This window comes from Schistocerca americana, chromosome 2 (assembly GCF_021461395.2).
Source record: "Schistocerca americana isolate TAMUIC-IGC-003095 chromosome 2, iqSchAmer2.1, whole genome shotgun sequence".
Lineage (NCBI taxonomy): Eukaryota > Metazoa > Arthropoda > Insecta > Orthoptera > Acrididae > Schistocerca > Schistocerca americana.
Genome location: NC_060120.1, coordinates 1,081,398,733 through 1,081,470,821, shown reverse-complemented (window position 1 = coordinate 1,081,470,821; position 72,089 = coordinate 1,081,398,733). Strand labels below are relative to the sequence as shown.

The window sequence follows — 72,089 nt, the reverse complement described above, 5'->3', positions numbered from 1 at the left end:
ATACAAGAGGCAGGACAAACTCAAATGTCTCCATCCATTAACAAATTAAAAGTTACTTCTATCCCTTCTTTCGTTGCTCCCCGAGATTGTACTGGATAGGCATTGCAAAATGTGTATGAAATTCTGTTCAGCAGGAATGAATCAAATTTGGAAGTCCATCTAGATGGGCACAAATTCCTCAGAGCCTAACACGTCTGTTAGTTCATCAGTTTCTTTTATTTGTCATCTCTGAAACACGTAAGCACTGAAGAACACATACATTCATGGCCCTTTGTCGTAAAACTGTTGCAGTTCCTACATATTCATGACGGAATCATTTTGTAGCAAATCTAGGTAAAATGCCTTACTTCCTGAATGCAGACCTGTGTGTTTTCCATTCATAGATACAGCATAATTGTATTATTGACCACTGCATTTATCCAGCTGTATTTTCACCTTCTCTAAATCATTTTATTATTTACTTTTCAAAATTCTCAGTATCATAGCCACTTACACAACTGCTTTCCTCATTTCAATCTCATTTCCATTTGAGTTAGCAAAATTTAAGTGCAAATATCTTATAACACAAAGTTGGTCCATTCTAGAAGTAGTAGGGCAAGGAGAGAAAGAGACAACCTTGAGCCCAACCTAGAGGTCATTCTGGGAAATATCACGCAGTTGAGCTTCTCATATTTTACTGATGTCAACATCGGTATTTCTCCAGTCATTCGAGGAATCGTGTCATGCTGCTCGTCCCAAGGTCAAGGAGGAGAGGGCCTGTGTACACCTACTGCCACTGTGGAAATTTTGCATTAAGCACCCCCCGCCCCCGCACACACACACACACACACACACACACACACACACACACACGTTGAGCACCCCCTGCATTCGTGGGAGCGAGATTCGACTGCTGTTCATATGCATTACTAACTTCCAAAAATTCGTTTAAGGACTGCCTATGCCTGTCCACACGTTGGTAGCTAAGTATCATTCGCTGTGGAATACTGGAACGAGTAAATTGCATACTTCTTAACTCACAAATAAAAACCGACATTTGTTCTAAAATATAAGTAAGAAATTAGGAATTCTTATTCACTGAAAATGAGATTTTTACATTAAATACTATCCCACAACGTCTGAAAACATAAATAAGAGCAAGTCCATTTTCACATCTTACTTGCTCCTGTTACTTACCAGATGGCTGCATGAAAAATCAATATTTCTCTGTAAATATTTAAAAATCAGCGTTTTCTTCGAAAATGTAAATAAAAAATTTAAAATTCGTATTTGTTGAAAGTGATCTGTAGCTTAAATGCGACTCCACAAACCCAGAAAACGCGAAATAATTGCAAATCCCAATTCCTCCAATCACCAGCAGAATTCTGCACTGTAAAGTCGAGTCCATAGTTAGATCTTTGTACCACGACAGTAGATGGCTCCAGTGTCAATTAAAAAACAGCAGCAGCACGAAAAATGCATAATTTACATTTCTATTAGAGGTTAAAACGCTGTCTGATGTTGCAACATTGCAACATCAGACAGAAAGAAAGTGTGAGTTAATTTCCACATATATACAGTCGTTAAAATAGTGACCAAAGTGTGAAGTATGCACCCCAAGGCAAAGATCAACAGTCGTCATTTTAGAAATTAGGCCTGAAAATTCGATGTCGTAAGACTACCCTATCCAGGCCTATAGCTGCAGAAAAATATGTGCTACGTTGGCATTCAAATAGAGACATTGGATCTAATTATTCACAACACACCCTCAAAGTATGTATTTCAAAGTGTTTAAATAGTCTGAAGCACCAATTTAGAAGGGACATCGATGATGCGTCGTGTTGTTCACTATAAAAAATATAAACGAAGCTTTCCGGTGGCAATTATTACTATTATTACAAGTAGCACAGCACGTAAATAACTGCAGCTTGCAGTCAGAAGGCCCTGTAAAAGCTTTATAGACTGTATTTGACCGATATTAACCCTCTCAATACCAAAGGGTTGGGAGGATACGTTACTTTATGCCTTCCCTTTGGAAATATTGAAATCTAGTCAGGTGTTTTATTTCTTAAAATTTTGTAAAAATTATTTATTGTCTTTAATGAGGTCTTCCCCCAGATTCTATGATTCTTCCACATTTCTCGTTTAAGTTTAATCGGAAAATTTAAGTTTAAGTGAGATGTTCATAAAGTCTTCTGCTCTTGATAGTAATGCGACTTCCCACGACAGTCGTCTTACTCCACAAATAATAGCATGGTGTGACCTCAGAACGCGGGGAAACTATATGTCTCTGGAATGACATTAACAATGGTCTCAACAATGATTCATTTCCGTTTGGGTCTTTATTGTTTCCTGTTCAAGGGCACTTAGTTCAATGTTAGATACAACTGTGATTGAAAATGTAGCGACAGTCACTTAGTGACTGAGGAATACAATAAATCCTGGAAGAATCCACAGATTCTCAAGTTGAATTTGATGAAACTGACGACTAGTTAGTGAACCTGAAGAAGTATGTGTTGGACAGTGAGAGAGAACCTAAGACTGGGCACCTGAAACTGATGACGAGGCAGCTTGCGAGTTAGTGACAAGTACATTACAAGCACTGGAAAAATTTATATCACCAAACCTCCTCACATTAGAAGACTAGTGGCACAAAACATAGTCAGAATGAGAAGGCATAAAGGCGAAGGTAAAGTAGGAACAACAAGAGAATCATTCGAAAAGTTTTTATCTCTAGAAATTGTCAACATCATAATAAAGCGTACCAATGATGAGGCACAGAGGCAGAAAATACCCAAGACAGACAGTATTGAACTCATGGCGTATAAAGGACTTCTTTTTATTATGGGGAAGGAGAATGACAGTAAGTCATCTGTTACGGATTTATGGTCCTACACTTCAGGAAGGTTTGTTTATGCTGTTACCATGAGCCGAATCACTTTCGAGCAGCTTACTAAAATAGTAAGATCTGATAGTAGAGAGTCGAGAAGCGATCGCAGGAAACCTGATAACTTTGCTGCAATACGAGTAAGTTTTCATAAAATAAATTAATGACTGCGAAAATATTATGTTGTTGGGATGCACATTGTTATTGATGAAATTTTTTCATTGTTCCACGGCAAGCGTCCCTTCAAGATCTTCATGAAGGGAAAACCTGGTAAATACGGTATACTTATACGCATGCTCACAGACGCTAAAACCAGATATGTTCTCAGCATGGGGCCTTATGCTGGGAAAAGAAATGATGGTGCAAAACGACAAAATTCCGCTGCAGCTGTGGTCAAACGCCTGATGGTTCCTCTACATAAATCAGGGTGACATGTCACCACAGACAGATATTACAATTCAATTGATTTGGCCAAAGATCTATGGAGGAATCACAAGCAAACTCTCTTGGGAACATTACAAGCTAATAAGAAGCATATACATCAAGAACTGAAAGATATCTCATGACGAGAATTACATTCTAGTGAATTTTCTTTCAGTGACACTAGTACTGGAAATATTCCAATTGTTTCTTATAGTCCCCGTGAAAAATCGTAAAGAAATTTACTGTTTCTATCACCTCAACGGTTTGACGCCGCAGTTGGTTCACCAACTGACACTAAGAAGAAAACAATTACAAATTTACATTACGGATTCCTCCAAATTGCTTAACATCTAAGGATTATTATGGAGGAGTACGAGACCAGCTGACGAACCCTTTGGGTAATGGTAATTAATAGCGAACCCTCAGTATTACGTGATAGATAGAAGATCAGCACCGTCATGCCTTTCACTGTTGCATGGACAGCGAATCCTGTATTTAAAAAAAAAAGGAAAAAAAGTTTAATTAGCAAATATCAGTCTGACAAGTAATATGAACAGGCAAACTGCTGCGCAGTGATTTATTTCAGCCCATCATTTTTGCAGTGCAGTCAGAGCAAAGCCGAGTTACCCGTTACTGTAGGGCCTAAACGAACATTTTGAGAGAAATTAAGATAAGTTTTGATTTACAGAGTTTCACATAAATTCAGAAGCTGCACTTTTCTGATAGGGGCACATTTACATTACGTAACGGTTAACCATTGTGTAAGACAGATTGTTCATGATAAAGCCACCATTATTCACATGCATTCTAATTCACATACGGTCAGGTGTGTTGTAGATTAATCGGAATCTCATACATAAGAAAAGTAATTTGCAAAGATCTATTTGCGTTCAGAAGTAGGGAAGCAATAGACGATTCTATATCAGAGATGGTAACCAGAATTTTAGAACCTTTCTTTCAGATAGTTAGCGAGAGATTCACTCACACACACATACAGAGCAGTTTGCCTATTACGAAACAAAAGCATTTAAAACACCAACTGTAGAGAATACACGGGAGCAGAGAGGGAAAATGGCGTTGGAACACACCGAAGTGGGATGTAAAATACGCGAATCTATGCTGTTTACAATTAGACACAACGTGATGTGGAATAGAAAGAACGCAACATAACAAGCTTCATTTACTAAAAGTGTTCAATGATTATCATCCGACGAAGCATACAGCTTTGAAGATAAGTTGATAAAATATTGAGAACAATGTGGTTCCTTTTATTCCATGTAAGATATTACGGATGTGATTACAGAGAAGTACATTTGAATAGCGACGAAGTGACGACCTCTTGTGTGTACTAAAAAGTATGCAACGCTCTGAGCAATAGGGTTCCCGTGAAGCCACACTTCATTATTAGGACTTTCCCGGCAGCCTCTGAAAATTGGTGACTGTGTTTCACTTCACTCTGAAATGAGAGTCCCGTTAAGAGGCTGAGACAGCTAATTGACGACACCGAGTTTCCAAGTACCTGATATACCTGAGCGGGAACCTCAAAGGCCTTCCCAGTAGAAACTAACGGACCTTCTGTTGAGCTGGTGCCATCTTGGCGACTCTGCAATGCACATAACAGAAACCAGAACCCATTCACGAAAAGCTGGCGTGTGAGTATGTAGGGAGCTTGATGCAGACAGTGACTGGCGCATCGAATTGTGTGAGACTGCCGTGGGAACATCTTATTTCAATACTGGTCGCCGTGGAGTGATTCTCTGGAGTGGGATCGAAGTGGTTGGCAGCCTGTAACGTCGAATGATAGGGTGGAGCTACCTAATTTCTGTCATTTATTGTGCTACAGTGGAAGCTGAGCCCACCATTAACATGGTGACACTATGGGAAATTCAGCGCCATCAAAAACAGGATTAGGGGGGAAGAAGAAGAAATCGCTTGAGCACGGTCCTTCGAGGGGATGGAATTGGTTGATTTGAGCGCACTCTGTGTGAAGAGGTGACAGTGTTTCGGAGTGGGCACTCTGACTTGGCATTCATGCGACATTTCAACCCGTCTCTTAATCAGTTTCCAGACTGATTGAGCCTTGCATTCATCCAAAGATCTACTGTCATTTTGTGACATCCACAGCTTCCGTTCATTGTCGGACGGTTCTTCTTTCAGTCCACTTTTCCGATTGTGTTCTTGTTACCTGACCTACAACTGCAAAAATATAGCTTGGATGTCACCCTTTCAGGTAAATTACTGCAGATAAAATTCATCACATGTACTGTGGGAGACAGCAAACAATCGATTTGAATGGGACAGCAGCTCTGTGTCAAATGTTGACTGACCGTTTCTCCTGCAGAACGATTACTGAGAAAACATCGCACATGACGCGTATTGAACTGTTCTCAGTGTCGCTTGTAAAGCAGCGGCCGGCTACAGAGAAATGCGAAGATAAAAGCCACTGGCTGTCTGTCAACAGCCACGCGGCACCACGCAACCTCAACTGCAAACTGACAAATTATGTGGGCCCACCTTCGCCTTCTTCCACCACTGATTTCAGCATGGCAGATAAAATGGTCAACTCCTTGCTGCAAGTGTAATTTCTGAGCAGTGTCTTCTTCGTACTAGGCCTGAGAATTCCGATTATTTGTGTAATCCATGCACGGAATAAACAATTACTGTTACATGACTATAATATTTGATAGCCGTATTTACTAGATGAATGCGACAACAGGGGGTTACTTCATTGCATTTCTTCCCTTATTCATTCTTTCAGGAAGGCCAGTGGACCAGGGTGCCCATGGAGAGCTTCTGTGAAGGTTGGAAAGCAGGAGGGAGTGGAGGGAGGCAGTGGGACTGCGGAAGTAAGGAGACGGGTTCTGTGTGGGTAAGTCAACCAGTCGGAGTCTTGCTACCGAAGTCAAGGTTTCTGGTTGGAGTCAAAAACTCGGAGCATTGGATCAGACAGACAGCAAGTTTCAGATTGGCACACAGTCTGCTCCATAGTGGCAGATTCGTCTGTGAGATTGTGTTAGCAATGGTTTATTTAATTAACATCCTATGTCTATAACGAAGCCTGGATGCTTATAATGAGCATTTTAAGTTTCTCTTTACCACATTTCCTTTCCTGCAATTTATGTACACTTGTTTCAACTGTCTATTTACCAGGTTAGGAAATTCTGTACGACTGAAAAGTATATTTACGTAACCACAAAATTGAGAAACACCAGTCCTGCTCGGAGACTTTGAAACGTAACAATATAATGCATTTGAAACACCCCACACCGTATGTTGCTCTTCCTGGCAACCAGATCCTTGGTTCAAATGGCACTGAGCACTATGGGAGTCAACTGCTGAGGTCATTAGTCCCCTAGAACTTAGAACTAGTTAAACCTAATTAACCTAAGGACATCACAAACATCCATGCCCGAGGCATGGCCACTTCGGCCGGCTACCAGATCCTTCCTCAGTCCTTCAAGCAGAGCCTTGACAGCATGCTTGCTGGCGTAGTACGTCGAGTACAATGGATCGAATGGCATGATGTGACCAGCTATACTGAAAACAAGAAAAAGAAACAAACATGTATTGCCTGTACTATGTGGATAAAGATTATATACTGTGTAACTTGGCAGGATTTAACCACCAAACATGAATAATTTTGACAATTCGTATTTCATTTACTTAGTAGGGGATCGCATTCTTTTAGGGGGGCGGGAGCTATCGAATTATTAATCGTTCCTTAGTTGGTGCTGGGTAGCCTTATACTAACATTTCTGTGGAGATGCAAACCGAGAGTGTAATTTTCTGACAGAAAGGCGAAAGTGGGACTTCACGGTACCTGTGATCGACATGGAAGCTGCTGGGAAGCCCGTTTCATGGATCTAAAAGGAGAATGCTGGTAGTTTACAGCCCAAGACAGTCGCCTCATCGTGAGGCCGGTGGAAAGGACTTCTCTTGATTGACCTGTGGTCGCTACGGAGGCTTAGGCGAGATGACGCTGAAAGCATGAGATTGTCTACATAGAATCTTACAAGTGCCACGAACAGCGTTTTTCAGCACAAGGAGTGTACGTGGGATGCCTGCCGCAAATGCGTGCTAACGGCCGAAAGAAGTTCTTATGCGAAGTGCCATCCCGCATTTCTGCCAAAAGACACAGAAACGTATTCGGTTAGTTCAATTGCAGATGGAGGAGAGGTCATAATTTGTTCTAGAAGCTTCTATTGACTTGATCATGAGCTGAAAGAGGTTGACTGATAGCCTCATGACCTGTAGAGAGGAAGGCACTCCAATTGTAACGGGGGCTGTGATTGGCTGTATGGAGAATTCACACTAGGCTTGTTCTCAACTGGACGCTTCACGGCGGGGGGGGGGGGGGGGGGGCTCTCTTGGTTGTGTCGGTAGGAAATAATTGGCTAGATAGCGGTTTTGAGAGCTCTCTGGTGAGTGTCAGTGAGTGATAAACTTAGGTGGATAGCGTTTTGAGACATGGCTGGCGAGGTGTCAGAGAACTGTCTCAGCATCAGATTCGTATGTGCTGATGTTGCCACTAGGAACTGCATCATTCGTCTCTCTATGAACAGAGATACGAACCTGTGCTTCTCCGTGGAGATGGAGGCATTATGAAGTGCTTCTTTACGAGCTCACACTTAAAAAAGTCTCCGACCCTGTTTTATAAGTAAGTAGAATTCTTAATTCGTCATTACACGGAAGTGGCCTCGACCCCAGGAGGTTGCAGACGCCATTTGACGTCCTCTGTGTAGTCAGAATTTTCAGCTACGCAAAGCACTTTGTCTCTACGACTACTGGCAGCAGTTTACAGATTATCGCTCCAGAATTGTTCTTCATAGAATTCAATTCGGCGATATACGCACCACGGCTCGGCAGATAGGCATTCTTTCAGAATACGTTCGTTCCATTTCTTTGATCTCAGTGCCTTTTGCTGCCAATGCCAGTAAGGGTAGAGGCTTTCTTAACTTAGATGTTAAACAGTGTCAACCACTTAAATGTTTTTGTCGAATAAAATCTCAAATTAAGATTAATGAGTAGCAGTTAACGTCCTATGCCAATGAATGATCATTTTGCATTGTTTCTTCGAGAGTTGTTTTTATAATAAAGGTATTATCGGTACGCGGATGATCTACTCTTGCTAGAATTGGGCTCCAGACACCGATCTTGATCAAGTCAGAGTGGATATTTGTCACAACTTGGGGACTAACCCAGACGGTACTCCCAGTTGGAGACTGTCAGTGGTAAAGCTAATTTAATTCACTTATTAAGGGTGATCATGCCATTGCCATCATGTCATTTACTGCCATACACATAATCACACGCAATTAGAAGGGGTAGTATTGGCACTGAAGTGACAGCACCCTTATGAACACGTCTGTATTTCTCATTGTTTTCTATCCTTAAAATACATAAACTTCAGTGTGATACTGAAGAAGTTGCAGATTCCTCCCTACCAACCATGGGAGCGAAACAGAGGGTTAGGTGTGAGGAGTGTGTTTGATAGATTCGACAGGTGCAGGAACTGATACACCAGAGGTGCTGTACATTGAGTTCCTCTGTGGAGGTTTTGGTTGATGAGTGTTACGAATGTTAGTTTCAACACTTCACCATGTTGTTGGTCGTAACAGTGAGCAAGTCATAGTATTTAGCACTACTCGGCAATGGTTTTGGCACATGACGGATTAGCACACAGATATATGAAAATGCGTGGTGCTCTACAAAGAGTAGGTTATGAAAGACCTGTAGGTTACAATAATTGTATGCCTTCGTTTCTAGAGTTCAAGTGAACACAAAAAAAGCACACCGCACTTCGTCAGGTCTAAGCGAAGAAGTTTTGATGTCCCGTCGACATCGGGGTTACTAGGGACAAACACTAGTCCTGTTTAAAATGATCACGTTAAGAAATCAATGGTGGCCTTGAAAGAATTATTCTGGCTTAGGTCTTAAAATGAACAAAGACACCACAGGAAATTTTCATGGGGATCGCTGGACGGGGGTCTAAAATCCACACCTCCACCTTTTTTATCTACCATACCGTCTCGTGCAATTCTAATTTTCCTGTTTCCTTAGATGCATGAGAATTCTACATGGTAGCAGAATGCTACATTACTTTCACAGACGCTGTCTTTTAAGGGGAAGTGAAAGTAGATCCGTTGTAGCGACTCCTTCATTCGAGAAAACCGTGTATAATGCAAATATTTTTTTCTGACAATCAAACGTCTTATCTACTCTGGTGTTCAAAATCCAAGCAACAATCAGAAAACATGCAAGTTTGCGTTAATTTTGCAACAATACGATATAAACAGATGGCAGTAAAATAGAAACAATATAAAAAATTCAGAACGTAAACAACTGCACCATTTTCTCTTCGTTTTTTTTCAGCTTAACGCATTTTCACACACATTCCTACAACTGGTTAATGTGACTGTCCCGCTTCCATTCTCTTCACTGCAGAGAATCTGATAGGCGACTCCTCTGTGCCACACGGCACCGTCTGTGACAGTGTACACAACGACCGCGGTTGTCGCACTGCTCGACAAATACTGCCTCGTTTTATGGGTGCTCTGACGTCATCGTTGGCGTTACCGGAATGTCATCGTTCATGCAGATCACGATTGTATGGACATCTGTTGACATTTTCTATGATTATATCGTGAATTATACAGACAGCGGGGGAATAGTGGTTTAATTTTGGACACCAGTGCAGACTGTGGAGATAAGAGTCAGCTTTCATGTTCGTTAATAAACACGCAAAAATACAAGAACTTCTAGACATTCTCGAAACATGAGACGTTGATTGGAAATTGAGCAATGAAAACGCCTAACAGCAAAAAAACATAATCATAATGGATGTTTTGCAAATTGCGCAGTTGTTAAATTTCGCCAGCCGAAGTGGCCGTGCGGTTAAAGGCGCTGCAGTCTGGAACCGCCAGACCGCTACGGTCGCAGGTTCGAATCCTGCCTCGGGCATGAATGTTTGTGATGTCCTTAGGTTAGTTAGGTTTAACTAGTTCTAAGTTCTAGGGGACTAATGACCTCAGCAGTTGAGTCCCATTGTGCTCAGTGCCATTAGAACCATTTCTTTTTTTGTTAAATTTCGCATCAAGTGCAGATAAAACTAAAGTTCAGACGAGGTCGGCTGTCATAGGACATTACCGACTGTCAATCATTCAGACACACACGCACACATACGTACACGTACACGTACACACACACACACACACACACACACACACACACATATATATATATATATATATATATATATATATATATATACTCCTGGAAATTGAAATAAGAACACCGTGAATTCATTGTCCCAGGAAGGGGAAACTTTATTGACACATTCCTGGGGTCAGATACATCACATGATCACACTGACAGAACCACAGGCACATAGACACAGGCAACAGAGCATGCACAATGTCGGCACTAGTACAGTGTATATCCACCTATCGCAGCAATGCAGGCTGCTATTCTCCCATGGAGACGATCGTAGAGATGCTGGATGTAGTCCTGTGGAACGGCTTGCCATGCCATTTCAACCTGGCGCCTCAGTTGGACCAGCGTTCGTGCTGGACGTGCAGACCGCGTGAGACGACGCTTCATCCAGTACCAAACATGCTCAATGGGGGACAGATCCGGAGATCTTGCTGGCCAGGGTAGTTGACTTACACCTTCTAGAGCACGTTGGGTGGCACGGGATACATGCGGACGTGCATTGTCCTGTTGGAACAGCAAGTTCCCTTGCCGGTCTAGGAATGGTAGAACGATGGGTTCGATGACGGTTTGGATGTACCGTGCACTATTCAGTGTCCCCTCGACGATCACCAGTGGTGTACGGCCAGTGTAGGAGATCGCTCCCCACGCCATGATGCCGGGTGTTGGCCCTGTGTGCCTCGGTCGTATGCAGTCCTGATTGTGGCGCTCACCTGCACGGCGCCAAACACGCATACGACCATCATTGGCACCAAGGCAGAAGCGACTCTCATCGCTGAAGACGACACGTCTCCATTCGTCCCTCCATTCACGCCTGTCGCGACACCACTGGAGGCGGGCTGCACGATGTTGGGGCGTGAGCGGAAGACGGCCTAACGGTGTGCGGGACCGTAGCCCAGCTTCATGGAGACGGTTGCGAATGGTCCTCGCCGATACCCCAGGAGCAACAGTGTCCGTAATTTGCTGGGAAGTGGCGGTGCAGTCCCCTACGGCACTGCGTAGGATCCTACGGTCTTGGCGTGCATCCGTGCGTCGCTGCGGTCCGGTCCCAGGTCGACGGGCACGTGGACCTTCCGCCGACCACTGGCGACAACATCGATGTACTGTGGAGACCTCACGCCCCACGTGTTGAGCAATTCGGCGGTACGTCCACCCGGCGTCCCGCATGCCCACTATACGCCCTCGCTCAAAGTCCGTCAACTGCACATACGGTTCACGTCCACGCTGTCGCGGCATGCTACCAGTGTTAAAGACTGCGATGGAGCTCCGTATGCCACGGCAAACTGGCTGACACTGACGGCGGCGGTGCACAAATTTTGCGCAGCTAGCGCCATTCGACGGCCAACACCGCGGTTCCTGGTGTGTCCGCTGTGCCGTGCGTGTGATCATTGCTTGTACAGCCCTCTCGCAGTGTCCGGAGCAAGTATGGTGGGTCTGACACACCGGTGTCAATGTGTTCTTTTTTCCATTTCCAGGAGTATATATATATATATATATATATATATATATATATATATATATATATATAGGGCCGCCGCTCGAGCCACCACCACGACCACCACCATCACCATAGTCACATGAGCACTACCACCAACAGTAACAGCACCAGATTAACAGTAATGATTAACAGTGGTGTCAATAGTTAAGTGAAAACGAACGCTATAAACTCTGAAAGTAAAACACCAACTGCAAATCTTCAAGTGTTATCTTAACATAGGTTAACACTACATAGTTTGTAAAAAGGAGAGGTAATGTTTGTTCTTTTGCCAGCTATAAATACGTACCAATACTTCGAGAACCAGGTATTCGGAAAACGGAAATCGTTCTATTATTCTTAAACGACAATACACAGTGATATCATCACCTGTAATTCTACTGTCCGAATTGTAAACAAAGTAGCTAGTCTTGTAATAATGAAAGCTAAACGCTGTGTATAGCTAAGCCTAACAGGAAAAATATCAGACACGTGTACATAACCCTGTATGAAAATTTGCAAGAGTTTATTTACGAGATGACATTGCTTGTGGTTTTTCAAATCAAGATTGAATTTGTATATCACGAAAAATCATTTCTAGTTTTGTAGCTGGGTAGATTATCCACATATCCTGAATAAAGTGTATTTAAAGATGTTCATTTTTTTGCTCTGAGAATTTGGTGAACGTGCCAACCGAAATAGTTACGATAGCTCACCACAAAACAAGAGTGAAAAAACAGAGTCCAAGATTACCAAATAACTGCAACCCAACAACTAGCGTCAAACCAGGGGCAATGCAACAATATATTTTAAGCTGTGTGGCAATACGAGATGGTATACTAAGTGCAGTAAGAAATCAAGGAAAAAAAGTTTAATCGGTAAACAACTCACCTTACTTCTCGACGTTCTCGCCCATGAGGGGTACACACTTGGTCCAGTTTTTTCGTCCCATCAAAAGAAAGAGGTTTTGTCAGACTCTGCGAAAATACTCGTTGACTGCGGCTGTCACTTTTTCATTTGTTGAAAATTCCTTCAAAGCAAGCAAAAATTTCAATTTAGGGAACAGGAGAAAGTGACTTGGAGCTGAGATTGGTGAACAACGCGAATGAGGAAGCATTTCAAAGCCCAGTTCACACCATTATCGCTGATGCGTGGCATGGAACATTATTCTGGTGAAAGAGCACTTCTTTGTGTGCTAGTCTATGCTTTTCTTCAGCCAACTCAAGTCTCAAACGATCCAGGAATGAAGCATAATAGGGTTCAGGTTCGGTTGTACGTTTTCCAAAGTAATGTATGAGGATTATTCCTTGAGAATCGCAATAGACAGTTGGGCACTGGAGAATTCTGAACCGATCTCACTTTACATTGCAACATGTATTTGCTGCATGATGAAGAGGAGTACTGTAATCCAAGAACTGTCAAGAAACTTATTAGTTCCTCCCTGAGGTATCTCATGAAACGTTCTTCATGTCAGAGCTATCGCAGGTGTCAGTGCAGAATTCAAGCTTAGGGCGGTTTTGAGGTACCAGAGACAATGATTCTCACTCGGTACCTGATGTCGACGTTTATTGGAAGCTAAATGCTGAATGGCTCTATGTTTAAGAATACCTCTATACAGTCTCACAAGACGAAAATACATCGCTATAAACGCTTTGAGGTCTACCTGCATATGTGGATGACGAAGCCGTCGTCGACTCCCCTGTCCAGCATGCTCTGGACGGCCTCCCTCGTGCAGACGGACAGCCCCAGGACGTTGACGTCCAGTGTGTGCTGCCACTCGGCTATCTGTTCAGCTGGGAACACGGCATGCCGCCATCATCAGTCAGCAATAAAGCGAAGGGCGAGGACTGCAGTGAAACAGTGTGTACCGACACATCATTCGAAATGCTTATGCTGTTAAAGTTAGTGATCCTCTATACAATGAAGCTACTCATAACAGCTACTTTTTTTAATGTAGTGACAGAGCATCGTCGTTTAAGCCGATTCTGTCATCCTCGTCACAAGAATTCGAGTGCAAACTGTTGTATCTTCGTCGTCACAGCCACTTTATGTCACCAGTATTATCAATTTGAGACGCTGAATACTGTCTTCCACAGGGTCCAACCTGTAAAAGTCGGAGGGTCACTTCTGAACTGTGCAGTGGGTAAGGGATGTTGGTCCAGTCTAAGAAGGTGCCAGATTAGCTGCCAAAGATTCGTGCGGATTGGGATTACTATTGTGAATTTAGATCGCTTCCGTGTACTTGTGTAATCTCTTCGTGGTAGTGACGACATTATGCTTGTAAATGGTGAACGTGTCTCTCGGTATTTATGAACAGCGGCATTACAGAAAATCAAGAACTGCGTCCTTATTATTCCAAAAATAGAAATAATGATTTTTTTTTTTTTTTTTTTTTTTGCTGCTGGCTGCCTCTTACATTTGTTTAGTATTCGGAAGGAGATACGTCGCTTGTACCTGGACCTTTTTCATTCTGGATTATATACAGTATGGTCGGAAACAATCTGTAAAGCTTTTGAGAGTGTTGGAGAGTAGGCTGAGTTGAGAAATAGTTGTTAACAAAAGACCTCGATACGTTGCTCCGTTTCCGAAATAGTAAGCACTGAATGTCCTTGAGTGCGCAAATTCAGGCGGCCCGCCAGATTCAATTAGTATCAGTTGTTATAACATGGATGCCAACTTTCGAGACTGTTCAGCCTTCGGCTCTGGTTCGATCCTTACTACCGTCCCATGATTATTTGGTCTGTCGCTCTCTTGCTCGGTATTCGGGAAACAAACGAACATGTTTGGCGTCACTGTGTCTGGCAAGCCTCTTGAATTTGCGCGCTCAAGACGCAACGGCCTGATTGGCTAACTTACATTGTTTTTTATTCGGACACGGGGCAAAGTACTGAATTATTTCTCAGCGCAACTTACCCTGCAACAGCATTAAGTGCTATTCCGACTGTTTCTGGCAACTCTGTACATTCACGTTTCATCACCGGCCAGTAGATGGGATGCAACGATATCTTTGTTGGCTTCCAATACTTGCAAACTTCTCTTTACCAGTCGCAATCCAATAGATTCACACATTTTGATAGTACAAATTTTCTTCCATTCTGCTTAATGCTTTCCGAACGCAAACCATGTTCTTTGAAAGCACTCAGTTTCTTAAACCACTGTCTGCGTAAATAGACTGGTCGCCTCGCTGAGGATTTGTGTCCATGATTTTAGTTTAAAGTGTCCCACTTTTGACAATTTGAAACAGTACGTAACACTGTAATTCATTTAATAACAAAAAATTTTATTTCATTGTATTTCATGAATCTGATATTTTATTTTTCAATTTCAGTATTGCTTAAATGTTTTGAAGGAATCATCATAAATCATTTGTAACTGATGTTTTATCAGAAAGGTGCCTCAAAACGAACATGCAATAAATTTATGAATTTAAACTACAAAGTACACAGGTAAAACAAAACAAGTCGCCTGTAGTGTGAAGTTCGTAAAATAAATCAATCGTACTGTGCAGACGGAATCTGTTGCCTAATTGAAAAACGACTCAACTTAAACAAAAATTATTGAAACGAGTTCTGTAGGTTAGAAATATCTATAATACCAAAGATATGCGTAACTTTGTGTTACAAAATCAAGGTGGTTGTGCCAAACTTACACTAATGATGCGGCAAGGAATGAATCCATCGTGTAACACTGGTTAAAAATGGATAAAGGTAAGAGGGTAGATGGACAAGCGTTAGCTCGCCCTCTCGGATCAATCCAACGAGTAAAACGATGTTAACTTGATATGTAGTGTCTCTTTCTCTCTCTCTCTCTCTCTCTCTCTCTCTCACTCACTCTCTCTATTTGTTTGTTAAGTCGATTCCCACTATCCATGACCCCATGAACTAAGGCACGCTAATTTCTTCTGTGCTGCATTGTCTCCTGCAGACGTTCCAGGTTCGAATCCACTACTGCTATGACCCCGTCGATCCATCTCATCCTTGGCCGCCTATTTCTTCTGCCTCCGATCTTGCCCAGTATTACCGTCTTTTCCATCGGATGGTGTCTTCTAGTAATTTCCCCAAAGTAGGACTGTTTTTGTTTGTTTGTTTGAGTATTATACCGTCGAAGCAACAGTCTGGTTTTATCTGCTGTATTCGTACTCTTTGCAGTCCATGGAACTCTTAAGAATTTTCTTCCAATACCACAATTCAGAGGTATATATTCCACGCCGTCCTGCCTTCTTGCGACTCAGGTCTTACATCCGTATATCACAATTTACTATAAGGTTTTTTGTTTTAAAGTTACGTCTCTACTCCTTAAAACACTGTCGAAGTTGTACCTCCCCTATCCTCAAAGCTACAACGGTTTCTTGATTTAGTGGCTGCATTCACCAACACAGAAAATACCTCCATTTCTTCTCCTCCTGCATGCCATGCAGTGATACATGCAGTTGCACAATTTTCGTTTCCTTGACGTTCTCCCTCACACCAGCAGGATGTTTAATTCTCTTTCACCTTCTGCAACCAGTATGGTGTCATCTACATATGTAAGATTACGTATATCAATCTCAGCTAATTGAATTCCCGTTTATTCTTCATCATGTCCAGCATTCCTCATAGTGTCCACTGTTGAGCCAACTGACTTTCATCCTTTCCTGTCGCAAGGTTGAACTGCCCTTGGTAGCGTTGCTGGCATGTGTCATTGTAGAGGGGGGGGGGGGGGGGGAGGAAGAGGGTGTAGGGGCGGAGCAAGAGAATCATTCTATGGGGGGGCGGGGGCGGGGGCGGGGGGTTACCAACGAAGATGGGACCAAGATTTATACTGACCCACTCCTGACGAAGGTGCGTCTTAACATGATAACATTAAAGGCCGGCTGTATGAATAAGCACCATCCACCCTTACACAAGCAATTGACCAAAATAACTAAAATCTTACATGACATTTTAATTACTCTTCAAAAAAAGTGAAATCTTATGGGACTTAACTGCTAATGTCACCAGTCCCTAAGCTTACACACTACATGTTGTTGTTGTTGTTGTTGTTGTTGTGGTCTTTAGTCCTGAGACTGGTTTGATGCAGCTCTCGACACTACTCTATCTTGTGCAAGCTTCTTCATCTCCCAGTACTTACTGCAACCTAAAACCTTCTGAATCTACTTAGTGTATTCATCTCTTGGTCTCCCTCTACAATTTTTACCCTCCACGCTGACCGGCAATGCTAAATTTGTGATCCCTTGATGCCCCAGTACATGTCCTACCAACCAGTCCCTTCTTATAGTCAAGTTGCGCCACGAACTCCTCCCCAATTCTATTCAGTACCTCCTCATTAGTAATGTGATCTACCCATCTAATCTACAGCATTCTTCTGTAGCACCACATTTCGAAAGCTTCCATTCTCTTCTTGTCCAAACTATTTATCGTCCATGTTTTACTTCCATGCAAGGCTACACTCCACACAAATACTTTCAGAAACGACTTCCTGACACTTAAATCTATACTCGATGTTAACAAATTTCTCTCCTTCAGAAACGCTTTCCTTGCTATTGCCAATCTACATTTTATATCCTCTCTACTTCGACCATCATCAGTTATTTTGCTCCCCAAATAGCAAAAATCCTTTAATACTTTAAGTGGCTCATTTCCTAATCTAATTCCCTCAGCATCATCCGACTTAATTCGACTACATTCCATTATCCCTGTTTTGGTTTTGTTGATGTTCATCTTATATCCTCCGTTCAAGACACTGTCCATTCCATTCATCTGCTCTTCCGAGTCCTTTGCTGTCTCTGACAGAATTACAATGTCATCGGCGAACCTCAAAGTTTTTATTTCTTCTCCATGGATTTTAATACCTACTCCGAATTTTTCTTTTGTTTCCTTTACTGCTTGCTCAATATACAGATTGAATAACGTCAGGGAGAGGCTACACCCCTGTCCCATTCCCTTCCCAACAGCTTCTTCGCTTTCATGTCCCTCGACTCTTATAAATGCCATCTGGTTTCTGTACAAATTGTAAACATCCTTTCGCTCTCTGTATTTTACCCCTGCCACCTTCAGAATTTGAAAGAGAGTACTCCAATCAACATTTTCAAAAGCCCTCTCTAAGTCTGCAATTGCTAGAACGGTAGGTTTACCTCTCGTTAATTTATTTTCTAAGATAAGTCGTAGGGTCAGTATTCCCTCACGTGTTCCAACATTTCTACGGAATCCGAACTGATCTTCCCCGAGGTCGGCTTCTACCAGTTTTTCCATTCGTCTGTAAAGAATTCGCATCAGTATTTTGCAGCTGTGACTTATTAAACTGATAGTTAGGTAATTTTCACATCTGTCAACACCTGCTTTCTTTGGGATTGGAATTATTATATTCTTCTTGACGTCTGAGGGTATTTCGCCTGTCTCATACATCTTGTTCACCAGATGGTAGAGTTTTGTTAGGACTGGCTCTCGCAAGGCCGCCAGTAGTTCTAATGGAATGTTGTCTACTCCCGGGCCTTGTTTCTACTCAGGTCTTTCAGTGCTCTGTCAAATTCTTCATGCAGTATCGTATCTCCCATTTCATCTTCATCTACATCTTCTTCCACTTCCATAATATTGTCCTCAATTACATCACCTTTGCATAGACCTTCTAAATACTCCTACCACCTTTCTGCTTTCCCGTCTTTGCTTGGAACTGGGTTTCCATCTGAGCTCTTGACATTCATACAAGTAGTTCTCTTTTCTCCAAAGGTCTCTTTAATTTTCCTGTAGGCAGTATATATCTTACCCCCAGTGAGATAAGCCTCTACAACCTTACATTTGTCCTCTAGCCATCCGTGCTTAGCCATTTTGCACTTCGTGTCGATCTCATTTTTGAAACATTTGTATACCTTTTTGAGTGCTTCATTTACTGCATTTTTGTATTTTCTCCTTTCATCAATTAAATTCGATATTTCTTCTGTTACCCAAGGGTTTCTACTAGCCCTCGTGTTTTTACCTACTTGATCCTCTGCTGCCTTCACTATTTCATCCCTCAGAGCTACCCATTCTTCGTCTACTGTATTTCTTTCCCCCATTCGTGACAATCGTTCCCTTATGCTCTCCCTGAAACTCTGTACAACCGCTGGATTAGTCAGTTTATCCAGGTCCCATCTCCTTAAATTCCCACCTTTTTGCAGTTTCTTCAGTTTTAATATACAGTTCATAACCAATAGATTGTGGTCAGAGTCCACATCTGCCCCTGGAAATGTTTTACAATTTAAAACCTGGTTCCTAAATCTCTATCTTACCGTTATATAATCTATATAATACCTTCTAGTATCTCCAGGATTCTTCCATGTGTACAACCTTCTTTTATGATTCTTGAACTAATTGTTAGTATGATTAAGTTATGCTCTGTGCAACATTCTACCAGACGGCTTCCTCTTTCATTTCTTACCCCCAATCCATATTCACCTACTATGTTTCCTTCTCTCCCTTTTCCTACTCTCGAATTCCAGTCACTCATGACTATTAAATTTTTCGTCTCCCTTCACTACCTGAATAATTTCTTTTATCTCATCATACATTTGATCAATTTCTTCATCATATGCAGAGCTAGTTGGCATATAAACTTGTACTACTGTACTAGGCGTGGGCTTCGTGTCTATCTTGGCCACAATAATGCGTTCACTATGCTGTTTGTAGTAGCTTACCCGCAATCGTATTTTTTATTCATTATTGAACCTACTCCTGCATTACCCCTATTTGATTTTGTGTTTATAACCCTGTAGTCACCTGACCAGAAGTCTTGTTCCTCCTGCCACCGAACTTCACTAATTTCCACTACATCTAACTTTAACCTATCCATTTCCCTTTTTAAATTTTCTAAGCTACCTGTCCGATTAAGGGATCTGACATTCCACGCTCCGATCCGTAGAACGCCAGTTTTCTTTCTCCTGATAACGACGTCCTCTTGAGTAGTCCCCGCCCGGAGATCCGAATGGGGGACTATTCTACCTCCTGAATATTTTACCCAAGAGGACGCCATCATCATTTAACCATAGAGTAAAGCTGCATGCCCTACACGCTATATAACCTAAATTATCCTAAGTACAAACACACATACCCATGCCCGAGGGAGGTCTCCAACCTCCGCCGGGTCCAGCCGCACAGTCTATGACTGCAGCGCCTGACGCCACGCGGGGTTAGCCGAAGCCACTTCAGCTGAATGTATAATACATTTGATGCGCCCAAGAAGTTCATAAACGCTAATGCAAACGTTTGTGGAGGATGCAGTGTCTGTCGAACGTCCGCCAAAAGAAGTCCATTCGTAAACGGTCAGCGGAATTGGGAGTTCCAAACTCTACATTACAAAATCATATCAGGAACGATTACAAGCTAAAGGCATTTAAACCTTCGTTTGCAAACGAACTGCGTGGTAACGACATCCGAAAAGTCATTAGGCTTGTGTGGGTGAATGCTTGATGTCTTAGCAACTCTTCCTTCAAGTGACAAATTGTTTTTCTTTGACAAGTGTGCAATATATCGCAGTGCAAGAAACAGAAAGGTTTCTAGAGTAAAGAAAACCAATATTTTTATGACGAACTAGAACACAACCCAACACATGTCCTGACATTGGCTGCAATGTCTGCAACCCACTTGGTAGCTCTATATTTCTTCAACTCTTCTGTGAATCACACTGCTTGTCACCATGCAACGCGATTGGTTTATTCCGCATCTGCAAGATCGGGAACGGCTCGGGCGTATGTGGTTTCAGCAGGATAGGGCACCAGTCCATTCTGTTATCGCCGTTAGAGAATGCTTCAATGAGATATTTTATCATAAACGGACTGGATGTTGTTCTGTCCATTCGCTTGTACCTTTGGAGTGGCCGCTTCGAAGTTGTGATGTGTCATCCTGTGTGCAATGCGTTTTAAGGGGTTCATAAAATGTAAGGTTTCTGTCACACGTTGCGAGACAGATGTACTTAAGAATATTGTTCGGCGTACGTTTACTGCCATCATGCCAGAAATTTGGAGGAGAATTTCGCATCTTACATGTAAGAGAATCATACTGTGTTGTGAAAACGGTGGCGTACCCACACACTCCGGAATAAATAATTAAGAACAGTCACACAACCTCAAAGATGTCCTGTGTCATGTTGCCATATGAACACAGTGTCAACATCTAAGTATATACGGACACATTATAGGGGGTAATGCGACTTTGTGATCACTCGTTGATCTTCCGGGTAATCCACGTTCCAAAATTCGAATCTCAATGACGGCTCGGAAGTTCTTAATTGCCGAGAACATAAAACAAATTTTTTCCACAAATTATTAGTAAAAAGGATTTTTCTTCACTTGTGAAGATTTCCAATCACACATTAACCATTTGGAATTAACATCGTTCCTCACGTACGCTTAAAAATAATATTTGACCGGGGAAAACACCTGAAAACCTATCACGAGCTTGTAGAATCCACTGCACGCAGAGTCGCCGCTGTATTGCTTTCCAAATGTGGACGAACAGGCTTTTAAGTAATTGATCATTATGTTTTTTCTCATCAGTGGGTATAAAATACGTGATATATTTTTAATAAGATTTTACCAATTGTTGAATGGCAGTTTATTCTGGCTACAGTAACGCATTATTAATCCGTGTCGCCTACCAGAATAACTGTCTAGGCCTGTACAGCACACGTCTTGGAGACTCATTCAAACCCCAGACAGGTCAGCCCAATGTTGAGCCGCTACTGCCGCTGTTAATCAACGGACGACAGCCTTCAGTGACATGAAAAGTATTCGCAGTTGCGATTATGGACAACCATCAGCTGTATAATGGAAAGATTGTAACTGTCGTACAGAAATTACTACAGACCAGAACGAAACAGCCCAGCAGATGGGCGTTATCTGAAGCTAATTCCACAGACTGGAAAACTGTAATACTCTGGTATCCCCCTCATACTGCACTGCTACAGTTACTGTAACTGTCAGCCTGTGTCCCAGCTCGAGGTAGTTCCTGCTTATACGTATATAGGACGAAATTAAACCTCCATCGTGTGTATGTGTGTGTGTGTGTGTGTGTGTGTGTTTGTTTGTGTGTGTGTGTGTGTGTGTGTGTGTGAGTCTGCTAAGAGATTCCTTCTGCTTATTTTTCATTCAAATTCCATGAGCTGTGAGCAACAGCTAAGTGTCCTATCGCTAGTCCCAACAACTGGTTTATCTCGCAGTGTGTTTGCCGTTTCAACATGGCATTGCCTTATCTGCCCGCCTCTGAACGCCTAATACTATTAGTTTTCTTTGGCTACGTGGTCTATAGCTGGGCTCATGATAAGGCTTACCACCACACACTGCCTTTGCTATTTCATCATGGAACTGCTTCATCTGCCATCTTGGAACGTCGTAGCCGGCTGGTTTGCTTTCGGCATTTTCCCAGAGTAACTTATGATTCTTTTCTTTGTTGTACCTGCTGCCTCTTTTCCTCTTTCATTGTCTAAGCGTATCAAACTTAGTGAACTGAACGATGCTTTATCGAAAATTGTATCAATAATATGTGACAACTTGGCTTGTTATGCAACACGCAGTTTGTACAACAAAAATGAACAGTGGTTGCTTCTGTGAGGGCGCGCTCGCACGCGATCGTACTGGCGCCACTTCTGCGCGCGTTCCATCGATTCTGGCCCTCGTCGTGTCATCTTTGCTTGGTTGTGTGTTACCTCTGGGGCTGTGTAGTATAGAGTGGTGTATGGAAGACGGATCTGGACGGGTGTGCCTGATTACCCGGCGTAATGACCGATGCAGAGAGTTGAAACCGTCGACCGTTAGTCTGTAGGTGCCCTCCTTTAACGAAATGCATCAGTTAGTTGTGGTGGCCTAAATACGCCGAGGTGTACTGAACCTCTTGTTAGCAGCTACGAGCAGGAGGGCAGTATTATCCAGTGCCTACTTGAAGTCCTGAAGCTATTGGCTTCCTTGGCATTTATGTGAAATCATGTACGAAGACTATTCAGTAACTGCTCTACTTAAAGACTGTTAATTCTCTTACGGAGCTAGCTGGCCAGGTATCCGGTTCTTTTATGCCTTTTGGACCTGTGTGTGTCAGTCTGCTGGTTTCTTTACGCCCCAAGCTAGTATTTTGCAATGGTAATCTGGTTCCTGAAATCACTGTTATCATTATTTGATACTACTGAGTGTGATTTTTCTTTGTTGTAGACGTTATGGCCTTCTTTCAAATGACTTTGTACATTTTTCCTTGTTATTTCTAGGAAGGTTAACTTGCAATGTTTATGAGCGGGGTGCTTCTGTGCTGAAGTTTTAATAGTTGGTATCCTTGCGAATAATTTTAATTGTCCGTTTAAATACTACTGTGTATATTAATTTCTGTCAAACGTGTCTGCTGCTTGACGTTTGGTACATGCCGACAGCTTTGTATAGGCAGCGGTTGACGCATTGCTGTTCTGCTGGTCCGATGCAGGAACGCGTCTTCCTTCTGCTTCGGCGGCTTTCCCGTCAACGCACGAGGCATAGTTGTTGGCAGGTCACACACGTTTCTGCGGATTTCTCATTTCCACCTCAAGCTGAGCAGTTTATTGTCATTCCTTTGGTATCATGGCTTTGGTAATTTTGAGAAAGTAGTTTTGTCAGTGTTTCTGTTATTGTAAAATCATTGTAATTCACATGGTTCAAATGGCTCTGAGCACTATGGGACTTAACTGCTGAGGTCATCAGTCCCCTAGACTTAAACTCTACTTAAACCTAACTATGGACATCAAACACATCCATGCCCGAATTTGAACCTGCTACCGTAGCGGTCGCGCGGTTGCTGACTGTAGCGTCTAGAACCGTTCGGCCACCCCGCCGGCTGCAGTGGAGATGTACGCATTTTGACGTCCTTTACTTGTCGTTTGTTGAACTTAAATTCAAGTCCTGTTGTGGGGTTAGCCCACAGTTGTGCTGCTAGACGCGCAGACGCAGCCCTGCCGCCCGTTTGTTTCATCAATTGTTTCTAATCGGTGCGTGTGAATTCCTAAGGAACCAAACTGCTTAGGTCATCGGCCCCTAGACTTAAACTCTACTTAAACTAACTTACGCTAAGAACAACACACACACCCATGACCGAGGGAGGACTCGAACCTCCGGCGGGAGGGGCCCCGCACTCCGTGACATGACGCCTGAAACCGCGCGGCCACTCCACGCGGCTTTGAAATCGGGCCATCACGGTGTTGCATGGTTGATATGTTATTAGAGTACCACTTGTAATTTTACGTGTAGTGCAAATCTCATTATGCATTGCGATATTACTTTAAAAACCTCAGTTATCTGTATTAATTTAACGAGATTCTTGGTAACTGTTAGTTGGCTTATGACAGAATTGCTATTATGTTCTTAATTTTTATTTATTTATCTATTTTTTTTTTTTTTTTTTTTTTTTTTTGAGGTGAATGATAAATGACGCACGGAGTTGGCCCACCATTGCACATGTTTTCCTTAAGTTAATCCCGATCCTTGCTCTGAGTCTCTTACATACCACACGACATGAACAAGACATCCAGCCGTGAGAAACAGTAAGCGTACAAGAATCCTTTTCAGCGCCGGTTCTGTGCGTAATTTACCACCTGTCCATATTAACCGTAAATCTCTTTCCAGATTCTTTGCAGCATCATGACGTCTCAAGATTCTTACTTGAATGCAGACGAACTGTGGCTCACTTACTTGTGGGAAGGTTTTCTCTGCAGACGCCGCCGCTGTTGATAAGAACATTGACCCCTCCTAAATTCTCTTTGATCCATTTGAAGGCGCATAGAACATTCTCCTCGCAGCTGACGTCACATTGCAACGGATAGAGCGTACCCGGAGCGTCCTTCAGTTCTCGAGCCTGCAAGAAATAAACGACAGATTTGTCGAATCTGCACGAGACAGAAGGAAAAAAATCATTAGGAGATAGATCAAGTATGCCATTTAACAAAATTCCATTCTACGCAAGTGAGTGTCGTAACTACATGACCAAAGGAGCTGTTGCCAAGAAGGATGATAATATTTTTGGTTCTCCCCCCAGAACCACGGAATTCGCGAAGACAGGTAGCCTCACTTAACTTGATTATATGTGTAAAGAAACTTAACATAGTCATTCAATGTTACGCTTTTACCACTGACTAATCGAATTAAAGCACCAAACAGGTAACAACCAAAAACTTACATTTTCATAATTCTTCAAAGAACTTAAAGCAAATCTGTATGAGAAATAAACAATTTTTAGGACTTCAGTTGGTCTTGTGTTCACTGTTGTACTTAGTGCACCAGAAACTAAAAGACAAGCTCTTCAAATGAACAGTAACCACATTTCAGACAGGACATCTCGCCGGCAGCTAAGACCGAACGGTTCTCGGCGCTTCATTCAGGATCCGCGCGACGGCTATGGTCGCAGGTTCGAATCCTGCCTCGGGCATGGATGTGTGTCATGTCCTTAGGTTAGTTAGGTTTAAGTAGTTCTAAGTTCTAGGGGCCTGATGACCTCAGATGTTAAGTGCCATAGTCCTCAGAGCCATTTGAACCATTTTTCAAATAGGATATCGACTATGTCAGATGTGCTGCTCTATTGGAAGCCACATGCCCTGCTCTTAATCTATTGATGGTGGAAATCTTCCGCTTTAGACCAGAATTGTGGGGAAACAAGGATGATGTGGTATGTGCTGTTAGATACTTCGGCCCCAGGTACTCTGAAATTGATGTCGCAACATAACGACTCTCTTTCAGGAATCTATTCATAACCTTCCATAAAAGGAAGACGTATGGACAACTTATTACAAAATATAACAACGTAGCAACATATCAGTATCACGTGCAGTTCCTGATCTTGTTCTGTTCATTGTGAAGGCATTATAAAAGAAAGACAGACACAGCCATAACACAAAAACAGACATAAAGCGAAGTAGCAACGGAAGTAATAGTGGGTTCTTCACTGAGGGACACCGCTAATAAATATGGACTAAATTTCATGACACTATCACCTTTTCTATCGAACAATGAAAACTGGTTCGCCCAATCTAGCTACATCTACTGTTTACAACTACACTGATGGGAAAAATCGCAATATCAAAAAGTGATTAATGTAGAGTAATGAAATTTACGGAATACATTTGTCTAGTTAACATATTTAATTGATTAACATTACGAGGTCATAGGTTAATGCAAGCGCGAGATAAACCATTCTAAATGTGAAATTTTTGTACATTAAGAACCAGTGTAGCCACCAGACTGTCGAATGCAAGCATGCAAACGCGCATCTATTGTGTTACACAGGTGCCGGACGTCAGTTTGTGGGAAGGAGTTCCATGCCTATTGCACTTGGTCGGTCAATAAGGGGCGGTTAAACCTGTTGGTTGATGACTCTGGAGTTTTTGTTCGATGACGTCCCATATGTGCTCGATTGGAGACAGATTTGCTGCTCGAATTGGACAAGGCAACATGTCGAGTATTTGCAGAGCACGTAAGAGTAAAACAGCGGTATGTGGGCGATTATCCTGTTGGAAAACAACCGTGGTCTGTTATTCATGAATGGCGGCACAACAGGTCGAATCACCAGACGTACAAATTTGCACCCAGGATGCGTGAGCTGTTCACGAGAGAGCTGTTGCTGCCGTACGAAATATCACCCCACACCATAACTCCAAGTATAGGTCCATGTGTCAAGTATGCAGACAGGATGGTTGCAGGCCTTCAGCTGGATTCCTTCTTACCAACACACTAAGGCAGAACCAACATTCATGAGAAAACGCAACAGACCTCCACTCAGCCCTCCAACGAGCTCTCGCTTGATACCACTGAATTCGCAAACGGCAGTAGTTTAGGGTCAGTGGAATTCACGCTATAAAATGTCTGGCTCGGAGCTGTCCTTGGGGTTATCCATTTGTAACGGTCTGTTGTGTCATCGTGGTTCAAACTGCTGCAGTGCGATGTGTCGGAGCCATACTCCCAAACAGATGGTGTTCCCTCTCGGTAGTGCCCCGTGGTCGTCCAGAGCCCGATCTTCTTGCGACCGTACATTCACGTAACCACCGCTCCCAGCTGTCATGTACTGTGGATATATCCCTGCAAGTCCTTCTGCAGTATTGCAGAAAGAACCTCCAGCTCCTCGTAGCCCTATTACAGGACCTCGTTAAAACCCAGTGAGGTGTTGATAATGGCGTCTTTGTCCCTGTAAGGGCAACGTTCACTAACATCAACTCACCACGTATAATCCCAAAGATACGACCGCACGTATTTGAAGCCAACCCATTTTGGCTTCTCATAGTGGAACTACTAGCGCAAATCTTAAGTGACAAGGGCGAAATGTGAATCGACATCATCTTTAATATGAAGACACACGCTTACCATCTTTCGTTTACGTCGCAAAACTCCTTGGTGTTGAGATTTCCGTCAGTGTATAGGACCACCTCTTCATCTGAGTAATAATCGCAATGTGGATAGGATTTTAATTATATCCGTTTTATTGGAATCCAAGTGGGTGCTCTTAACCTATTAATGGTGAAAATTTTCTTCCCCTTAAGGCTAGAATCTTGGGGAAGCAGGGCTGTTGTGATACGTGCTAATAGATAGTTCTGTACCCAGATTCGTTGAAGCTGATGTCGCAACATAACGTTCAGCATTCTGCCGTTGTCTCAGCTAACTGCAGTTGGTATTTGTCATAGTGAAGATGAAATATTAAAGTCTGTAGCAGTTGTTGCTCCTGTCGGGCAATCAGAGCAGCGTGATATTCACTGAGTCTTCGATTTATGGAGTTCTTGCGATGTAGCAAGATATCTTAGGAGGTCCTGCGCTAGATAGTTCGCGGTTTTTTCTCCAAACAGACCTGGCAACGGGCAAGAGAGTAATTAGGGAATTGGTACATATGAAGAGTCTGCCGACTTGTTTCACATTGTATGATCTGTCAGAAAGGAGGTAACATGGGTGTTAGCCCGGATTTTTCTGTGGGTCGCAGACAGAAGCGGCTCATATTTATCTTTGCAAAGTACACAGCTTCTGCAAGGATGCCTCATGTCGTCGAGCCAACTGTGAACAACTTTTTACCAGGCTTTCCAAAAGCAGTATCATTTGGACATGGTTGAGTCTCAAGTCGCTTGTGGATATCGCCGCTTTGCTGACTTCATTATCTTGAACTGGATAACGAACGCGAACTGGGATATCTATTGCTTGACATCAAATTACCCCAGTTCACGGTACATTCATATTGGATATATGTATACCACGAACGTACAGTAAAAGACTATGTAAAGCCCTAGCGTGTTGCTATGAACTGGAGCCAAGTGGACTGTCTAAAGCAAAAACTTCGTCAGTTCGGTGCAGGGCTTACCTGAAGAATCCACGAGCTACGGAGACTCGTACAGTTACCCCAGTGTCCATCAAAGACCAGAAGCGGCCAAGAGGGAAGAGAGGGCCTGTGGAACACATTTTTTTGAGTGTGAATCGAAATTTCCCAAGATTTCCATGTAAAATTTTGTAATCTGTAAACCCAATAACTGAAACCGGAATAATATCAAATACGGGACATGAGGTTCTAGAAGTGTTAGTTGTCATCTGCCGGAGCGAGAGCTTCAAATAACTTTCACATAACACTAGAATCTCCGTTCAACAGTAAAGGGAATGTATATGGCAAAGTTGGGACAGAAACTCTCCTCGTTGTTGCGTGCGCAAAATTATTAGGTTAGGTGAAATGCAAATCAAACGTAACTGCTAGAACACACAGATGAAAGTAACTAACGGTGGTCCAGTTAGCCTGATAACTGCATGCTTGCACAAGGTGTCAGAATCAGACGCGCCGTTCTTAAAGTCATTCAGCATAGCCTAAATTGAATTACACGGATGCAGCTCAACTATACATTAGCAGAAAGGAGCTACTTTCATGCAGCTAGTACAAACCAGGAAATTTTCACCTACATTATCGACTATGAGAACAAGCATTCTTGTAAAGTAATGTTAAACTGCTCATCAGATAACTGCTCCGAAAAATTAGTTTCACAACAATCACGTGAGAGATACAGTTTAGCGCTGCTGACAACAAGTAAAGTAGATGAACTTGAGTCCGCCGACAAAGAGACAGTGATTGGCAAACATGGTTAGCGATGTTGGTCACCAAGAGAAAACATTTATAAAGAAATCAAGGGGATCATTCGCAAATATTGGAACCGATAGACAGTTCTACGTAAAAGACGCAACAGAACACTTATTCCAAATTCCAGAATCATAGACGAGTTGTGGCTGATGTTCAAACTCACTATAGATCTCTATGTAGCTAATAAAAATACGATGATGCCCTGTTTTGGTTAAATAGTAAGCCTAAATTTTGAAATTGCTGCAAATTGAATTTTGTTACACCCTTGCTGAGGAACAAATACAGTATCACTTAATACAGTCTCTGACTCATTGGCTCTCCATGTTCTTGCACTGTTTTGCATGATACAGTCGTAGGTCTTCTCATTCGTTGTCAGTTCCCGTCAAAGTTTACAGTATACTAATCACGTAGACTCTACCGACAAGGGGCTCTTGACGTAACTGCTGAAAATTTAACAGATCTCCATGGTCGGTTATTCTTAGAGTTCATGTTTCCAACCTATTAGTCACGTGGAATATACCGCTGTTAATATTCGAAGTAAGAAATGTTATTTCCAGCGCATGACATACATTGTCCCTCCAAATTTTTCTCCGATAAACTATCGTAGTTAAACTGTAAGGTCATAAAACAAAACATCGGTTCTTTGTAATACAAATATTACATAGCTTACCAGAGATGTATGAAGCGTGCTTTTTACGAAGTTCAAGCCCGATTACGGTTTGGAAATTGTAGTATATTCCTAAGAGTCCTATAAAATGATCGTCGGCAGCCGATAATGCATACGAAGAAACAGCGACATCTTACGAAGAAATAAACACCACTATCAGTAGCCGGAGGAGATGTAACAGTCTTATCGCAGCTTATCACTGCTCCTTGTAACGTTCTTCTTGCAAACTGAAGTCATGGTCCAATCAATGTTAGGTTGTACTGCTCATGTGCTGGATGCTATGACCGTTTCACCTTGAGACCACCTCTTTCCACTATTAAGGTGTTCATATGTAGCATCAGTCTACTTCCCTCCAGAACACACAGTTTCATTGATTTCGGTCTGTGCACGTTTCATGGTATTCATTCGTAATATTTCGTAATATTTCTAGGTTTCGCAATTTTACATATTCCATATAGGTAAGAAAAGGGGGTCGCTACACTTTCACCTCCGTAATTACAACTACCTTTCAAGATCATCCTACCACCCGCTTCCCCCATCCGAAATACAAACACATGGATCATTGTATATAGGAAATGTCTTAGAATTTTTGGTAGGTTAGCGATTAGTAAATGTTTTTGTACTAAATCTGTAGTACCTTTTGCTTATACGTTCACACCAAGAAAATAACTAATTCCTTATTTTTTATAGGTGTACTTTTAATAATTCCCAATTTAATTTTTAGCTTATAACATAGATCTGCATTTTCATCATCAATTTCTTTCTCCAGCATGTAACTTGACAAATACAGAGAAGTACTTTCTGGAATTCTAATGCATACAAAGTTTTCTTCCTGTAAAATACTTATTTTGCGGTTTCAACTATTAGCTCCGTTTCTTTCTGCAGTTCCTCTAGGCGAGAAGATCCGAAGATTTTAATTATTCCTCTTATTTTTTCCATTATGCTTTTGGTAATGCATACTACATCTTCCAGTGTGCATGCCGGCATCTCCTGGGCTCCACATTCTTGGGGGAATTCAGTATAGAACTTCAGTGGTAGGACAACCTTCGTTCTGGAGCACATTAACTGATATCAAATTGATATGCAAATTAATTAAGTCGTGACAGTTCACTTATTTATGACATAAGCCTATTGCTCTGCTAGGTGGTTTTTCATGTAATCTCTCCACCTTCCCCACCCTCTCCCTATTGTTCTGTTAATTGCTTTATGGAGGCTGATTTATGACTCCCTGAGGGTAATTCATCCTTCTGAGAAATCTCTCACACCTCCCCCCCCCTCGTCCTCAACCGCTCCAGGAAATCCCCTCAGGATACAAACACTTTCGATATCTAACTAAGGGATTAATAAATTAAATTGAACAATTAATTAACCTCTCCTCCTCTGGGAAAACTACCAGCTGCCTTTCCCTCTCCCAGATCCCTTCGCCTCCCCCACCTGGAATTAGGAGAAAAAGACTTAGTTGATTGTCCACTTGTAAGGAATCGATTGGGGCGTATCGAACATTTTTAAATAATTGTTGGCACGCAAGGGAGTATGTGTAATATAATTATTTATTCCTTCAAAGAATCTGTCAGAAAATTTACTGTAGTCTATGTAATACTGGTTCTTTAAACAGTTTCTACATGACAAGGCAGTATGGAATTTTTAAACATTTATGGCGCAATTTTATTGTGGTCATACATACATACATACATACATACATACTGTCTTAAAACACTCATCACACATAGGGGCAGATTGTCCTGAACATTTATGGCGAAAAAGCCCTCGATCACGTCACTGAATGCGGGAGCAATCTCACTGCACAGTGCATGCCACAAGTCAGGGATCGTCGCAACTGTGAGACCGCACTAATCCTCTGCAAACAAAGATTCAGGCAGTGGCATCCCTTTCAAAATTGATACCAGACTCATTTCTTACCACTCTCTCCCTCCTCCCCCCCCCCCCTCTCCCCCACAGCATTTATTTCAAATAATTACTTTCTGTTTGTGTGAACTAAAATATGCAAGCACACGCAGACCAAGATGTCCTCCCCCGACCCCATCTCATCCATCCCTCGATGGCCCCCACACCTACCTGGCGCTGGTGGTCGCTATATCTACTTGTCCTGACACTTCCATAGCTAGGAAAACTGGTAACAGATGGAAGAAAAGCATTTGAGACGGAGTTGTTAGTGTGTGTTGTGTACCGCACTAATCCCTGCTTTCTCCTGAAAAGACTAATGGATACCCGGAAAACACCCAACTGTGGATTTCTGGGAAGTATTCCCTTACTCTACTGGATTGATTTACTAATTAATTAAATCAATACCATTCATGTGCTGCCAGTTTTACCTTGTACCCGATTGGCGGATACTAGGAATGCTACATTTGGTGCGATTCGACCACATAAGTGCCCGGTTTCCAAACTCTCCTAGAGTTTTCTTCCCTTGCCTCCTGTTGGTGGGTACTGGGACAGTTGGGTCATTTGGTAGGAAATCCACTACACTGGAGGTAGCTGAAAATTTCAAATTTCTGCTGAATTGCGTGCTACGACCTTAAACAATGTGTGGAGGGGTTCAATCGGTATGTATGCTCGTAATACCACTATCAGGAACAATAAATTTTTCAATCGGGAATTTGATGATGTGGTTATGTTTTCGAAGCACTATATGATCCCTAAGTTGGTTTTCTCAGCCTACAGCGAAATGAAGAATGTTCTACCATGTGGCAGCACAGTAACAACAACGAATACCATCTTTCCACTGCAAGACAGAGTCCACTGGACGCTACTGAGGAGCAGTATATATCACATAGTTAAACCGTGTTCCATTCTGCAGTAGTAGTTACCACAGCTAGGGGTCGGAGATCACTGGAACAGTAGTAAATCCGACGCTCTCACGTCGGGAAGTCCACATGCAGCGCCCCAGGCCAGAAACCGCGCAGCACTGGTTGCCGCCGTGTACTCACGTCTCAGCGATCGCGCCATGTCAGCATCCTGACTGGGGACGATTCGAAAGGAAGTAATTTGGAATTTATCAATACCACCACCGCCACTTGTTAGTGATTGATATTTAATCTTCTCAAATATGAACGTAAAAATGGGATAATAGAATGAATACGATCATGAATGCTGCCCAACACATACTGAGTACTAGTTGGTTATTCACCCACCTAGAGGGCGACACGGTTTACCCCACATGACTGGTTCATGAGGCTTAGCGATGATTTGCACATGAATCCAGAAATGTAAATTCATTCTGACCACCGGCTACCTCTGCCAACACCCAGAATACAGGCAGAGTCGTCCTAAGAGACCAGCCTCATATTTATCAGTGTAATTACAATTAAATATTACAATGACATTTGACAATGAACAAAGTATTGGAAATCGCTCCTGCTGTCGGCTTTGGCTATACAATTCTTATGAGTCGAAATAATTTTCCACATGAAACCTTTCATCCCCTTTATGGCAATCAAAGCATTTAAATCGAATTTTTCCGGATCAGTTCTATATCTCCCTTACAACCAGACTTAGTTACTTTCGTTGGTCATGTCGGAACACTGACCACAGTACTCTTACACTCTAAAACATACACATCTGTGATTGTAGTTTACATGTGTACATGTGTGGTGCGAATGTGGACATCAGAAAAAATTATTTGATGTTCACACTCGCACCAGCTTGCTGTCATTTCGCACTGCACAGCACAGTGGCAAGCGCCCCCCACCTCCCCCCCCCCCCCCCCCCCGTCCCTTCGCCACATCGTCGTTATCACATACCTTTTGTGGAATAAAGGGTCTAGTTACAATTAAATAAGTCCTCGTACCTTTTTCATAAGGGGCATTCAAATGAAACCCGGTCACTTGTGTAAAGAAACGGTAACGATTTTATTAACTCAAAAGTGTAGTTATACACAGCAAACATACTCAAAAATAGTCGCCAAAACTATTGGCACATTTATCCCTTTCGATTACATCCTTGAAGAAGCTGTCGGATCCAGGCCTGGACCCAGTCACGTATTTCGTCGTCCGTTGCGAATCGATGTCCGCGAATAGCTTGTTTTAGAGGTCCAGACACATGAAAACCACACCGTGAAAGGTCGGGACTGTAAGGAGGAGGATCCAGCGTTTCCCACCGAAACTGGATGCAATGTCGTCTTCACCGCGTTGGCCGTGTGTGGGCGGGCATTATCATGCTGGAGGATAAACGCCATTGGAAAACATTCCTCGGCGTTTCGACTAAATGTTTCGTCTAAGGTTCTATAAAGTGTCTTGATAATGCTGGGCATTGATGGTGGTTCGCTGTTCCAGGAACTCGACAAGCAGTAAGCCCTTGTGGTCACATAAGGACATCATGACCTTACCAGAACTGTTGTTCACGGCCTTTGATTTCTTTGGAGGTGCTTGCTCTGACGCTTTCCGGTTCAAAATGGTGACACCATGTTTCGTCACCTGTGATAATACGCGAAAGAAAGCCGTATTTCGTATATTGATAACGTTACAGATGACTCAAAGACAGCGCCATTCCAGTACTGCGCTGTTCGACGGTCACTTGGTGGGGAACCCACTGCCTACTGATTTTTGGAAACATCAAGTGTTGATGCATTATGCTGTGGGCGATGCCCACGCTAATACCCTGTGACCGATAGAGCTCGTCCACGGTGATTCTGCAGTTGTCCCAGAACAAAGCATTCACTTCCGCAACCGTTTCCGGTATGATGACACGGTGAGCCTGTCCAAGACGGGCGTCGTCTTCCAGTGACTCGCGCCACTCAACGAATCGTTTGCACCGTTCCACGACACTTGAACGACTCATCTTACACAGCCTTCATTTGTCGATACATTTCGGTAGTGGACGATAATGTTTGTGACCACCTTCTCTTTGGCGAGCAACCACGCTGGCGCTATGCAACATCAAACGGTGACCACGCGTCAATCTCTCTACCAATAGATGGCACCACCATACCCGCAGTTATACGGTGCCACCTCACGTGTAAGGCAAAGGTAGACGCACTGACCAGGTTTCATTTGAATAAACCTCATATTTCCTCGTCTTCGCCACTTCCATGAAACCGTTTCGTACTTTTGATCTTTTGATACTTGTAAATCAAACCAACACAGTGGCGTGTTATGTATTCGGACCGCCATGTTGAAGTTCGTGTTAGTGCATTAGAACCTTATATCATGGTTAAACGCATAACAATCGTCGACCCAACACCCAGATCACACAAGTTTCTCGACTAAGACATCATTGCAAGTACTGTATACTACAGTGCGTCCATTCGCGGTTAATTTTCAAGGGCCAAGTAAACCGCTAGAGAAATGTTTGCATACAATAATGTTATCGCAAAAGTATTTGGTATCGGCTCTAAGCACACTTTTCCTTGCGAAACACTGCACCTGTTTAACACTTTGGAGGAGGTACACGCCGAGACAGGTCTGATGCAGCTGGCAAAAATTAGTTTGTTACGAAAAAAAAAGAACCCAGCGTACAGTATGCTTCGTATAATTTCAAGATTGATCGAAGTAATTATATTCTCGCACATGTAACAAACAAAATCTTTATATGGCGCTGTAACAGGTTCTTTTTTTTCCGAAACAAAACTTATCGCTGCCCGAGGTGCCCGAGCGGTTCTAGGCGCTTCAGTCCGGAACCGCGCCACTGCTGCGGTCGCAGGTTCGAATCCTGCCTCGGGCATGGATGTGTGTGATGTCCTTAGGTTAGTTAGGTTTAAGTAGATCTAAATTCTTCGCGAGTGATGACCTAAGATGTTAAGTCCCGTAGTTCTCAGAGCCATTTGAACCAAAACTTATTTTTGCCAGCAAAATCAGTTCCGTCTCGAGGTGTTCCGCCTCGAAAGTGTTGAACTGGTGCAGTTTTTAGCAATAGAAAATTAAATATCGAACAGTTTTACGATAACATTATGGTGTGCAAACGTGTCTCTACCCATTTACTCGGCTCTTGGAAATTAACGCCGAATAGAGGTACTGTAGTATATTGGACTCAGAATGATGTCTTGGGCAAGAAATTTGTATGATCTGGGTGTTAGGTGTACGATAGTTATGCGTTTAAACATGATATACGGCTGAAATCCGCTAACACAAACTCCAACATGGGGGTCCGAACGTGTAAGACGCCACTGTGATAGCTGCATATACAAGTATAAGAAATACGAAAGAGTTTCGTGGAAGTGGCAAAATCTAGAAAATAAAAAAGTTGCGGAAGCTTTTTAATTGTAATTACATCATTTATTACTCGACAAATATGTGATAATGACAATGTGGCGTGGGATGGGGGGAGGGGAGAGGGAGTCTGCTATTTGGCACAACGACGCCCAACTGGTTCGAGTGTGGACATATAATTTTTTCTGTCGCTATATAACTATAAATGAGAGTGCTGCTTGAACGTAAAGTTACTGTGGCTTATATTCCAGCATGTCACCAGACTTTAGTGGGAAGTGCTCAGACTACTATGCACGTAAGAAAATTACATATGTGCAGTTGTAAAGGCATGATAGATTTGACATCGGTAATTGTAATTTCAGTTCACTGAAGAGTATAGCTGACATAGGGAGGTGATAGACACAACTCCTAAACAGTTTCACAATACAGCAAATGCTGGGGTTCAACTGGATCTGATATAGTGTACAAACAGGGCGGGCAATATGGCTGCAACAAAATGGATCACAGAACGTCTTCTCATTGGCTCCCCTAAGCAGATCCTGGCATGTTCTTTGTGGCACTATCGACAGCGTCGTTTATTACAGTACACCAACACATATCGGTGATGACTTTCTAATCATTTCGTCACTGGGAGTACTGTTGATCATCACATATTGCCGGAGGCCTGTGTTTTACAACACTTGTTTGAGAGAGTCTTGGAGGGGATGCAGCACTTCCCAGAAACGCTGACTCAAAATACCTACGGTCTATTCCCGAATCTGACTGGCTAGGAGACTTCAAATCAAATAATTTTCTAGAAATGAGGAGAATCGAGACAACTAGTCTGTGTGTGTGTGTGTGTGTGTGTGTGTGTGTGTGTGTGTGTGTGTGTGCGTGTGTGGACAAAATTTTTCATTGCACCGATTGCTGTAAGGGACAGGAAAGGTTTTATGAGGAAAATTATGTCCACTCATAACAGTGGTATCCAGAGCCCAAGCCGTCAACAGGAGCCATTTCCAATACTTTGTTCATCGGCAAATATTATCAGACTGGTACGATGATCGTAATATTTAATTGTAATTACTCTGATAAATATGTGGCTGGTTTCTCTAGGACGAGTCTGCTAGCTGTCCAGTTGTTTGGCAGAGGTATCCAGTGACAGGAACTAACTGACATTTCTGGTTTAAGGCGCAAGCCGTCGCTAAGCCTCACAAGCCAGTCCGGCGAGATAAAATCATGCCGCACTCTAGGAGGGTGAACAGAGAACTAGCAAATATGTGCTGGGCAGCCTTCGTGATCATATTTGAGAAAATTCAGTATCAATCAATGACAAGTGTTGCCACTATAGATATTGATAAAGTCCAAATTCCTACCATTCCAGTCGTCCCTAGACGCCTCCACACCTGGACATTCCGGTCTGGTATGCCAAGTCAGGCTGCAGACCTGGAGCGATCGCTGAGACGCGCGTACACGGCGGTAGCCAGTGCTGCGTGAGTCTCTGGCCTGCTGGGGCACTGCGTGTGGACATCCGAACATGAGGGCGCGCCGGCTTAACGCGTGTTTCAGCGATCTCCGACATCTAACCGTGACAACTGCCACTATGAAGTGGAACGTGGTTCAACTATGTGAAATATGCTGCTCCTCAGTAACGTCCAATGGTAGACCGTGTCTCCTACTTCTTCGTGCCGGTGTAGCTGAGAGAACCAACTTAGGGACTGGAATGCAGTATTTGGTGTTACGGAAAGTACTCTTTGTCACTGGTCCGTTACCTAGCTTGCATAATCTGTCGCCCAGAGCGAAGTCTCAACTGAGAGGAAAAAAGTGCAGGTGACCCCTGTGCATAAGAAGAGTAAAAGAAGGGATCCGTAACGCAATGGAGCGAAATAATAAATCTCCTTTGGACAGAAAAGTTCCTGTCCGCAAATCAGCGCATATGTAGAATGCACCGCTCGTGAAAAATTCAACTTGTCCTTTTCTTGTATGATAACCTGCGAACCATTGATGAAAGGCAACAGGCAAATTAAATTTTTTTAGATTTCCAGAATGCATTCCAAACATTGCCACACAGCGCTGTGTTGTGGTTTAATGTAGGTCCGACAGTATGGACCAGTACCTAGTACGTTGTTCCAGACGGCAAATGAGACGAGGTTATTATATGGAGTATGCCAGGGACGAGTGATGGAACCTATCTTATTCTCTAAATATGGATAAACGATGTGATGGCCAAGGCAACTGTTTGCTGACTACACTGCAGTGTAAGGGACAGTGTTTTCGTAGAGTGTGTTGGAGGCTACAGGATGAGTCGGAGATCATTTCAATTTGGTATGATGAATGACAGCTTCCTACAAATGTCGAAAAGTGTCTGTTAATGCGGATGAGTAGGAAAAACACTCCTGTATTGTTGGGTACATTGGTAGTGTTGTGCTGAAGGACAAAGACACGGCGATTATCCAGGCTGTAACATCTGTAAGTGCGGACATTCTTACGCATGAGACCTTTATGTGTACACACATCAGCGTGCTGGTTGTTGTTTCTCTGCGTGGAACAGTCTTCCTACAAACACATCAGAAACTTTAGGACCTGAGGCTTTCTGCATGATCATACTGCACCACTAGGAGGATTATGCCTGTCAGTATACACTAACCGTTTTGCGACCACACGTCCGCACTTCACACTCGACTTACTGCCCAGGGGAAAGACGGTCATTCACTGTTTTCTCTTGCAACATCTACTTAGAGATACTAACCAACTAAAAGATATGATTTGTAATGACGACGACTTTTAGACTGCAGTGACATAAATAAAGATGTAACATTCTTCCGTACGCTGTCCTCAGCCACCAGTAGAATTACCTGCACTTACATAAAGCAAGTCCCTCTAACTAAGGGCTTACGTTCAAAGGATGTCATTTTTCCAAGTAGAGAAGGAATTAGAATATTTCTTCAAAATATAAGAGGTATTAGAGACAAAATTAGAGAACTGCTTGTAGATTATTGGTATATCGGAGCACCACTTAAATAATTTAACACTTCAGAGGCTTCATTTACCAGGACACAGATTAGCTGGATGTTTTTCAAGGAGTTCCTTGCGGGGTGGAGGAGTGGCTATGTATGTAAAGAACAGTATTCCATGTGAGTCCATAGACGTATCACAGCACTACACTGAACACATATTTGAATGATGTGCAGGGGCAGTTGAATTTAGTGACACTAAACTGCAAATTGTGGTTGTTTTTAGGTCCCCTAACTCTGGCTTCAGATTATTTCTGCTCAAGCTAGACAGGGTTTTTGGGTAACTTTGTAGGAAGTACCAGAAATTAATTACATGTGGTGATTTCAATATAAATTTTGTGTAGTGTATGATGGTGCAAGAAAAAGGATGTTGATAGTCTCCTAAATTCGTATATTCTGATGCAGGCGGTGTTTTTTTTTTTTTTTTTTTTTTTTTTTTTTTTTTTTTTTTTCAACTACGTTGCAGGGGAACAGTAGCACAGCCATAGGAAATATTTTTATTCATTCTTCATTACTAGATGGGCATTCTGTTAGTAAAAGGGTGAATGGCCTTTCAGACCATGATGCACAAATTTTAACACTAAAGGGCTTTTGTACTCAAACAAAAGTCACGTATACTTTCAGACTATGAGGGAAAGATAATCCAACAGCAATAGGCAGTTTCTTAAACCTCGTTAAGGAACAAGAGAGGCAGGATGTTTATTGTGCCGATAAAATAGATCACAAATGTGATGCTTTCCTTAACAGATTTCTCATGCTCTTTGAGAGCTGCTTTCCATTGGAACGTCCTAAACGTGGTACTAGCAGTAAAAGGCTGCCCGGGTGGCTGACTGGTATGATAAGGATATCATGTAGAACAAAGCGTGATTCATATCAAAATGCTAGAAGCAGTCACTATAAAGCTACAGTAGCCCATTACAAACAGTAGTGTAAGGTGGTTAAAAATGTCATTAGGAAGGCAAAAACTATGTGGTATGCAAATAGAATAGCTAATTCACAGGATAAAATTAAAACCATATGGTCGGTTGTGAATCAAGTGCCTGGTCAGCAGCACAAGGTCGACGATGTAAAGTCATTTCGTAGTAAAAATATTTCTGTTACTGATAAATCAGATATATGTACAGCATTTAACAATCATTTTCTGAGAATTGCTGACGAATTAAATAAAAATCATATAATTTTCTTGACAAATGTCTTTCCCAGATTGGTGTCTGAAACACTCCTCTGTGATATAGACAAGAGGGATATTGAGTCAATAATTAAATCGCTGAACACTAAGGTCTTTCATGGTTATGATGGAGTGTCTAGCAGAATATTAAAGAACCGTGCTGCACATGTTATCCCTGTATTTAGCCATATTTGTAATTTTTCCTTTAGGAATGGACAGTTTCCTGAGCCACAAAAGTACTGAGTAGTAAAGCCACTTTAGATAAAGGGAGGAAGGGATAATGTAGATAATTTTAGACTTATTTCTATGCCATCAGTGTTTGTAAAAGTTATTGATTTGCTATCAAATGTACAATTCGGCTTTAGAAGTCGTTTAACAACTGAAAATGCTAATTCTCTTTTCTCTGTGACGTACTGGATGGGTTAAACACAAGCTTTCGAACGCTAGGCACATTAATTTACTTAACTAAGGCGTTTGATTGTGTTGATCACAAAATATTGCTGCAGAATTTGGACCATTACGGAATAAGGGGAGAAGATCACACTTGGTTCACCTCTTTCTTTAGCAACAAGCAGGAAAACGTTATTATTATCAATGTTGAGAATGGCTGTGATGTGGGGTTTGAGCGGGGTACGTTCAGGTGGGGGGTGCCCCACTTATGAGTGTTGGGGCAACTCCTGTTCCTTATTTATATACATGACATGCCATCTAGTAAAACGGGTAGCTCAAAACATTTCTGTTTGCTGATGACTCTAGCTTGGTAGTAAAGGATGTTGTGTCCAACACTGGAACGGTTTCACATAGTTTATTTTCTACAAGCCATGAACTTAGGTCATAAACTGCACTAACACTAAATCACAGGAAGACCCAGTTTTTACTTTTCTGACACACAATTCAACAAAACCCGACGTTTTAATTTTGCAGAATGGGCATATGATTACTGAAACGGAGCAGTTCAAATTGCTAGGTGTTCAGATAGTTAGTAAACTGTGATGGAAACCCCACGTTCAGGATCTTGTTCAGAGACTTAAAGCTGCCATTTTTACTATTCGAACGGTATCTGAAGTGAGTGATCGTTCGATACGAAAATTAGTCTACTTTGCTTATATTCATTCGCTTATGTCGTATGGTATTATATTTTGGTGTAACTCTTCCCATTTTAAAAGGATATTTTTGGCTCTGAAACGTGTGGTTCGGGCAGTAAGTGGTGTAAGTTCACGAACCTCTTGTCGACCCCTGTTCACGAGTCTGGGTATTTTAACACTGGCCTCTCAACACGAGTCTGGGTATTTTAACGTTGGCCTCCCTCTCTCTCTCTCTCTCTCTCTCTCTCTCTCTCTCTCTCTCTGATATATATATATATATATATATATATATATATATATATATATATATATATATTCCTTATGTTATGTTAATCGAGAACCTAGAAACGACGGAGAGGCTCCGTCCCCGCCGCAGCCGCAGTGGTCCACAACCCCACTACGACTACCGCAGTCCACTTCAAACCTCCGCCGCCCCACGTCGATCCCAGGGTTATTGTGCGGTTCGGACCCCGGTGGATCCCCCCAGGGAACACTCACACCAGACGAGTGTAGCCCTTATGTTTGTGTGGTAGAGTAATGGTGGTGTACGCGTACGTAGAGAACTTGTTTGAGCAGCAGTCGCCGACGGTGTAGCTGAGGCGGAATAAGGGGAGCGAGCACGCATTTGCCGAGGCAGATGGAAAACTGCCTAAAAACCATCCACAGACTGTCCGGCTCACCGGACCTCGACACAAATCCGCTAGGTGGATTCGTGCCGAGGACCGGAGCTCCACCGCGCGGGATTAGCCGAGCGGTCTCAGGCGCTGCAGTCATCGACTGTGCGGCTGGTCCCGGCGGAGGTTCGAGTCCTCCCTCCAGCGTGGATGTGTGCGTTTGTCCTAAGGATAATTTAGGTTAAGTAGTGTGTTAAGTCCCATAAGATTTCACACACACACCGGCGCTCCTTCCCACCCGGAAAGCCATGCGTTACACCGCACGGCCAACCGGTCGGGCTTATATATTCCTTACTGTCATTTCTTGTTAACAATATTAGCTTATTCCAAGGAATAAGCAGCATTCACTCAGTTAATACTCGGCAGAAATCAAACCTGCATTTGGATCGGACTTCCCTGACTCTTGTGCAGAAAGATGTGCAGTATACTGCTACGCCCATTTTCAATAAGCTACCACTCGAATTAAAACATCTTAGCAGTAATACACGCGCATTCAAATCGAAACTGAAGAGTTTCCTCATGGGTCACTCCTTCTATTCTGTCGAGGAATTCCTTGAAAAATTAAGGTGATTCTTGCTGTATTGTTGATCGCGTTTACTTAAACTTATGGACCGACTTTTTCTGATTCATAAACGTTTGATTTTTGTCTGTTATTACCTTTATGTTGTAATTTCATGTACTGAGACCTTCCATGACCATGGACATTAGCTCCTAAGTTTGGTCCTACGGAACTTGATGTGTAAATAAAAATAAAATAAATTACACCCGTTACGCTCTGTAAGTCTACGTGTAACATTGCAAAACGATATGAAATGAAACGAGCAAGTAGTGTCGGCAGTAGCGAAGGCAATTTATCGATTAAAATTTATTGGAAGAATTCTGATGAAAATTTTGCTCAGATATGAAGGAGACCGCGAATAGAATAATTGTGCGACCCATTCTTGAGTAGTACTCCAGTACTTTGGATCTCCAGAAGTTCGGATTAAAGGAAGATATCGAAGCAACTCAGAGACGGTCTGTTTGACTTGTTACTATACACTCGAGAAACACTCAAATATAGCAAAGATGCTTCGTGAAAATAAATGGGAAACCGCGGAGGGATGGCGCTTTCATTCCGGTAAACACTACTGAGAAAACCTGGACTCTACTGAAGGATTTCACTAATGCGATATAGAAGCCAAACGCAACATTAAGGTAAGTCTTGGTCTGTTTGCTTGCCGACATTAGATAACGTGTTTTGAATCTCTGTGAACATGACAAGTTCAGACAATAGAGTTTACAGTATTACAGTCCTACAGTCGGACTCACTTGTTAGCAGCAAGAACTGTTACTACATTTTGCAAGAAACAACGTACCGTTTGTGGAAACGGTGATGAGCACTTGTTGATCAAATACCGCTCATAGGTATGAAACCGACATTACTAAGCTCACAAGTAAATCAAGTGAAAATATAGCACTTGTTTCAGGTATTACTATAACCGTTAGTATTGTCCATAGCAGCACTGGTGATGCACAAGTGGTCGAGGGGTATCGTCTTTGATTAGTAACGAAAACGTCTTCGGTCCCAAGTTCGAAACACGAAACTGTTTAAATATTGATTAATAACCAGCATTGGCGGCCGAGGACTTCCGGCATAAGAGTCACCCTCATTCTGGCAACGGCCTTGTCAAAGAGGGCGGTGCAGCGGACGGAGGTTCAGGGCACTCTCTTGACCTCGGGTTAGGAAACTGCTCCTAAGGGCGAAAGAATCAACAATATAAAATGTCCAAGGTCATGGAACGTGATATTAGATGAAACTACAACAGAAAAGTAATAACAGATAAAGATCAAATGTTTATGAACCAGAAAAAAGTCAGTCCATAAACTTACGTAAACGCAATCAACAATGCAGAAGGCAACGGAAATCACTGCATAAAACACACATAACGTATATCCACAACATATATAGCCTGTAACTGTACAAAGTTTCATGATGATCTCTCCATTGGAAAATGATTCCGGAATAGTCCACCATTCGGATCTCTGGGAGGGGACGGCCAAAGGGGAGGTGACCATGAGAAGAAGGTTAGATAACCAACGAAAGGATAACGTTCTACGAGTCGGAACGTGTGTTTGTCAGAAGCTTGAACGTGGTCGGCTAACTAGAAAATCTGAAAAGATAAATTCTAAGGCTCGTTATAGACATAGTAGAGGCCAGTTAAGTGAAATGGAAAGAAGAAACGGATTTATTGTCAGATGAGTATAGGGTAATATGTGTTACTGTGAACAGTTCTCTGACAGGGTTGTTTCTATCTGAATCGACAGCAAACAAACACCAACGATATTTCATGTGTAAACGCCGACTTCGCAAACTGAGTATTAAGAGATGGAGGAAGTATATGAGGATATTGAGCGGGTAATACAGTACGAATAGGGAGATAAACATCTAAAAGTAATCGGGGACCAGAATACAGTTTTAAGGGAAGGAGAATATGGGCTTGAGAAAAGGAATGAGGGAGGAGAAAGACTGATTGAGTTCTGTAATAAATTTAAGCTAGTAATAGTGAATAATCTGCACAAGAATCGCAAGAGGACGAGGTATACTTGCAAGAGTCTGTGTGATAAGGGAACATTTCAGTTAGATAACGTCATACACATACAGAGATTCCGAAATCAGATACTCGGTTGTATGGCGTACCCAGGAGCAGATATAAAGTCAGATCAGAATGTAGTAATGATGAAGAGTAGGCTGAAGTGTAAGATTTTAGTCACTAAGAACCAATACGCAAAGAAGTGGGATACGCAAGTACTAAGGAACGACAAGATACGCTCGAAGTTCTCTAAGGCTGTAGATATAGCAATAAGGAATAGCTCAGTAGGCAGTACAATTGAAGAGGTATGGACATTTCCAAAAAGGGGCATCAGAGAAGTTGGAAAGGAAACATTGGTACAAAGAAAATAGCTCCGAAGAAACCATACTTCTGTTGATCGGTGAAAGAAGGAAGTATAGAAGTGTTCAGGGAAATTCAGGAATACAGAAATACAAGTTGCTGAGGAATGAAATAAATAAGAAGTCCAGGGTTCAGGGAAATTCAGGAATACAGAAATACAAGTTGCTGAGGAATGAAATAAATAGGAAGCGCAGGGAAGCTAAGACAAAATGGCCGGATGAGAAATGTGAAGAAATCGAAGAAAAATGAAGGTCGGTAGGACTGACTCAACATATAGGAAAATCGTAACAGCCTACGGTGAAATTAATAGCAAGGGTGGTAACATTAAGAGTGCAACAGGAGTTCCACTGCCAAATGCAGAGGAGAGAGTAGATAGTTGGAAAGAGTACATTGAAGACCACTGTGAAGGGGAAGATGTATCTGTCGTGATAGAAAAAGAAACAGTAGTGGATTTAGAAGAGATAGGAAATCCAGTATTAAAGTCAGAATTCAAGACAGCTTTGGAGAACTAAGATGAAATAAGGCCGAACGGATAGATAACATTCCAGGAGAATTTCCAAAATCTTTGGCGGAAGTGGGAACAAAACGAACATTCAGGTTGGTGTGTGGGATTTATGAGTAGTCTGGTGACATACCATTTGACTTTCGGAAGAATATCATCCACATGGTTCCGAAGACTCCAACAGCTGACAAGCGCTAGAATTATCGCACATTCACCTTAACAGCTCATGGCTTAAGAAAAGATAAAGACACCAGAGAGGCAATCGTGACATGTTGGTTGAAAATGGAACCAAGACTAAAGAAAAATCAAGTTACATTCATAGGATTTGTAGACCTGGAAGAAGCTTTAGAGAATATAAAATGGTGCAAGATGTTCGAAATTCTGAGAAAAATAGGGGTAAGTTATAGGGAGGGACGGCTAATATACAATGCGTACAAGATCCAGGAGGGAATAATAAGAGTGGACGACCAAGAACGAAGTGCTCGGATTAAAAAGGGTGTAAGTCAGGGATGCAGCCTTTCGCCTCTGCTGTACCATCGAAGAAGCAATGATGGAAATAAAAGAAATGTTCAGGAGATGGATTAAAATTCAACGTGAAGGGATATCAATGATGAGATTTGCTGATGACATTGCTATCTTGAGTGGAAGTGAAGAAGAACTACATGATCTGCTGAACTGAATTAATAGTCTATTGAGTACAGAATATGGATTGAGAGTAAATCTAAGAAAGACGAAAGTAATGAGAAGTAGTAGAAATGAGAACAGCGAGCAACCTAACATCAGGACCGATGGTCATGAAGTAGATGAAGTTAATGGATTCTGCTTCCTGGGCAACAATATGTCCAGTGTCGGACGGGGCAAGATGGACATCAAAAGCAGACTATCACTGGCAATAAGGGCCTCAATTTGTGGAAGGAATTTCTGAGAGGGTACATTTCGTGCACAACATTGTGTGGTAGTGAAGCATGGGCTGTGGGAAAAACGGAACCAAAGAGAATCGAAACATTTGAGATGTGGAGCTACGGACGAATGTTGAAAATTAGGTTAAATGATAAGGCAATGAAGACGAATTTATGCACAGCAAATGGATATGTGGGAAACATTCACATGGTGAAGAGACAGGACGATAGGACATCTAGGACATCAGGGAATGACTTCCATAATATTAGATGGAGATGTAGAGGAGACAAACTGCAGAGGAGGACAGAGATTGGAATACATTCAGGAAATATCTGAGGACGTCGGTTGCAAGTGCTACTCTGAGATGATGAGTTTGGCACAGGAGAGGAATTCGTGGCACTCGGCATCAAACAAGTCAGAAGACTGATGACTCAAAAAAAGTAGCATTTGAGGATGACCTATGAAGGCTGAAAACCAGTTACGATTGTGTCATAAAAAAGTGATGGAGTTAAAAATAGAAAAAAGTAATACCTTACTCTTAATACATCAGATTCATTTCTATGTGGCACTAAAACGAACGCTATTTCTGTTTGAGAATTTCTGGGACAGATTTTGAACCTGTCCAGTTTTGAGATGCTGTACCGAGGCTGGTGGTTAGTTAACTACCTGGACCCTGTCGATCCTGTTGTCGAGGCCGACGACCTCGAGCCCCCTCCTGAGCAGCGCCCGTGCGGTGGCGGCGCCGATGCCGGAGTTGGCGCCCGTCACCAGGGCGACGCGACCTGCGTACCGCTCCATCCTGACAGCAAGTGGCGCGCCTCAGCGGCTGTTCGCCTCCAGAGGACAGGCGGCCCGCGTACGTCCGGCGGGGCAGCTCTTTATCGCCAGACCTCAGTCCACACTCCTCTCTGCCGGCGCGCAAACAGATCTGTCTGTCCGATGGACGACTTCAGTGGAACGCTTCAACGAGTAGCTTCTAGAACCTGTAACAGGTACAAGAGCAGCTTTTGCCTTATTCAAACCGACATTCGGTTCGACCGCAACTGTATGTTAATAAATAAATACGTAGCAGCATTTGTTCCAAACAATTTCTTTTCCGACGACCGGTCTGTAAAGCTACACAACGTCAACGGAGTAAAGTACACATTCGAAATGAAGGCATCGTTCTACGAGGGGCGTTCAAAAAGTAATGTAACATAGTTTTTTCTCTGCCCCTTTCTGTTGAAAACATCAAGAATCTGGAATATCACGCTTCAGCTTCTGTAGTTTTATGAAGTTTCGATATGTGGCGGCGCTATATGTTGCCTTCCAAATGACATCTGTAATGCAGGTGCGTTCAAAGCACAGCGCTGTCATTAAGTTTCGTTTGGTGGAAATCCAGAGTATCGCAGATATTCATAAGTGCTTGCAGAATGTCTACCGAGGCCTGGGAGGGCGTCTGTCATCTCTGCAACAGAGTCGCGCTAACCTGACCATTCTCCCTTGTGCCGGTTCGTTGCACAGGGCTGTGAATCTTGTAGTGTTGGAACGTGTGGACATTTTCATTCGAGGTGACTGACGGATCACAAACAGACACCTCGCTCCAGAGCTGGACATCTCTGTTCGTAGTGTGGACACTCTGAAGTTTACCCTGCTGCCATCATGAAACTGAAGGATCGACTTCAGCGTGTTCGTTGCCACGAAAATGTGAACGACTGTCTCCTTCTCCATAACAACACAACACCCCACACTTGCCTGGGTATCCAAGAGGATCTCACAACACTTCACTGGAATGGTCTTCCAAATTCACCCTACAGCCTGGATCTCGCCCTTTCCGAGTTCCATGTCTCTGGTCGAAAGAAGAATAGACTCCGCAGGAATCAGTACGTGGATGATGCTACAAGACGTTGGCTCTGACGTGGACCAGCAGCTGGTACCATGCGGGCATACAGGTCAGCGTGGTAGGGAGGCGTAAGGCCCTCTCATCGGACGGAGATTATGCTGAAAAATAGAGTTTCGTATCCAAAAGAGGGGGAAACAATATCCTGCACTGGAATGGCAAATCAAACCAAACTGCCTTCAGAAAAATCTGTTGCATTACACACTGAACGTCCCTCATATTATTATTTCTTCAAATAGCTTCAGGCATTGGTCCACACAACCAAGTACTAAATGTGTAAACACGAAAAAAATTAAACTGCAAACCCCTTTGGTATAGGTTTTCTCGCCAGGTATGTTGACTTTTCAGGGATATCAGAAGAACGATCATTTGAAGGCGAAATATTCATATGGACATATTCTCGAATAGTTTACGAGATAGTATAGTTTCATATTCAGCTTCAGTGCTGTTCAGTAAAATATCGGGTTTACACATGTACAGATATATAACAGGTGGTAAATGTTACAACATATTTTACAAAGTGTCAATTGAAAAATATCATTTTTTGTAACAGATTCACTTTAAGCCCTCTTATGCATGTCACATTACAAGTGTTTTATAGTTGACAATAAATTCTAGAGTATCCCACCGCAGCTTCATTGCATATGCGGAATATTTGGAGGACATGTACTGTTGGTTGTGCGAGTGCTTCTGTACGTTCCCTAATGAGAGCAGCAGCATCAATGATTACACCAAGCAGTTCATCTCTCGTATTCACGTTTCGTTTCTACACCCCACATTTCATCTAACATCATAAACAAAGACATATACTTGAATCTTTACCATTTCCTATGGGACACTAAAAAATGGTTCTTGTAAAACTAATCTGTACATACTTTACTTCTTCTGTTTCGTCTTCTACTTCTTCTTCATCTTTGTCGTTCCCTATTTCTCTGTAATGCAGGTTTAGGCGACGTTGCTTTTTGTTCGTCATTCCTGTCACGTGCTCGTGACAGTTGTTTTAAATAGTAAATATTATAATTCTTACGCTAGGAACATCGCGTCAGGGAGGCATTTTCAAACCTTTCGTTTTCCTTAAATGCGCACGTGATTTTCCGTATCAAATATAACTTTCCCTTTGTTTCTTCATTTAAGATTACGTAGAGTAGATGCTGATTTAGGTTTTCCGTGATTTCCCTAAATCGCTCCAGGCAAATGCCGGGATGGTTCCTTTGAAAGGGAACGGCCGACTTCCTTCCCCGCCTTCCGTAATCCGATGAGACCAATGGCCTTGCTGTTTGGTCTCTTCTCCCAAACAGATCAACCCCAACCCAAGAATAGATGCCTATGATATAAAAATATGCTTTCGTAAGCTAATTAAATCCTCATTTACTGTATTTGCGTCGATAGCTGATGAAGGTAGAACCTCTGCTACTGATTCTTACTCGGCACATTTTCAACTTTCAAATCATATGCACACTGTTTTTAGTGTTCACGTTTGCAAAAAACTTACCGACGTCTCCTTCGTTAGCCTATAAATAAGTGTCTCCTCAACGGCCGTTCAGCGGATGTCGCTGCTCTATGCGCCTCCGCAGCAGGCGCCTCCTTCCTGCACCCATGATGACTGCCGTTCATAGGCGACGGAGGCTGGGATTCGCACGCCAGAATCGCAACTGAACGTCCACTGAGCGCCGAAAGGTGGCCTTTCCAGGTGAATCACGTTTTCTGCTTCATCGTACAGATTACCGTTGACGCGTACGACCCTGCAACGTTCGCCGGAAGCTTCGAAGCTTGATGAGCGAGCGTCATGGTCTGGGCAACGTTTTCGTGGCATTCCGTGAATGACATTATTCTCGAACGTAAAATGGATCAACAAAAGTATGCGTCTATCGCTGAGCCCATGACCACTCCTACATGCAGTCTGGATTTTACTCGGCACGACTGCATCTACCAGCAAGACAATGGAAGGCATCACACAGCTCGGAGTGTACACGTGAAATTCGAAGAGCACCTGCATGAGGTTTTCTTTCTCCCTTGGTCACCAAACTCTTCCTATTTGAGATCAGTCAAGTTCTGTGGGGCCACCTCGATCGGGCTGATCCTCAAGGAAAGTACACAGGGCAGCTGTCCACGCCACTGGAGTAGGCACGGCTCCACGTCCTTGTCCGTACCTTCCAGAGCCTCACTGACTGTCTACCTGCAAGTCTGCGTTACAGATGGTGGTTGTTGAGCCTTCTGACACGTGTTCACATAAATGTGACTGGATCGTCTATAGTTACCAGTGTGATATCTGTGTCATTCAGTGTTAGGCTTTACAATAAAGTTATAAAATGAAAGAAAAAGGTAATAAGTATAAACATATATTATCGTGAAAGATACCTTTAGCGATAAGTAATTTACTGATTCGCTGAATCAGAGAAATTAGAACTTAATGGAGTGAGAAGTAAGAAATCAAGATGTAGGTTTCTGTGATTTCCCGAAATTGCTCCAGAGAAATGTCGGGATGGTTCCTTCGAAAAGGCACGGCCGATTTCGTTCCCCACCCTTAACAGAATGAGAGCTTGTGCTCCATCTCTAATGACCTCGATATGGACGTGGCGTTAAATCCAATCTTCCTTTTTTCCTTTTGTTTTCTCCTTTTTATGTTTTACACACTCCAGTAAAATGGAGACTGTCATCTTCAACTGCAATTTGCATTTGCCTTAACTGCAAGCCTTTGAAAATTATCTCAATACGGGAGGGATATTAGTGTGAGTGTGTGCTGTTGTATGGGAGTTGAGTAAAAACAAGGAAACACCGCAAAAAATGCAGGCGTGAACATAAATTCAGATCGTAGCGAAGGCGGCAGTGTGCGCCGTTCTATTTAGCCACGAACGCCGTCTGTGCAACGATCACATTACGTTGAAAATGTCAGTTGTAGATAAAAGAGTTTTCTGCTTGGCTGTGACAGCATTATGTCGGACTTAAGCCTTTTCCGCGGCTGTTGCGCGTAATAGTATACCTAACAGACAGTGTGTGTCAGTTGTTCACTCGCATTCGGGAGGACGACGGTTCAATCCCGTCTCCAGCAATCCTGATTTAGGTTTTCCGTGATTTCCCTAAATCGTTTCAGGCAAAGGCCGGGATGGTTCCTTTGAAAGGCCACGACCGATTTCCTTCCCAGTCCTTCCCTAACCCGAGCTTGCGCTCCGTCTCTAATGACCTCGTTGTCGACGGGACGTTAAACACTAACCACCACCACCACCACCATCAGTTGTTCACATTTCTTTTCGTTATACTCGTCGTATACTCACTGGTGATTGTAGCAGTTACGCGGACCGATTAATTCCACAACATTGTATCCAGTCGCTGCAGACGTCCTTCAAGATACTTCTATATTAATTATCTCTTCTGAGTACAGTTCGAAGAAATCGACTTGCGTTCCAGCATGCAAGCTGCTGGCTCATTACAGACTGCAATAACAGTTCGTTTCTACGTGCTCCCCTGCAGAGATGTGCTGCCACATGTTTTCAAACTTCAAGCGTTATTGGCCATTGTCGATTACTGCATTCGCTATGATATCGGCCCATGGTAGCAGAACAGTACTCATCTTCTATACCAGCGGAATAAAGATACCCTTCAGTTTCACAATCAGCTTCATCCCATTAAACTATAGGTATGTTTAATAACCTCTACCGTGTCCCTGCATATCGTATGATAATACAGGCGCGTGACTTCCAGGCTAGGAGTTTTACCAAACAGAATGTGATGCTCTCCTCATCACATAAAATGTTTCGGAACAGGTCATACATGCCTGTTTCTCCACTTTAAAGTTGGGTTGCTTCACAAAAATTCAGCTAACAAACCCAGTAATAACCCAGAATATTTTAACAAGTGTGATGTTTTCGGCTATGGAAGCCACATCCACATACTGATCAAAAAGACAGAAACTCGTTAAAAAACCATCGAGAGTATTTGTATTTGTCCAAAATAGAAAACAGTCACTGTCATCCTGTCTCAAGAAAGACCTGCGAAGTTACATCCTCACAGCATAACACAATCTCTGGAGAAAGATGAAAACTATCACATTTCATGTATCGGTGACGAAATTAATACAACATCTTTCAATTAGAGAACATATCGAAAGATATGCCAAGAAATTTTAGGTCGTACAGATCAGATGAGGTTGAGATCCACATCCGTGGATGGTCTTGCATTGAAATTCAGTGCAACAGGAAGTAAACCAAAATATCAAATTGGGTGTGACGGTTATCAAAAAATTTGCATCAAGTACTGAGGACAACAGAGAAAACAAAGAACTCAGCCTTTGTTTTGCTAGATTTTGCGAAGAATACTTTTCTCATTTATCGGCTTTCCTAGCTGAGTACCATCTGTAAATAATTTAGCGTTACACATGTGTGTGTCGTTGTGGAGATCAGTCGAAGACTGCTTCGTGCAGTCCTCTGCACTAGTCTGTTCTGTGTAAAGCTCTTCAGCTCTACGTAACTGCCGAAATTTACATAAATTTGAACCTGATTACTGTACTCTAGCCCTGGTCTTCTACTGTACTTTTAACTCTCCACACTTCCTCCATTTCGAAAGTGTCATTCCTTGATTTCTTTTGGCGTGTCTTATCAAAATGAAATTTGCTTGTTATATTTGCACATTGCCAACCTTCAGTTACTTACGTGTCGCTTATTCGCGACGAACTTTTGTTGTTATCGCAGAACCCACCGACAAACTTTCACTGCAGCGTCTCTTACGGTAGTTTCTGTGCTTGAGGTATTTAGGACGTGAATAACCTAAGCCAACGAAGGGAAAGAGAGCTGAGACGTTTGGCATTCTTTTACAAATTTCGAAGGAAAACAGAGCCTGCGTGTTCTTTCTTTTCTGTTCGAGGCTGTGATAGAGAAAGGTGTCCTTTCTTACGGTGTAAAATGGTGTACCATTGAGACCGACAACTATGCAGCTGGTCCCGGCAGAGGTTCGAGTCCTCCCTCGGGCATGGGTGTGTGTGTTTGTCCTTAGGATAATTTAGGTTAAGTAGTGTGTAAGCTTTGGAACTGAAGACCTTAGCAGTTAAGTCCCATAAGATTACACACACATTTGAACATTTGAGGCCAACTGTATATACGTGAGGGGTTTTCAGTAAGTAAAACAACCATTTTTTTCCCTGAGAGCGTATTATGGATTCAAATACGCCATACTATTCCCCACAGGCTTTGCCTACAAAATCCTACTTTTCAACATCACCTCCGTGCAGTGTGACAGCCTTACGCCACCCTACTGGGAGGGCCTGTAGTCTCACATGGTACCATTCTACTGGCCAACGTCTGAGCCATCGTCTTGCTGTATCAGTAAGCTCACCATCACCCACGTACTACTTCCCGGAGACTGCATCCTTTACTGGACAAACAGATGGAAGTCGGACTGTGCGAAATGTTAGCACATGACCTTGAGTAAGTCAGCACTACCAAAAGAGACACACAGCTGCGCAGCCTGGCGTTTGATTGTGACTCATCGGTCACTTGGAAACAGAGAGTCCACTCATTGCAACACTACAGGAGTGACAACTGTGTGCGGCCGGCCAGCAGGCCGGCTGTCAGGCAGATTTACGCGGCCTCTTTGTGAAGATGACAGACACATCGCCCAGTGACTCACCGTGATTTTGTTCACTGCCAGATCTCCGTAGACATTCTGCAAGCGGCCTGAATATCTGTGATACTCCAGTTTTCCGCCAGAAGAAACTCAGTGACAGCTCTCTGCTTGTAATGCACATCCGTTACAGGCACCATTTCGAAGGTTACGTATAGCGCCAGCACCTGTCAGAATTCCATGAAACTGGAGGGCGTGAAGCAGGAATATATCACGATGCCTCACAACAAAATACGCATCTTTTAACAAAATGGTGGAGCCAAAATGAAAAAAATGCTTTTCATTACTTGTTGACTGCCCCTCGTATATGACGAGAAGACTGTGAGAGTTGTAATACCCACGCCTATATTTTATTCAGAATAACATTCACGACAGCACTGTGTGTAGAAAGTGAATGAACATGCTCGTGATATTAATAAAAAGGTCTTCGTCGTTAATAAAATAATAAATAATTATTGTCAATAGCATAATTTAATATTTTGTAAAAAACTATATCTTAGACAATAATTATAAAAAAACATAAAGGAAAACTCTTTGTTATCTATGACTCTTCTAGAATAATCCTTCTTCTTGTCCGAAGTGTTGTACTGATAGGATGTGACTGATGTCTGGTAACACAGAGGTCAGTAAAAAACCGTATTATGTTGCCAATTTAATATTTGGCAAAAACAGTTTATGTGGAGTTTTACTTCATTTTGACTCTCGTCATATGCAAATGTTAAGTTTTCTGATCAGCTACAAAGCAGCGCAACCATTGGATATACTGATCTACAGCGCGGTTTATTGGTAAACGCTGAATAATAAGCGATTAACACTAAGAAATATTTTCAAATGTTAATGCATATAGTGAAGGTACAAAAAGGTTTAATATATATTATTTGTTAGTATTAAAACAGGGGTTGGAGCAGAATTGATAACTCATTGCCTTACGTTAGCCGCCATCTTAGTCAAATACTACAGCGATAGTTTTTAATTGACTTTATATACAGACATAAATGTTGTTGCTCATAATAGCGGTAATAAATCTGTATTGGTTGCCCAGAATCTAATCTGAGGTAATAAATTCCAATTAGACTGTGAATAATCTCTAAATATAGTGAACTTCTATGAAAGGAAACAGCTTCTTATGTGATACAAATTTGTATAAGCTGATGTATGAAGCTTGATTATTTCTTAAAAACTTTTATGAAATATTTTGACACGAAAAAATGCATTATTGCTGTGTGCGTGAGGTTCTGTGCGACAAAACTGTTCATTTTGCTTAGGGAAAAGTGTTGCCGCCTCGAACAACAGTAGCGTTAAATTCGATAAACGATCTGTAACTAGTAAAAAGAGTATTATGCAGTAGCACTGAAAATTACTAAAAATCATTACTCTTATTTAGTTCAGATTACACATCATACATTTAGCTTGTTTGCTGGAATGTATATGATTACTTTTGGGCGTGAACTTAGTGCCATTTACAATGCTTGGCAGACAACATTGCTACACATTCCCTGGTGGAGATTTGTTTAACAAAATAACCATCACTAACCGAGAAAAGCAGTTATTGAATAAAACCTCATGTTACATTAATAATAAGAAACTAGTTTTATTGAAATCTTGATGAAATTGTTCAACACGCAGTCAAATCACAGAGTAAGCAAAATATGAAAGCAGCAGTGGGTTTGTGTGTGTGAAGTCCTTGTGTGATATTACAGATCCCATTATACGACTATTCTGCATCAGAGATGACCACTGTTTTCTTTACTAACTATTTGGCGAGAAATGTTGGGCTGTCGACGTGATAAATAGAGTTTAAGTGTCACCGGAATAAATCTTCTTTGGTTGGAATTTTATTTCATTTTGATTCTCATCATATATAAATGTTAAGTTTTCTGATCAGGTACAAAGGAGCGCGTTCTATAGAAAGCCATGGGAGAGTGCCTTTCTGGGGTTACAGTTCACTTTCCCAGTTTCTGTTTATAAACTGCGTTTAATTGACCATCAGGAAAAGAAAGTCGGTATTTCATCCACCACATACGTTCTGCATCGTCTATTCCTTTCAAAACTTTGTGAAATAACTGGTCTTTCTATGCTGTGCTGAGACGAGGAATTTTTTCAACTAACCTTAATTAGATTCGTCTAGGTTAAAACATGCCCATTGCTGAAAAAATATACTGATATCGTCTAAATTTTGGTAACTGAGTATATTGTGGGACGGGCTCTCGGCATGTAACGTGAACATTTTCGAAGTTCCATGTTTCCTTCTGCACAATGTTGTCCTGGCGTAACCACAAGCGCCAGAACGGAGCTGAAGAACGCAAGAGAAGAGAAGGCGGTGAAACAACGTCAGCCAGTGGTGCGCTGATTAGGACCGCACCACGACAGCAGCGGCCTCTAGAAGAGGAGAACATAAGCGCAGTTCCTGCCAACCTTGGCCGCTCAGTATTCGGACAGCATCAGCACGGCCCAGCAGAGACTGTTATGATACCAGTGAAGTGTGATCCATATCAAATGCTTGCATTAACACTGTATATAGCAAAGGTCACTTATTTGCATATCGCCCCTCGCTTGCGACCACTTATTGTAAATACAAGTTAAGTTTTGTCATTCTTCTTATTTGTAATAATAACTATTAATGGGATTTTGCTTGAATTGTTGGACAACATTCCGAGAACGCACCATCCTTTAGGCATTCTATGCGAGACGAATGGGCAGGACCCCACAAATGTCATTCTCGGACACCCACTGCGCCGAACTGGCTGAAGTCACACGATATCTTAATTGAATTTGGTCGTAATTTCTTTTTTTTTGTTTTTATTAATGTGTGCAAAGGGAATTCTAACGCAAACTTGAGAACTGCCGATGAGGGATAAAATTTAAATATATGTCTTCTCATAGATTTTAATTAGAGGGCAGTTTGGGTTAATGAGCGCAGGAATATTGGATGGTGTGCTGGAATGCACGTTAGGGAGAAGTTTAGCTTAGTAGTTGACTCCAGGCTACATTTATTCATGAAACAGAATGAAATACTCTACTCCTGTAAACACTTATAATGTAGAAAGTCCTTTCACTATCGATCAGTGAGGGGTGTCTGCTTTAACTATTTTAGTCAACAGTATTCCGTAAGGATTAGGTCAAGTGAAAAATTCGAACTGGACACTCAAATGAAACAAAAATCCAGACACTTAAAGAGAGCAGACGACAAGTTCACCATCTCTAGGGCAGACGATCTGCGAAAACTGGCTTGAAGCCGACAATAGAAAGACATCAAGAAACTTAATAAGGATCGCGATGCAAGAAGTAAATCATGACTGGATGAGGAACAAGGCCTTCCCTAACTTAATCTAGGTAAACGACCAGATATTTATCACTCACGAAGGGTCCAAAAAGTGCTTCCGATAAATGAATTAAAAATCTCAGATACTTCCCAACGTGGAAATACTTACTATCTCTCAAGTAAAATCACATTTCTAGTGAGCACAGCAGTGGCAGTGACACTAAACAGACCCCGAACAGCGTCTGCTGACTTTGAACAACTTTCAGCCTGCAGAAACTCCGAGGACAGAGACGGACAAAACCTTGGAAGTGGCAAACTGACCAGTCGACAAAGCGACTCTGCAGTGGTGCCGAGCGTCTCCTCCAATCAGGAGACAGCAGACACAGCACCCGGTTTCTCACTTCAGTATTTCCTAAGCATCAAAAATTGAAGCAATCGTTTTTCTTGAGCAGCGATCTTTAGGAAACCAATCGTGAAGCCACTCGTTAAGAATGAACAAGCAGACCGAGCTTCCCCCCTCTGCTCGCATCCGCTAGACTGCCGACACAACGTAGCCTCCGGGAAAAGATCCTACGGCCATTCCCAGGTCAAAGACGGGACCGAAGAGGACAATCTAAATTTATCGATGTGCGTACGTTCGTATTTACACAGACATTCACACAACCAAGCAATCACCCATGTTTAGGAAAGGTGGGTAAGGGTACGAAATATGTTGAATTTCGAGCGTAATAAAACAGAGAATAAAAGTCATATCCGTCCCCAGTGTGAATTCTTCTCCTGGTATGATAAAAAAATCTAAGAAAATGCAATCAGAAAAGAGACAGTCAGCAAAACATAACAAAGTTACTGCACCCTTCCTACGTAAAACATTTGTCTTTCCGAGATACAACAATAATTATAAAGGTCAAGGGAAATGTAAAATGGTTATCTCTGATACGCACCTTTCATCAATTACATTAAGTACAAATTTTGTAGTTAAGCAGAAGTGAACAATCCTGATAGTAATGAAACAAAATATTGTCATTATAGTGTATACTTTTTTCGTATACTTGATGCGCCAAAGATGACGATTAGCGTCCTGTCTTTGAGCGCGCGTCATACATCTACATCATACTCCTCAAGCCACGAAACGGCTTGGAAGGTAATTCTGGTGCCACTAAAAGATCAGCCATTCCTCGTTACACGAACGAATAACGCGTGTGTCAGCTTCTTCTAGTTTATAAATACAAGCTCATTTCTTATCATTCTATGTTTCACAGATGGCGAACTGTTATGTGTTGCATGACACTTGTAACTTCATCTACGTTAATTAAGCAGGACAACGACCAATTCTTTATCATTGTGGACCATCTTGATTCATTAATGCTCTCACGTACTGAGCCTTGGTAATTACAACATCAGCTAAGTAACTGCACATGCCACCTGAGGCAAATTTTTGTGGATCACTAGGCTATATTGGAAACCACTTCATAATCCTTTGCAATAATATCGTTGGTGTGAAAAATAATCGGGTCTCGAGTATTAAGATTTGTTTGATCTTGTCTATATAGATTATCTCCATCGACTTAGTGATTTTACACATTTAATTTGTCCTTCATGCGACCATGATGAAGTTGCCAAAAGAATAATCTTCTGTTTTTTGTTATATACAATTCTACCCCAAAGGAGAGCATGAGATGGGTGCTCAGATTTATAAAATAGTTAAGATAGTACACGTAAAGTACATACCTGTAAGTTAGCTATTGAGAGTATCCTTAAGCTTCACCTTCTTAGAGTAATTCTATTGATATGCTAGCTGTGTGTGTTTCATTTACATCGCATTCACACACCATTTAATATCATGTTTTTGTATTTTGTATTACTTTCACATATTAGCTGTTGATGTTCGCTTACATCACGACAACAGTGAGGCCATAGCTTTGGCTAAGTCATGTGCATTTTCATTCTTGTGAGGATTTACATTTGCCTATTATGCAAGAGCTTTTTCAGTCTAAGTATTTTCCACAACTTCTACTGATAATTGAAAATAATTTAAGTCATATTACAATCATGACTTCGATATGGGTAACATCTTTCAAGTATCATTCCTGGGAACTTCTCACATTTTACTAGATCAGTGTTAAACGTATTACTAATGTCGTTAATCAATACCATAGAATACAATTACCCTCACAGACACTGATGATAATTTCAGAAGGAACATGTTGAAATTTATCAAGATTATTTATCAAAGAAATTTTCTGCTATTTAGTGGATAGTGAAATATTTTATTTCTGACTGTACTTGCGAATAAGTACGACTTCCTAGCAGTAGAGGTTGCGAAAAGCGATCAGCTTGGAATGTGATCTTCTGTTTAGTTCATAAAAAAGTTTGAAGCCTGCTCTCCCATTTTAAGAGAGTCTGATGAAAGCTGTCCATTATACTTGGATATTTGCCAAATTCTATAGATTAGGTTTGTTTCATCTAAGTTATCTGCAAGGGATTATTTCTATCACCTTTGGACTCACTGATTGTCTTTCGTTATGTGATCTGCTGTAATAGTGTACATGATAAGGTTAATAAGAGTAAGAATGTCCCAGCCAACGAGGTAATCAGGTCCAAAGTCATTGGACATATAAAAGCAGAACAATAATGAAGGCTTCTTATTCATCTTCCCATGCCTATGGTAGGGATAGGATGTTCTGTCTTATAGCGTGAAATAATTTGTTGTTGAAGGTGCTTGCATTTACACATGCTGAGAATATATATGACACATTGAAACTATTGCTGCTTTCACATGCACACACAAATAGGTGTGTGTCTTTCTACACACACACACAACCTATGATAATCGGGTATTCATTGGAGAAATATATTATACTAGAACTGACATATGATTACATTTACACGCAATGTGGGTGCATAGATCCTGAGAAATCAGTACCCAGATTAGCCACCTCTGCCCGTAATAACAGCCTTGATACGCCTGGGCATTGAGTCAACAGAGCTTGGATGGCGTGTAGAGGTACAGCTGCCCATGCAGCTTCAACACGATACCACAATTCATCAAGAGTAGTGACTGGCGTATGGTGACGGGCCAGCTGCTCGGCCACCATTGACCAGACGTTTCCAATTGGTAAGAGATCTGGAGAATGTGCTGGCCAGGGCAGCAGTCGACCATTCTCTGTATACAGAAAGGCCCGTACAGGACCTGCAACATGCGGTCGTGTATTATCCTGCTGAAATGTAGGGTTTCGCAGGGAATGAAGAGTAGAGCCACGGGTCGTAACACATCTGTAATGTAACGTCCACTGTTCAAATTGCCGTCAATGTGAACAAGAGGTGACAGAGACGTGTAACCAATGGCACCCAATACCACCACGCCGGGTGATCCGCCAGTATGGCGATGACGAATACACGCTTCCAATGTGCGTTCACCGCGATGTCGCCAAGCACGGATGAGACCATCATGATGCTGTAAACAGAACCTGGATTAATCCGAAAAAAATGACGTTTTGCCATTCGTCGTTGAGTACACCATCGCCGGCGCTCTTGTCTGTGATGCAGCGTCAAGGGTAACCGCAGCCATAGTCTCCGAGCTGATAGTCCACGCTGCTGCAAACGTCGTCGAACTGTTCGTGCAGATGGTTGTTGTTTTTCAAACGTCCCCATCTGTTGACTCATGGATCGAGACGTGCCTGCTCAATCCGGTACAGCCATGTGGATAAGATGCCTGTCATCTCGACTGCTAGTGATTCCAGGCCGTAGGGTTCCAGCACGGCGTTCCGTATTACCCCCCTGAACCCACAGATTCCATATTCTGCTAACAGACATTGGATCTCGACCAACGCGAGCAGCAATGTCGCGATACGATAAACCGCAATGGCGATATACTACAATCCGACCTTTATCAAAGTCGGAAACATGATGCTACGTATTCTTCGTCCTAACACGAGGCATCACAACAACGTTTCACCAGGCAACGACTGTCAACTGCTGTTTGTGTATGAGAAATCGGTTGGAAACTTTCCTCATGTCAGCACGTTGTGGGTGTCGCCACCGGCGCCACTCTTGTGAGAATGTTCTGAAAAGCTAATCATTTGCATATCACCGCATCTTCTTCCTGTCGGCTAAATTTCGCGTCTGTAGCACGTCATCTTTGTGGTGCAGAAATTTTAATGGTCAATAGTATATATATATTTGTGTGTGTGTGTGTGTGTGTGTGTGAATCAGCTATAGTTGGTAGGTGTCAGACATTTTATTAAGACCAAATCTCTCCTGGGCATATCTAACCATTATGCACTACAAAATGCTGGCAGTGTGCAGGCCATGTTGGTTGGTGCAAATTTGTCTATCTCAGGACAGAGTGACTCTCAATGAATACGATTCTTTGAAATAGCTTGCGTTCAGTTTGTGAAATGGCTGTATCTTGCGGTTGGCGTCAGCAAGTCGGTATTTCATTCACCGAATAAGCTGTACCTGACATCACTTCAAAAATCCGTCGAAAATCTGATTTTTGTAGGGGTGTGCTAAGGACAACATGTGATACATGTTACTTTAGGTGACGTCACTATGGGGAATTTTGTGTATATTATGCACCATAATATTCAAAGTAATAAATCTTATACGTTTTATTTCAAATCCATACCAATGTTAAATGAAGCATAGTTTTTGTGAGTCAACATGTGTTGCTAAACAAGCTTTCTTCGAAGCCTTGAGTGGAAGTAACAAGTTAAATACTCTCGTGGTCAATTCAATTTATATTTCATTCAGAACTAGTTGCCCATAATGAGTATTCAGAAATACAATACTTTTTGTTTTATTAAGCTACTTTATTGAGAGGGCAGCTGCATCAATCTCATTACACGTTTTGTGGTATTACAAGCTCGCCACAGTTAGACAATCATATTATCTATTAACGCACAACTACTACTCATATCTTACTAATCAGAGGAAAGCTAGATCCTAGAAACATTCAATCTGTTTCAGTAAAAGGAAAAGTTAACCAGCAATAAATATTTTAAATCTCTCCCTTTGTCAGAAAAATTCTAGGACAAGGTTTTTTGTTTCTGAGTTTGCAATACTAAAAAGGACAAATGTTGTTTTTATGTTATCTGGCATGTGTCCATTTCTTAAATGATCTCGGCCATGTTACCGTGCAAACTAACGATGTGACAGTGGTGTGCTTAGCAACACACTGTTTGGGTTTTTGGCACATTATTTACGCTAACACAATGGATACTGATCATGAGCAAAGAGTGAGTGTAAAGTTCTGCATCAAGCTCTGGAAAACCTCTAGTGAAACTGGGCAATAAATGCAGGCGAGGCACTTTCAAGAACACAAAGGAATTCGTGAAGACAGAGATTCGAATCAAGACGAACACGATCTGGTCGCCCGTCTACAGCACATAGCGATGCAAACGAGGAGCGTGTAAGGCTTTTATTCCAAGCGACTTGCAGCTGTGCGTGGGACATCAGGAGAACTCAATTTGAATCGTGATGTGTCTTGAGATTTTATGCGAAGATTTAGGCAAACGGAAAATTACTGCAAACTCGTAACTCAAACACTAACAGACGAACAGAAAGAGGGAAGACGAAGAGATTCTGCTGAAGTACTGGATGGAGTCATTCCACATTTCTGTCAAAAATTATTGTTAGTGATTAAGTTTGGTGATACCGGTAGCAAACGACAATCTTCGAGAACAAAGACAATGTTGAACACATTCTTTGATGCTAAAGGATTAGTTCGCTTCTAGTATGTTCCTCCAGGTCAAACAGTGAACAAAACTGCTTACATCGAAGTCTTGAAAGGTTTGCGACAAGCAATTCGACATCGCTGCCGTAATTTGCGGCATTCACAAGATTGCTTCATACTGAATGACAATGCAAGACACCTCACTGCTTCATCTGTTATCGAGTATCTGTTCTGTCATTCTATTATTGACATCCCACATCCACCATATTCGCCCGATCTCTCGCCTTCAAATTTTTTCCTTGTTTCCGCGAATGAAGAGGTGACTGAATGGAAAGTTGCATCAAGATATCGCAGACATCCTATAAGCTTTGAGAAATGAACTTAGAAGCACCACAACTGAAAATTTCCCTGCTTGCTTCCAAGACCTCCAGCAACGTTAGTAACCGTTAGTAGGCAGCCAAGGGGACTGCTTAGTTCGGAGCTAGGGTCATGACTTGCCAAGCGCAGTTTTCTATTCTTTAAAAACCCTTTCCTGAAGCATTTCTGGCAAACTGACTATTTTAAACATCAAATATAAAGTACACTGCTCGTTTTTAGTGTCGGGGTCTGAGAATCGTCACTGAGAGTAGCCCGACCTCATTATAGTAGTTGAGAATTATTCATTTTCGCAGGGAGGGCAAACTTTATGCAGGACTTAACCAACACCAACTGTTGCAATTTCAAGAGAAATATTGACTATACAGAAATCATACAGTCTCTAATAACATGAAAACAACATTTAATTGCAAGACAGAGCTTTGTTTCAGTGAATATAAAAATATATCAGCTCAACAATTGTTCTTTTGGATAACATTCACTAACCTTCAAAGTCTTTTAAATGTCTCTAACTATAATTAACGTCTGCACAAAATATGTGTTGAGGAACACTCTTCAAATAATGTTTGCTTTGGTCCTCATTACAGGTAATTTTTTAATAAACAGTCAATTCTCAGACCAAATTCTATAAACATGGTGGGCCGCCAAGCAGTCACTTTTCACAACACCATCCACATTACTATTGCCGTTCAAAGTCTTCCCTCAATCAAAATAAAGCTGATAACTATTCAGTGTACTCAGCCTCAGCAAATTCACTGTACGCTAGCGTTCTGTGATGACTGCTAGTTCTTCTCAAACTTCAGGTGGCTTGATTTTTCTTTTCTCATGCATTTATTCACTGTCAAATTTTACAGTCTTGAATCGCCTTTTTTGATATTTTTTCTTTCTATCTTTTTGCTTGAAATCTTCTTGTCTTGCATATCCTCTTCTTCTTTTATAACGTTAACATCGGTGTCTAATCTTAAAACTCTGTTCGTCTCTGCATGGTCAAACAGCATTCTTCTACTCGTTACGATGATTCTATGCTCTACATAAAATCTTCTGACATTCGTCATAAAGAAACTCCCTCACATTCCTCGAAACTATCACTCTTTCTCACTTGTTGAATTTCTTGTCCTGTCTGTTCGTCATTAGGTTACCGAGCCCCATCAGCGACTGACCCCTACCATTTTTCGATTCCTCCTTATCAAAATTTTCCTGCTAGACGAAAGCGATCTCTATACTTGTAAACTGCATACAGTCCAAAGTGCTTGTAACATTAGAATATCTAAAATACTTCAATTTAATTTACACTTAAATACCAAATAACTAAAAAACTAGTGGTATAACTTATATCACATTATCGTTACACATTTAATGAATCACTGAAAATGCACTTCGTTATTTGGCGGAGAAAATGTCCATTACAGTATCACCATGGAATAAGGAAAGAAGCGATCAGCAGGCATTTGTAGTTAACAGAGGAGATATAAAGCAAACAGAAGAAACATACATACCCAACTGACTCGCAAGTATTTCTTTACGCACTGCCTTGCTTCTTGAACGTCTTTTACACAAGAAGAATCTATTTGATGATTTCTATAAGGGATGTCTGACACGATAACTGTTTGCTACCTCACTATACACACATTCACTGCCAGAGTTTCAAATGTCTGTTTCAGTTTGTTCCTGTAAACTTCATACGCATCACCAAGTATTGGAATCTATTGATTTTTTGATGCATTGCGTTTCATTAAAATTTCGCGCATACAACAACCAGGATTTGCTTGTAATGTTTGTCATTCTCTTTGCGTGGTTGTCTGAACATAGGGTGTTTTATTATGATTCATAAGAGAAGGCTTTATTTCGGTTCCAATATATTGGCTAGTTGCAGGAACTTTTTCTTTAGTTGGTTGCTGAAGGACATTTCACTGTAAGACAAATAGTCAGTCTCATGACATAATTGGAGCTATTGGTTTTTTTTTTTGAAGTAGGGCATTAATATTTACTGCGAGATAGAGACTGAGTTCTTGTGATATTTCTTCTTTTATTTACTTACTGCGGTTATTTATACATTGCGAAGTGTCAGAAGCGCTTGTTATTTGTTGAGTTACTCGAGAATGGCACTCAAATTGAATCGACGAATAATTGAAGAAAGCATTTAACTACCGTACTTTTTCTTGTGTTTTCAAACACTTGTGGTCCGACGAAACGGACGACTCCTTACAATTTTATCTTATGTAGCGTATTTATTTCTGTCTTCTATTCCACCAGGAAAATTATTCTTACACCACATAGCTATGTAGTCTGTGTTTTGATAGCTTAGTAGTTTGTCTGCTGGATTAGCTTCGCATCAGGAATATGTTGATACCGAAATAGTTTTTACATTCACTCTATGCATTCCATGTATTCCGAGTACCAAAAGTGAGACGAGTCTATCAACAAACCAATAGTTCAAAGAACGTTCATCGCAGTCTTCCTCCAAATTTTATTTTCTATTTTTATTTCAGCGACAGAGATACTTTTGTGAACTTTGCGCTCTGCTATGGTCCATTCATACGTTCCACCGCAGTTCGGACGAAACATATCGGCTCAAGAGGCGTTGGCCTTAGCGGATGTCATATATGCCAAGCGACATTACCTCTCCTCCGAAGGTTCTGATCACATTCAATTGATGCTGTATCTGTTGGGTGAGGATAGCAGAACAGGTTTACGAAAATGACCTCACTCAAAGTTATGAATATGGTGAGATCAGTGCAGCTGGCGTACACAACGAATAACAAAGATCAAGCAGAGCCAGGATTAACAGAGCTAAAATCATTTTGTGCCGACCTATGACCCAGTTCTGCACTAGGATACACAGGATAAAATCGCAATTTTGGTATGATCTTGGCAAGATGCAGTACAATTAATTAAACTGACGTTAAAGAGCCGACACTTTCCATGTCTATAGGGAATAAAATTTGTACTCTTACATTAACGCGTACGTACTATGCACACTGCACCATACAGCTATCCATACCTGAAAATAATGGGAGACAAACCTCTTCCTTGAGAGCTTGCCATTTACTGACAGTTTAACGTGTTGTAACTGCCTTTCCTGAAGTAGCTACCCCGTGTATCAACGGAAGATGGAAGTGAGAAATTCGTATAGAGCATGTATACAATATTCCTAAACAAACTACGAGTAGAAAGGTACGGTACTCTTGGAAGGCGTAAGGAGAATCACAGAGAATATATTACAAATGTCCCAATCATCAGACTGAAGGCGCAGATTTATATCGGTACGAACGCGAAATCAAATGGTTCAAATGGCTCTGAGCACTATGGGACTCAACATCTTAGGTCATAAGTCCCCTAGAACTTAGAACTAATTAAACCTAACTAACCTAAGGACATCACACACACCCATGCCCGAGGCAGGATTCGAACCTGCGACCGTAGCAGTCCCACGGTTCCGGACTGCAGCACCAGAACCACTAGACCACCGCGGCCGGCAAACGCGAAATCTTCAGATATGTACTCATCTGCTACATGGAAGTAAGCTTCCTAGGAGAAAGTAGATTATGAGAGTTCTTCGCAAAGTTCCATCAATGTTTTATCCAACGGAGTCCTAAACATCTTATGGCTGATATATACCCCCATATAAGTTGTTCACAAGTGTGGACAAATTTCCAGGCCATGATTTTACCCATAGTCATTGGAGATATGGTGTTACACCTCATTACACACACTTATCGAACCCACTCTAAAAAATATAAAATTAAATTGAGCTTCTCAGCATCTTATGAAGTGTGTCATGGTGAAGTGATCGTGGTATAGTAAACTAAGCTAAAATATGCGCCACTGTCGGAGGTATGTGTTTACCCTATTTATGGCACTGTACTGAGGTTTTCAAGTGCCTTAGAGTATCTTGAACGAACATCGTAGTGGTTGGTGGTAATGCAGCTGCATATGGTGATCAATTACAAATAGTGTATCCTGTGACAGCAAGGATATATATATATATATATATATATATATATATATATATATATATATATATATATACACCTTTCCATGATCGGTTTTTGGGGTACTAGTCCCATCCTCACAATCGCCTGAAGTACAAATCGAATCGATGTTGTATATTCTTTCTCTGAATATTATTTCTCTGAATGGCATCTGGCTGTCTACGAAATGAGAAGTGTACTATACCCACGTCAATAAGACTACATAAAATGGCCCAGCCGTGAGGTGACAATGTACTTGGTGCTGTGGACGAGGGGCTTACGTGTTTGGCATTCGGTTGACAGCAGGCTTTGTTGTTTTATTTTAAATAGCTATCTTTGATTAGTTTCCAGAATGCAAAGCGTATATTATTGATTGCTATTAAATACATGAAAATGAACTTCTTAGAAAGTGTGTTCGTGAACTATCGTTTTACAGTAACACACTTAAAGAACTAGACAACAGTTGACGAAAAACAAAAGATTTATTTTTTGTATATAAATGAGAAAAATATTGGTAATGAAAATTCAAAACTGAACAAAAGTAAACTCGAACACAAGAGCAAAGAACAAAACTGAACAAATAACTCGAAGAGAACAAAAAACTCGAAACAAACAAGAACTATTGGAACAAATAAATCTTTTCTTCAGTTTCTGGAAGCAGCAACCGAAGCATGGCTGCTGAGATCCTCGGCTGCCCTCTCCTCCACTTCGTTACGAGGTTTTTCATTTTCAGCAGCGTCCACCTAGGCAAACAGGATAGCTATAGTTGTGACAAAATCAGTTTTCACCTAGGACTTACATAATAAAATAATAGTAGCATAGTATATCCAGACACTGTGACGAACAGACAGTTAATACGGAATACCATTCTTGTTATTACGCGTGTAGTGCAAAGAAGAGAAGAAATAAAAAGAAGATTTAACGATATCCATAACAGATGATAGCTAATAAATGATACACTTTTACATGTCGTCTCCGGTCTGTCACAATTTATAAACTAGTAAGCTGGGGTATTTAGCAAACGATGTTGTGGCAGAGTGAATGCAGCCATAGGCCGCCTTTAGAGGCAATCTAACTACTACAGAGCACCGGACAAAACATAACATGGTGCGTCTCAGTGCTGATAAGAAACGCTTAGTCCTGTTCTCCACAAGAAGGCCAGACCTGAGGGGCAGACAACAAATCAATAACAGACAGATACAGGGGACCAACCACGTCAAATACCTAGGTGTATTATTAGACAATAAATTTATATTCAACTTACACATACAAGTTAAGAAAGAGAAGACGATCAGACTAATTGATGCCCTACATCGCTTACTAGACAGCGAAAACGTGAAAGTCAATACAAAAATAAGACGTTGTAAGGCAGTCACGATAAGGCCAAGACATACAGAAGTTCGTTTTTGGGCACAGTACTCCGGACAAATGTATTCAAGTCATATGAAAGAGATGCTTAAGACACGTTTTCAAATAACTCCGATGGTCTAGAGCCAGAGACCTACATAATGAACTTAATGAAGTCATGATAGGTTAGTTGGTTGAACAAAACAGCATTAAACTGCTTGAGAAAATTGAAAATCTTAGACCAACCTCACAACATTTGTAATATACGAGCACAGTCAATTGCCAAAGATGGCCTCATGTACGAGTTCCACGAGCAATGATAGAAGATTTCGAGTTGTAGCAGCAGAGTATAATCAAATCCAGGACAGGAACACAACGTCCTGTTAACGTCAGAAAAGCGCTAAAATGATACTAAGAAGTCCAGCCTTCAGAGAATACCGTACGGCTGCTAACCGTTAAAAAATATAAAAGAGAAGTAAATTGTTTACAAACAAGTGTCTTCGTCTATCGCACAATGTGCAATGGGATACCGCTGAAGATCTATTAGCAACGGGACTTTAACTAGATACACACTGATACGATTTCTGGAAGGTTATTAATTAAGTTGCCCTTTCTATGTAATTCCTTGCTTGTAAGTCAGTCTGATGTGGGTGTTGTTACTGTTATCGAATTATCTGTTCTGAATTTGTTGATGTTAATCTAAAACGGATAGTTCACCTGCTTGCGAGCAGTCTTGTGACTGGGAATTACCCATCTCGGTGGTTTACTTTTATTCAATGAAGAACTGTGTGTCAGTTACAAGCATCGTTTGATTTCAACTGTTACGAGTCCTCCGAAATTACCCATTTTGTATTCTTCCCTAGTGCACATTTGCTTATTCAGTGCATTTTGCGGTTTCTGGACACCCAACGTAACTTAATGTAAATACGGAAATAAGTGATATTGTGCTGGGTGTCAGGATATGAGGGAATCAGCTGCAATGAAATGATGGAATAGCAAACGAAAAGACAACTCACTGCCTGCCGGCGTATAGTGTAAAGTGCCACTGTATGCAGCTGCCTCACTGGTGAAGCCTGCTACCTGGCTGAGGCGTGCCTCATTCCAGCCAGCGGGACGAAGTAAGGTGCTCGTTGGCGTCCTGATTAGGCACTTCCCTCTGATACACGTATTCCTGCTAAAGGGAGCTAATTTGGTCAGTGTGGTGGGGTTTGTTGTGTGGGTACTTCCTACAGCTGAAAGCAAAAGGAAATTTCTCAGGAGATGATTTATTTATGAACAAGAAAATAGGAATGCGGCCGAACAACTTAGTAGCCAGATGAAAATGAGTAGCCAGATAAACATCAGTCCTACATCCACATGATATTAGTATGATAGGCTGCTAGCTTGTACATCATTAGGAGGTGGATATAAATTAAGTTTCAATAGAAAAACATATTCATTGCATGAAAGGAGGAAACAAGTAATTGTGATGCAAGGCAGGAATTCGAGAGCAGGACAATATAAAATATAACAGAGCACCATGAGCTATGGGTAAGTAATTATATAGAAAGGCGCCTAGAAAAATGTGCACAGAAATCAGTTGAATTTGGGTTTTTTTTAAAAGTGAAAGGAATCTATGTATCTTTTAGAAACCTGGTGATACCAGAAGACTTCAGAAGACCATCGAGTGTTTCAAAGGGAGCTTTAGGCAACCGCTGATTCAGAAAGGGAGATGTATTGCAAAAGATGACGAACGGTTGGTTTCGAGAGATGTGATCATGAGAGCTGCATAGGATCAAATGGAGGAAAAGACAACTCATCAGTAAAGAATTTTATTCACGGAAGAAGAAAATACCTAAATACAGGAAATTAATCCAGCAGATGTGAATACACAGGTTTAAAAATAATGGAGAAGAAACTCTAAACTTGACTGGGGGAATAATAGACGCCCCACACAGGAAAATTTAAGAAAACTTTGGAGAAAATCACATAAATGAATACCTATGGATCAGATTGCAAGACAGTATGAAGCAAGAAAGGAAAGACTGAAACTGGGATACAGCCTACGGACAGGTTCAACAAAGAGTACCAGCTTGAAGTAATTATTATCGAAAGGAAAGAGGAATTAGACGAGGGTATGAAGGAACACATTATACTCTGAAAGGAATTTCACAGACCACTGAAAGACATATGTCGAAGAAGGACACCTAGAGTAGACAAAACTTCTTTACTGTTATTGGGATCATTGTGAGAAGCAAGAAAAAAAGAGTTCACCAGACTTGTAACACGAGCAAGGTTGGATACATACTCTCAGTCTTCAAAAATATGTAATGATCCCACTTCGAAAGTGGAAAATTCCAAAGGAGTGTGAATGTTAATGGAATGGTTGGAAACACGAAATTATGATTAGACTGGCAAAAGATGAGGTTAGGTTCAAGAGGGATGTAGAGATGCACGAACCATTACTGACTCAATTCTACAACTTGGGAGATACACTGAAGCAAAGCAAACGGACGTTCATACCTGCTGCATTTCTGAAGGTAACATGGATGAAATGCGAGTCACGAATTAGACAGGATTTTAGCCTATTCCACTTGTTATTCAGTGTGGACATTCAGCAGGTAATACGGAAAGGAAACCGAAACTTGGAATGAATATTCTAGTTCTGGAAGAAAAAAAAAATTAAACTTTTGTTTAGTCGATAACAATGCAATTATATCAGAGACGGTACTTTACTTGAATTATCAGCTGAAAGAAATGGGTAACCTATTGAAAATATGTTGTTAGCTGAATGTTAAAAAGCGAAAGTAAGGTAGTAAAATGCAGTAGAATAAAATCGAAATTGTGAGCTACGGAGGGAAATGGATTAGGAAATGACATTGAAAGTATCAAAAGAGTTTTGCTACTTGGGTGGAAAAATATCACATGGATGCTGAAGTGCAGAAGATGTAAAACTGAGAACGCCAATAGCAAAATTCAATGTCACTTGGTCTTTTCTGAAGGTATTTGTCTGCAGTCTAGCCTTGTACATGAAGGAAACGTGAACTGTAAGCAGTTCTGGGCAGAAAAGAGCAGATGGTTTTGAAGGGAAGTGTTCCAGGAGAGCGCTGAAGACGAAGTCGACCTAGGGCGTGGCTTACATGGGGCAACTCAATCGAGCTGGGGAGAAAAATATTTTTGTGACAGAAAGTGAATAAAAGGTGGAATCTGTTGATAGAATGCATCATGAAGCCTTAGGGGGTTATCAAGTTGGTGAAAAAGGACTGAGGGAGTGTGTGTGATCGTGGAACGTTGGATGTTTGTAAAATTCTGCTGATGGATGAAGACTTGAACATGTAAAGTGGACTCACATGAATGACGCTTGCCATAGTTATGAAGAAACCAAGAGGCTCTCACTCGATGGACTACTGTGGCGAGCTGCATAATGCCATTCTTCAGACCGGAGACAACAAGAGCAACGGTTGTGCCTCGGGTTGATATTCTAATAGTTGCCTGTTCCGTGCGTACCAAGCGTTATAGCTGTACTGATGCTGTTCACAGCAAAATAGTGGATGAGGCTAAACAGACGGATCCTTACACGAAAAATATTCTGTCATGGTATATTCTCGTAGCAGTGGCGACTGAACTTATGTAAGATAGGAGGTGTCCTTGTACCTTCACATGCAGTAGCTTTATTAATCTTCTGACATTCAACACACTTCATCATACCATTCTCCTTTAAACTCGTCGTTCTTAATTCTTATTGTCATATCAAATGATAAAACGTTCACCGTTATTTTGTGTGTTAGGTTATCCGCATTCTGACGATCCGATGCTACTGCGGTCAATGTTTACATTACTGTCCAGCACGTTGGTGATTTCCTCTGTTCTTTCCAGCAAATAGCTAAGGATG

General features: G+C 41.8%; 1 protein-coding gene across 1 annotated transcript; it reads right to left on the bottom strand.

Annotated features, from left to right (window-relative positions):
- Window positions 1-13,631: 13,631 nt before the first annotated feature.
- LOC124594680 (dehydrogenase/reductase SDR family member 11-like) lies at window positions 13,632-46,895 on the bottom strand. The gene is made up of 4 exons (XM_047133046.1): window positions 46,764-46,895; window positions 30,355-30,360; window positions 24,622-24,784; window positions 13,632-13,765 (listed from the first exon to the last, which is right to left on the bottom strand). The coding sequence occupies exons 1-4, from the start codon at window positions 46,893-46,895 to the stop codon at window positions 13,632-13,634; spliced, it is 435 nt and encodes a 144-aa protein (XP_046989002.1).
- Between the last annotated feature and the right edge of the window lie 25,194 nt (window positions 46,896-72,089).

Excerpts from the sequence above, each read along its gene's own strand:
- LOC124594680 (XM_047133046.1), bottom strand. The coding sequence starts at position 46,895 with ATGGAGCGGTACGCAGGTCGCGTCGCCCTGGTGACGGGCGCCAACTCC. Across the intron at positions 13,766-24,621 it reads CAGAGAAAACCTTCCCACAA|CTGAACAGATAGCCGAGTGG; the intron begins GTAAGTGAGCCA and ends CCGTGTTCCCAG.